This window comes from Thermobia domestica, chromosome 2 (assembly GCF_964235325.1).
Source record: "Thermobia domestica chromosome 2, izTheDome1.hap1.1, whole genome shotgun sequence".
NCBI classification, from domain to species: Eukaryota; Metazoa; Arthropoda; class Insecta; order Zygentoma; family Lepismatidae; genus Thermobia; species Thermobia domestica.
In genome coordinates, this window is record NC_137455.1 from 154,485,285 (window position 1) to 154,557,373 (window position 72,089).

A 72,089-nucleotide genomic window follows, 5' to 3' on the forward strand; every position below is an offset into this window, starting at 1 on the left:
TGTGCATCACTTTTGGCACTCAAGAAAGAAAATAAAAAGTTTTTACATACTTTTTTAAAGCAATTTCAGTAAGAAAAATGTTAACTGAATTCAAAAGTTAACTGTATATTATTTTAACGTTAAGAGTACAATATTAAATACTATGTTTAATAACTATAGTGACTTTAAGCACTCAAGAATGAAAATAAACATGTTTGTACATACATTTTTAAAACAATTTGAGAAACAAAATAAGTTAACCGAATTCAAAACTTAATTATACATCACCTTAAGATTAAGAATGGACTATAAAATACTGAGGTTAATAATAATGCATTACTGAAGAATGAAAACAAAAATGTTTTTAACTACCTATATTGTATTTACATGTTGTTATTTCTCATTAACATGCTTTTTGATAACGCACGATATGGGCTAGGGGTGCGCACGAGAAATGATTTGAGACTGTCACCTCTCGCAAAGATGTCGCGAAAGTTGTCTCCTCTCGAAATCTGTATCTGTTTCTATTGGAAGAGCTATGTCTCGTCTCGAATTTCGTAACAAAAATTCTGTCTAGTCTCGTGCCGTGCGCAACCCTAATCAGGCCATAGACAAAAACTTCATTTCGGAGGGGTTTCGGTAGGGCTTTGTGATATCCAAATTTTGAAATAGATAATCGATATTGAAATACTATTGAAACTTGTTCGAAATATCAAAAAATACAGCAATATCAAAATATAAGCAATATGAAAAATCGAAAATATAGAAATTGATAAAGATCAAAAACATCGATATATCGGTCAAAAATTTCGATATCGATAGTTTGATATTTGAAAATATTAATCGTTCGATCGAAATGTCGCACATCCCTTGGCTCCAACTGTTACCACCTTAAAAAAGAATGTGAAAATTGCTAACTACCTAGGTAATCTGTAAGTACCTTAAGACGGGGTTACTTTGCACTTCAGGGTTAACTTCGCACAAAATACGAAAAAAGTTACACAGTCTTCCGTCGGTAAACCCATGAACTGTAAAGAGAAAGTTTCAACTGCCACCGTAAGATAGAACATCTAACTGGATTTTGGCTATAATGTTGGCGGTTAACATCAGTTCTAATCACCTGAAGGGTTTATTGTTGTAGAGGTATGGAAAGCACTCACTGTAAATGCAGACAAAATTTGGAAGATATCACCTACAAGAATTTCCGTCAAAGTTAAGTCGGTTTCGTAGAATTCTACTGTGTATGATGGGACTTCCAAACAATAGTTGAAACTGAAGGGTGAAACATTGTAAAGTCATAGAAAAATAACACTGGGAGAAGGCTGTTTTGAGCCTCAAATCGTGGTTACTTTGCACCGGGTCAACGTAACCCCTTAAATGGGAAATTCTTACTACTGGCACCTCCTCCCGTCTAACTTTAGGAAAATTTCCTCTTTAGATAGATGTCGAAATGGATTTCTTGTTGGAAAATAAATTACGAACAGCGGCGGATTCAGAAGAATAGTTTGAGAGGGACTTCACACAGAAATAATTCGTTTATTTAGAAATCACTAGACTTTTTGAAGGGCTTGACGGGCATACGCATAGGAATGACTAAATTAGATTTTTTAAAAAGAAATCCTGCAATTTGGGTGGGCTTCAGCCTGAAAGCCCCAAATCCCGTAAATCTTCCACTGATTACGGTTGAGAAGATATTCTTGGATATAAAGAGCAGCCAAGGCAAATCTGTTCACGGAGATTTTTTGTGTTTTTCAGTTGCCATTTTTGTGGGTCATGCTAAACTATCAGAATGTGGCTCCTATTTCGGTACCAGAAAATACATAATTTTCTTTACAAATATCGATAATTCATACTAAGTACTGATACCGGTACCATAATTCCAACATCAATATTTGTAGACTGCATGCAGTTTTGTGTAAAAAGTGAAATGTATAAATACAGGAGAGAAAACATTGCAGACAAACATTATATGAAATGAATTATGCAGACAAGTTTATATGAAATGAAATCTTTGAGTTTTACGTTCCACGATTTTGCCGGGTATGCTAAAGAAGACGGTGATGATGAGTAATGAATGAAATGGTGGAATGAAGAAAGTGGGAGGAAACGGGACAACCCCGAGAACACACGGTGTTTGTCCACCACAAAGTTCACTTGGCGGGGACTGGGATCGAACCCGGGACCCCAAGCACCAGAGGTGAACGCTCTACCACTGAGCCCCCGCGGCCCCTCATATAGAGTACAAGTAACAATATGTTGTAAAAAAAATGGCCCGTCTAGAGGTCATGCAAGCTAAACACCAATACAATTGTTACAAATTTATTTACTAGCACTGTTTAATTATCTACGGTGCTGAACATCGCAACACCAATATCATTATGTCACATCCTTTCAAAACTATGCTAACTGCAAAGTAGACCTGCTTTGCTTCCTAATGTCAAAATAGTTGATTACTGTGCTCGAATGCAGGCAAGTAGCATACAAATTTATGATGTTGAAGGCGTTATTTTTCACAGCTATGAAGAAAAGACATGAAAACGAAAAATAAAAATAAATCTTTGTTTTACGTCCTACGGTTATGCTGTGTATGCTGACAGTCCCAAATGAGTATTGAAAATTGATGATCTTGGAATACGATTTGGTGGAATAATGAGGGGGAAAAATAGACATTGATTAAATATAAAATTGAAAAGAAATAAGGGCCTGACGCTCAAATATTTATCTATCTGGCAGCCATCTTGATCCCTCTAAAATATCACGAAGTACTTGATTGATTCTAAACCCAATAATAGTAATAGTAATTATAACAATAAACACAGAATATACCTAGATATAATTTACGCACCTTGAAGTCTAGAAATTAATAATTGCAATCCTCAGCATTCCAATAGAACTTTGGTTTCTCCAAATGAAGATTCGGACATCGGCTTTCTTTTCAAGCAATAATGGGGTACAATAATGAGTTGCAGTCCAAAGCTAAGTCACTAAGCATGAATATAAAAGATTTTGTGTTAAATATTTCAATGTAAATTTCATGAAATACAATTCATTAGTTAGTTACATACAAACTCTTACGCATGTAAGTCAGAATCTACTTGTAATAACTTGTAAATTTAAACAAAATTATACTACAGTTATAGGGACATCAAACATATATTCCATAAGATATATAGGGTGTCTCAAAAGTTCCCTGACATAAAGTAACTCGGTTATTATCAGAGTTACAACAAAATGTAATTGGGAAACCGTCTCCAAATATGATGTTTCCAATGTAAGTTGAAGGAATTTTCGAAATCGGATGAGTCGTTTGGCTGTACACTCTTTATGCGTCCAATGTTAAATGAAAATGCAACGTTGCCATTTACCTGGACCCACAACATAAGTGAATGAAGTTACTGTCTTTTACGTTAACATGTCGATGGCCCATTTCAAACAGTAACTTCATTCACATATGTTGTGGGTCCAGGTAAATGGTAACATTGCATTTTCATTCCACATTGGGCGCATAAAGAAAAAAATGAAATCTTTGAGTTTTACGTCCCACGTTTATGCCGGTTAGGCTAAAGGAGACGGTGATTATGAGAGATGAGTGAAATGGTGGAATGAAGAAAGTGGGAGGAAACGGGAGAACCCCGAGAAAACCCACGAGCACGGTGTTTGTCCACCACAAAGTTCACTTGATCGAACCCGGGACCTCAAGCACCAGAGGTGAACGCTCTACCACTGAGCCACCGCGCCCCCTGGGCGCATAAAGAGTACAGCCCAAACGGCTCCTCCGATTTAAAAAGTGTTCACTTTAGATTGAAAACAACATATTTAGAAATGGTTTTTCCTCTTACATTTTGTTGTAACTCTGATAACAGAGTTACTCTGTGTCAGGGGACTTTCGAAACACCCTTTATACATCATACGAAGTTCCTTTCTAAATTCTACACGGGTGTAGTTTAATTGAATGTGAGATGGATGATACATTAGGCCGTTTGGGAATACTCACACAGATGGCCGCCATTTTGGATTAAATTTGTTTGTTATAAATTGGTGGGTAATGTGATATATATATATATATATATATATATATATATATATATATATATATATATATGGCCACGGGCTAGAATTTTCTCAGTATGTCAAATATGCAATCAGATTCCATGGAGCTTAATTTGGTGAAAAGTTATTGCCAATTGAACGTTGTATTTACCTCTTTCTTCTAGATGTAGAACCATACCGTTAGAACGTGAGGAATGTATCGAAATATTCAAACTGTGGGGCGGGAGGAGTGCCTGTGCAGTGGTTACCGATTGCAAACAGAATCATCCACAATGTGACTATGTTACATGTTGCAGTGTCACAGTAATTAACTAAATTTGAGGAGACGGGCACACTCGTGGACATACGTCGTAGCAGACGATCGTAGACAGCTACAGATGAAGCAACGCCTACGGCAGTGCTGACTTCCTTCTCGATGTGGCCCCAAAGGAGCACACGTCATTTATTAATGCAATGTGGGTTGAGTTATAGGGTCTGCGCGTGTATAAGTGCATCCGTACAAGGTGCAAATGAAGCAACATCTCCACGAGAACGATCTTGGTCGCCAAGTGCAGTTTTGTGACCGAGTTATCGAGTAATTATGGTTAAACTCTAACATTTTTATGCAAATACTCTTTTCAGATGAAGCTGACCTCTACGTAAATGGGAAGGTTAATAGGCAGAACATGCACAATTGGTCACCTGACAACCCCGCGTGCAAGACCCCTCCAACATGACCAGCGCAAAGAAAATTAATTATGGTGTTGGCAGATAAATGAGGAATACGTCTAATCAGTCACTTTTTCATTCCATAAAATTAACTGCGGAATAATACCTCACGCTCGTACAGGGATAGATATTGCGAGCTGCGATGCCCGAGGATGGTACATTCTCGCAGTTTTTTCAACACCATGGCGCTTTCTTCATTATGGATTCGTGGTGCGTCACTACTTGAACAATTCCCTAAAACATGAGTTGATCGACGAGAGGCAGTTGAATGGCTGCCCGATCACCGGACCTAACGCTGTTCAATTTCTAGCTTTGTGGACATGTTAAGCCTATGGTTTGTGCAGTAAATATTCATAATTTTTATCATCTAGAACAAAGTATCGCCATCGTCTGTGCACGAATTTGACCCTATATCCTACTTTGTGTCCACATTAATTGGAAGAAGCTTCTGCAAATGTTTATTGCTCAGTAGGAACATGTGGAACATATACTATAACCAGGGGTAAAAGTGGACCTGAAAAGGTGGGGGGACGGTAGGTAGCGGCATCACTCCACGCCGTTCCTCCTGTCTATCTTTGCCCATTGTACCATTTTAGGGTCTGGGAGACGCCGTACATGTTTTTCGAGGTGAGGAACTGTGTCTCCCGCGTTCCCCCTCGCTTTTACCCCTGACTATAACAGGGAAATGTGTTCGAAGTGGGAACAATCAGAGGCGGTGCGTTTTATTACGATTTTGACTCGACATATCGGCTATCTAAATGTTCAAATGCAGTGAAGTGTGAAGCCTACAAGATTGCATTTCTATTTAAATAATGTCTGAAAACCACTGGAAAGCCTATTTAGTTACGGAGAAAAAATGGAGAGACTGATCCATCCATCGTGAACAACTTTCTGAAAAACAAAAAATAGCCCCTTACCTTGTATCAGAGAATTATACACGAAAGTGCTCAAAAACCGACTTTTAATATTAACAATTTCCAGCGGGAAAACTCCTGGACCACACACTCGAATGAGGGGTATTTCAAACTCCCGTAAGATTCGCCCCCACTGCAATCCCCTAAATCCGCCCACGCTCAAACCACGACGCTTATAAGACTTCAGACAAGACGACACATACCAACATACGAAAGAAACAATTCAATATGGCACATCAAAATATAAACTAATGAACTTCTTTGAAAACACCTCATTTTACAAACAAAAGGTAAAAAAATGTCAGTATTGTCAACTTAGAAGTTACTTCTACATGAGAAATAAAATCTTTGTCAATATATAAAAATGGATTTATTAAAGGTATTTAGCATTTATTCTTCCCTGAAGGTATATCTTGATCACTAAAAAAAACAGAAACGGTATGTCCCTATCACTGAAAAAAAAAAAAAAAACAGAAGGATATGACATACTACATATAGTCTCACTTGGTTCACTGCCAATAACATTTCACCAGAATAAGTTAAATGATATCTGATTGCACATTTGACATCCTCAGAACATTTTAGTGCATGGCCATGTATCACACTACCCACTTATCATCCGTATTACAATTTCGAATCTAAGATGGCGACCGTCCATGTGATGTAATCCGAAAGTATCCTTCTGGGCCTAATGTGTATCTCTTATCTCGCACTCAATGAAACTACATCCCTGTAGTTTTCAGAAAGGATGACAAGGGACTTCTGATGCATCCTGTATATAACAGTTGTATCAATAATGAAGTTGGAAGTATGTGATCTAGATCGTTGTTTCCAATTTAACCTAATGTCTTGCTGGAAAGGGAATATTTGTTGAAATCTGAGTTTTACGTGCGACGGGTATACCGGCTTGGCTAAAGGAGACGCTGATGATGATATAATGAATGAAATGGTGGAATGAAGAAAGTGGGAGGAAACGGGAGAACCCCGAGAAAACCCACTCACACGGTGTTTGTCCACCACAAAGTTTACTTGGCGCGAGCTGGGATCAAATCAAAGACCCCAAACACCAGAGGTGAACGCTCTACCACTGAGCCATCGAGGCCCGACAGGAATATTTGTTGAAGTCTACTGTCTTCTTCACTACCAAGGTTACACAAAAATGAGCCTACGGTTTTGATGGAATTCGAACCGACATTATATGTATACTCTCTCAGCGAGAATCAAAGCTGGCACCAAGTTTACATATACGCGCGCATTGTATGTTACTTATATAGCTCACAGAGCTATGGGCGAGCAAGCAAGGCACGTGCCTTGGGCGCGTGGTTGGAGGGGCTACTAAAAGAGAGGTTATATATTAGCACTTTTCCGTTTTGGTGTTTAATACTTTTCATCAGAGTGCGAAATCATGAAATCAAAGTGGGGGAGACTGAAGGACTGAAGAGAGCGAGAGAGAGGAAAAAACAAAAAACAGCTGTGCAGTTTTACACTTCAAAGAATTGTAGTGAAATGAGAAGGTCAGAATTCAAGATGACTTTCGGATGCTTGGCACGAAGAAAAACATTGCAAGCAATTAAAAAAAAAAAACTTAAATAATGTGATATATTTTGTAGGCTTTGGATATGTATGTTTTAGTTGGCATCAACAATTATTGGTGTGTTTTGTCACAATTGACAGTTTAGCGAGAGACTAGGCTAACTGACAATTTTAACTTTCTGAAAGAAAAGGAAACAAATGAAAACAGCACGTTACAAAGGATACGTCTGATATTCATAGTTTAGCTTAGTATACAACAGGGGTGGATCCAGGATGGACTACTGGGGGGCGGTGGGTTGTAATGCCACTACTTACAAGCTATCGCTACTTTTAAGAGATTCAACTCTGGGTGGATTTTATTTTATATTAAAATACACAAAGTTTCCTCTTCTTGGGGGCGATAGACCCTCCCTGGATCCGCCCCTAACTCAGGACAAGCTACACCGACAAGTGGTTGAGGCAAAGGTCAATTAATGACATTGGTATGCTGTTCCGTCAAAATCTCAATCTTGACCTGGATGTAGGTTAGCCTGGTCCTCACTGAACCCCTCAATTGAATGTTTAATATGTAAATTAGGCACTCCTACATCACAAACGGGAAATATATCCTACCTTATTCTACGTTTTTAAATGCATTTCTACAACTGATTGTAACTTTAAAGGTTCTCGTGAAGGTTAGCTGGCGGAGGTTACCTGACATAGCCATGAGTTATCAAATTAACAGTTGTGCATCGTGGGTGATGATAATGATCCTGAGGTTAGATGTTAAATTGGACTCGAGAGCGGAACAAGGGCTGATGTTATTCGTGTCTCAGACAGGGCATGAAATGGAACGAATATGAAAATAAGGTTCCTGTAATAGTTTTCCACAGGGTTTGTAAGATTTTCGAAACACTTGGCATTTTTTTTTATCAAGACTTGACATTTTTTAAAAAAAGAAACCAAGACTTGGCAATTTCAAGTTTCATCCCCCTCCCAATCTTGTAATGCTCGCTACGCCGCTGTAAGCAATACATATTTTCGACAATATTCGTTGTTCATCCGTTTCCGCTGGGTTACAACGTGGTAAGCTGCATATGGGACTTTTAATAGTGTTATTATAATGAGAAAGAATTGCAAATTATGTTGATGTTCCTAAAAGAGGGAAATTGAAAGAGAAATTAAATTAAAAATAAATAAGGGAGAGAAAAGTAATTACTTGAAAATAAAAATAAAGTCTTTGAGTTTAATGTCCCACGATTATGCTGTTAGGCTAAGGGAGACGGTGATTAAAGCAAGTTAATGGTTATGGAATATTTGGTGGAATGAGAAAGTGGGAGGAAACCAAGTCCCCGAGAAAACCTACAAGCACGTATATGAAAATGAAGTAAAACATACACTGGCCTATGCTTTCTTTGTCTAGCAGAGTCATAGTTTGGAATCGAAAATGTGTTTTGAATCCTTGTATTTAGAGACTGAGAGTGTAAGTAACGAAATCACTTAATACATCCATTAAGATTTCGGAAAGCGAAATCTAAATTTAGGTAAGCTAACTGCTTGCATCCGCTTCGTACATTGTTCGAAGGGTCACGAAGCAAATCACCTCATTTAGTCTACACATACCTAGTACTAATGTTAATTACCTGCTTCGTTTGGGTTCGATCATTCTAAACTATTTTACTGGTAGCATATATTCGTTCGTTTAGCCAGGATTTCGTAATGGAAGGGGGTGCGTGACTTGAAATACTGTGGTTACAACACCAGGGGATCGATCAATCTAAACTATTTTACTGACAACATATCCATATTGATTTGTTAGGACAATAAAATGAGGATATGTTAGTAAGTATTTTAATTAAAGAATTATGAAGAAATCTTGCGTAAAAGAATAGAAAAAAGTATTAACAAAGACATAGTCTTCCGAGGTCATTCGAACTCGGTTCTTCTCGTCTTCTTTCTATTTCTCTTATCTTAGTTTAATGCCGTCAAGGATAGCAACGAGATCCCTTTCGGGAGTAAAGAAATCCTATAAAATGGATTAGTGTTGCCGCGAAATTCAAAATGGTTCATATTATTGGTAATTCTGGGCATTGCTTAAGTTCTAACTGACAGGCTATCTGAAAGAACCGGTTTATCGATCGTCATTTTAGTCCATAGGGTTACCGGCGCAAATCCCGGGGGGATGAGGACATGTCCCCTCCAATCTTAGAAGTGTGGGGGGGACTTTCCCCTCAATAATCCGATTTGAAATGTGTTTTTGGGGGAGAAATGTGATGATTTGTGTCCGATTGCCACAAAGGAAAGTAAGATGAAATGATGTCCCCACCCCAGAATAAGCCTTCAATCTGCCCGCCTCACAATTTTGAAGATAACTCTGCTCCCCTGATCCTCCGCAGCATTGTTTTTCAACTTCATAAATATTTTGAACATCTTTAAAAAAATTATGAGAACTGTCTTACGCGTCCCTCTCAATGTTGAAGACAGATTTGCGCCGCTGCATAGGGTTAACATGGAGCTAGATGGAATTCGGAATGTTCCGTTACAATAATATCCAATTTCAACTCGACCCCCTCCCCCCCGTTTCCTCCACACAAAGCTCCTCGTAAGAAAGAGTAACCAAACGCTTCTTGTAGCTTTATATTTTTGAGGCTGATTCATCTGTTTCATCTTTCCTTAATATTTTTCATTTCTGGATCCAAAGGGGGGGTCTGGACCCACCCCTCGGCTACGTGCCTGCTTCCCGTAAAAAGCTTCATTCGAACCCTGAATCAAACAACTCCATCTATAAAGCAGTGCTGAGTTGATTTTAATATCCTTTTCTGCAACGAGGCTGTATGAGACGTGGACTTACTGATTAACATGGACTCCGAACCACTCCCGCCGGGAATCGAACGCGGGTCTCCCACACCAAAGGCGCGTACGCTAACCACTAAGCCATGAAGGAGCTCATCTCTAAAGCAGTGTAAGCAACAACAACAACAAAAAAGAAACAAACACACACACACACACACACACACACACACACACACATATATATATATATATATATATATATATATATATATATATATATATATATATATATATATATATATATATATATATATAGAGAGAGAGAGAGAGAGCTCCTTCGTGGCTAAGCGGTTAGCATGCGCGCCTTTGGCGCGGGAGACCCGGGTTCGATTCCCGGCGGGAGCTCATGTGGTTCGGATTCCACGTTAATCAGTAGGTCCACGTCTCATATAGCCTCGCTGCTGAACGGGACGTAAAACTCAAAAAATCAATCAATCAATCACACACATATATACATAAATACATACATACATACATATACTATAAGTTTGCGCAATTGGGGATCAAAACATTCTCAATGAAGTATGAGAAATAGTAAACGTCAATCAAAGTGGGCTTCTGCTTATTCTTTACTTCGTTAATACTTAATTCCTTCTAGAAATAGTGAAACAATACTATGAAGTAACAGTACTTAAACATAATCGAAAGAATAAGACAAGGAAACAGAGTAATTTCCGACTGATTAAACTAGTCATATATACTATACCTAACTGTTACATTGTATTTCTTACCATATTACGAAAGCGATATAACTTTTTTACCAGCGATAGAAGCTGGACGCAATCCAATACTGCAATTTAGACGCTGTAACGAAAGCTGCAAGTCAAACGCCTGACACTCCTAACTTTTCAAGCTGTGTAGTAGCTGGTTCAAGCGGTCTGCAACTTATGACCTTGAAACTAAGTGCTAGTAACCAAATTAATGCCAAGGTACGATACAAACACCCCAACTTGCCACAATGACGTCAACACAAGGAAAAAAATAAAAACATCTAATTTTTGGTTCCAAAATTATGAAATAATAATAATAATGTTTTAATTCTCAGTAACTCAAACATTAGTTAACTAGAGAACATAACAAGCAAAACAAAACAAAACAAAAAGAACTGACTGCTGTTTTTAAATTTTAGTGAGGCTGTAAAATATGTTTTGTTTTATTGTTAAAAAACAAAAAGAAAAAGAAAAATAAACAAAGAAATGAAATAAATTTTGTTGCAAATATCCTAGTAAAAATAAATTTTCTAGACACAAGTGGCTCCGCGTAGCGTAGTTGCTAACGCTCTCGCCTTCGGTACGAGCGGACCCAGGTTCGATTCCGGTAGGGGCACTCGGTCGAAAAAGTATCAAAAGCTTTTAAGTCCAGCCATCCTGAATGAGGCTTTCTTGGGTTTTCCTCATTTCACAGCAGGCAAATGCCGGGTGGTACCCAACATATAGGTCCCAGGCCGTTTGCTTCCTTCCCTTTCCCCGGATAGTGTGCTCACCGAAGGACGTCATAACTCACATGTGACGGGCTAACAAGGTCATTGATGCCGAAAGCCCAGAAATCTAAATCCTAAATCTTCATTCACTACACAAGAAAATGTTCGCGCTGAAAAACGGTTTCTTAGCAATTATGTTAAGCAGTCCTGTAGTAAATCTCCATCAAGTAATAAACCGTCACATATAAAAAGGAATGAATAAACACATAACATTCATTTTGAGTACATTGAAATATAAAAAGTTACAAAACATTAATATTCAAAGATTTCTCAAAATTCAGATTAACCCATTCCTTTCTCCTCAACCATTAACGAGTTACAATAGTAAGAATTGTAGTCATAAATCACATTACTTGTTTAGTACTATATTAAAGCAAGTTATACTAAAGGAATATATAATTAATGGAATATTTAACTAAAGTGATAGTTTACTATTGCACTTACCCAGGCTTTTGTTTCCTTCCACTCTTCTTTTCCGTTTGTAAACAACCTCGTTTATAAACCAACTCGCAAGCAAACGACCGTTGTTTCATGACGTCATCTATGGTGCAAGAAAGAGGTGTCTATAGAAGGTCAGGACCTCACACACAGATAGACGTATATAACATATAGCTGAAGTATTTAACATACATATACGTATGTAAAATACAGAAGATTGTTAGATGTCAGACATTCTGCAGCGACATGATGTAATATCTAAGCGGGTAAAAGGCAATACCTGTGTAGCATATGGATAAAGTACGCTCCGTACAGATTTCCTTAGTAAACATAACGAATCCTTGTATTTGTACAATATACCGCTGTCCGGATAATGGATTTTTCTCAGTGTGTTTCTACATCGTGATGAAAATTTTCCGATTCATGAAAATTCCTTTCACTTGTTTCTACAGAGCAATAAAACTTTCCGATTCACAAAAAGTTTTACTTTTTGCTTCAAAATGAAAATTTTCCGACTCATAAAAAGTTCTTAATTTTTCCATATATGACAGAAAAATGAAATCGACTCATGAAAAAATATTTCACTTGTCCCTACATAGTACTGGAAATTGTCTGAGCCATGAAAATTTTCAGATTCTTTAAACGATCTTTCAGTTTTTAACATTTCTATACATGATTTCAATCTTTTTTTGTGAATACTGAGCAACTGTTACTTGATCACTGATATTCGTTAAGAACGGAAATTTTTCCGAAAAAATATGGAAGAAAATTTTCCACCTCACATCACGGCTAAACAACGATGTAGGAATAAGTGGAGTATGTTTTTATGAATCGGAAAATTTTCCGTTTCAAAATTTTCCGAAAAATTTTCATCACTGTACAGGACAGACAATTTTTCGAATCATGAAAAATTGTTTCACTTGTTCTTACAAAGTACTGAAAATTGTCTGTCATGAAAATTTTCAGATTCTCTAAACGATCTTTCACTTTTTAACATTTCTATACATGAATTAAATCAATTTTATGAATACTGAGGGATTGTTACTTGATCACTGATATTTGTTAAGAACGGAAAATTTTCCGGAAAAATATAGAAGAAAATTTTCCACCTTACATCACGGCTAAAGAACGATGTAGGAATAAGTAGAGTACCTTTTTATGAATCGGAACATTTTCATCACTGTTTATATCAATTACTGTTTATTTAGGAAGACCTACATAAGTGAGTAACTGTATATTTTGTTGACTGTTGACTACGTATAATTGTCAGGCGTATGAAATAATGTTACAGTGAATGTATCAACTGGACGCAATGCTGCAATATGTTAGTACTTGTGTTAAAGAGCCAACGTATGTGTAGTTACGGCGTATTGCTCTCTTCATGATATTCACGTTTGTGGTCCAGAAGTGGTTAAGAAGCCTGATCGACAATAGACGGTATATAATATGGTACCTCGTATCCACTCGTCTTTAGGTTGAACTATCCTCTCCATGTTACGTTAATCATCTAATAGCTAACATTCCAATCAGACGTATGAGTCTTATATACTGCAAAGTTCGCAGTGCTTCTGCAGAACGACAGACCACAACCAGAGAACTTGGCAGAGTACTTACGCAGTGATATCCAGGCCAAAACAAAAGTCTACAAAAAACTATCTCGTGTTGCGTGGCAGCAAAGTGAAGGGAAGAGTACTCCTAGGGAGAGTGGGTGGGGTGACATAATTAAAATGATCGATATTAATGTCGAATCTATACTTTTCTGGGTAGCTGAGATGAATAGTGACAATCCTGATAGCGTTGGGGTCCCAGTTCAGCTTTCTTCAGCACTTGTTGAGGTGAAATGGTGACATGAAAAAATAATCGGAAACATCCGATATTAACTTCGAGTTTATAGTTGATCGATGGCAGTTCAGGTGTCCCTTAAGTTCAAACTCAATCCTCAGCGAGGGTAATATCCCTTATCCCTCCTAGAGGTATGTTGAAAAGAGGAATGTGTAAGAATAATGTGATCGATATTAGTGTCTATCTATAGTTTTCGGGATCACTAAGGTGAATGATGACACTTTCTATGCCATTTAAAGTTACGTTCAGCCTTCATTAGCACCCCTACGGGTGCATGAAAAGGGTTATGTAAAAATAATCTCAATATTAGTGTCAAATCCATAGTTTCCAGGTAGCTTTGATGAATAGTAACTTTCCCAATATAGTTGAAGTCCAAACTCAGTCCGCATCGGTATGGAGTGAGAAGAGGTGAAATAAACATTTTGTCTAAGATGACAGATTACCGTTGAATCTATTCCGGGACCTCATCAATTATTGTGTTTTCGGGGTCGCTAAGCTGTACAACGACTCACCAAAGGTAGTCATCAACCTGGTTCGGCTAATAATAATATAAGTAGATTTCGAGTGGTAGTAATTGTTTACACATTAAAATATCTTCCGTGATTACATTTACTAGTATTCTCACCTTTTATATTGAAATCACAAAACGATGATACGTATTAAACAATTTTATTCGTTGATTTTCTTTGAACGAATATGCACATAGACTGAATTGCAATCGTACATGTTTGTTAGGTATCTATCAACAACTACATAGCAACTAACTATATTATAATGTATGTTTTTTATATATTTTGAAAACATTCTTCTTTTGTTATTTTTAAATTAATATTATATTTGGTATAGTGCTTATGTAGAAGCACTTTCTGCCCAAAAATACAAGTAATTATCAATTTATACAAAGTATCTCGTTATATAAAATGTCGCCCGACGATGGGACTGAATATAAAAGTTACAAGGGAGCTTGGTTTTTATATTTAAGAACCACTGGTCCGTTTATAAGAACAATATTCCATAATTACGTCCTTCACATTTTGATCGACCCTCGCATATATATAACATTATTTATTTTCATTCGTATAAATATATTTATAATAAATCTTTCATTTCATTATCATTTATCTTTTATTATATTAATATATATTTTATTATTAAAACGTCGTCGCTTATTTATATAATTAACGAAGGGTACGAATTCAAAATAGTAAGAAGCAATTACATTTTAAAACATGAGTCACCATGATCAAGGGCGCATTATATATTAGTTATTTTAGCTGATATTCTACAGTATGCATTGTATCAATTAGGCGTCAGAATATAGAAGAATCTTATTCAAGTAACATATAAGATTGCGCATGAAGACAGTCGTTGAATAATTAGCTTAATAGAATGAATCATATACTTAACATAATCTTTGACAATTAAGTTTCAACATAAATCAAATATACTATAAATAACCTTTGCTTTTAATGAATCGAACTATAATTCTTCATATTAACAAGAAAGAATTAAAATCATTTGAAAATTATCATTTGTTGAAACAAATGTGAAAAAATATTTATGAGTTCATTAACTAATCCTATCAAGTATAATGCTTGTATATCGAAGTCATAAGAATTGTTTTCATTATTGATATTAACACATAGACTTAAAAATAAATATTCACAAGAATCTATAGCTGGTATGGGTTTAACCCTTACTTCATTAACTAGAGTCAGTTTAAATTTGTATTAGCATATGATTCTAATAAAGTACATTGTACTGCACTATCATGATTAGGTTCCGCAATATTTTGTACATGTATGGCGTCGTGATTCTGATTTTGATACGAAGTGCCATCTCTTGAACAACGATTATGTCTATACATAGAATTTGTAGCATTTCTAGAGTTTCGCCATGTATTTCGATTGTTTTTGTGTCTACTTCGGTTGAGTGATCTGACATAATTATTGTCATGATTGGTTAGGTTAGGTTGATTCCCAACATAGCTTTGCCTATTTTGCTCGTTCTGATTGCTTGAATTTACTCGATTTAAGTTTTGTTCCGTATCGTTCACACTACGGATATTTAGATTTCGAACAGTACAAAATAATCTGAATTGTTTTTAATTTTATCTACTCCCGCTTGATGATTCGGTGGGAGTAATAAATGAGGGATTAGTTTCAAATATTGCGATCTATCTATACACATTATATTGCACTCGTCCTGAAATTTTTCTAGGAAAGAAGTAGCATTTTCGTTACATTTACCAATGCATTTACTCATAACACGTATTTCACTCATATTTACGCTTAACTTTACCATCCTTTTATCATTCCGTGTTCTTGTTGAGTGACCATTCCTATCTACGGCATGATGTGTAGATCCACCGTCTCTTTTCCGCTCAATTGTATTCTTCGGATGGATTTCTTCCAAAATAATGTCCTCATCAGATACGGGTGAAGGCGAGGTCATCTCTTGTGAACAAGGAACTTCCACACAATCATTAACCATGTTGTTATGACATGCATAATCTTTAATCAGCAACGTCTTAATTTCTTCATACTGTCGGCTGGATTCCTTGGATTTCTGCTGTATCATCTGCTTTAATTCCTGCTTCATGGCTTCCATATCGTCTTTTAGGCTTTGTTCATACCGCTGTAAAGCTAGTATGATTCTGTCTTCTAATGTCATTTCTGGTGCTGGATTTTGTTCACCGTTATCACTATCACTGGTTCCTTTCTCCATTGTCTCACCGTTCATTTTTCTCGTGATTATTCTACCACTTCTAAGTCTTGTCAAGTTTGTAGTCATTAACCTTATTACAGAAGTAAATTCACCCTTACTTTACTTCGGGATATGAATTTACAAGAGTCCCGGGTGAGGTAAACCAAAATTTTTACAACGACTCACCAAAGGTAGTCATCAACCTGGTTCGTCTAATAATAATATAAGTAGATTTCGAGTGGTAGTAATTGTTTACACATTAAAATATCTTCCGTGATTACATTTACTAGTATTCTCACCTTTTATATTGAAATCACAAAACGATGATACGTATTAAACAATTTTATTCGTTGATTTTCTTTGAACGAATATGCACATAGACTGAATTGCAATCGTACATGTTTGTTAGGTATCTATCAACAACTACATAGCAACTAACTATATTATAATGTATGTTTTTTATATATTTTGAAAACATTCTTCTTTTGTTATTTTTAAATTAATATTATATTTGGTATAGTGCTTATGTAGAAGCACTTTCTGCCCAAAAATACAAGTAATTATCAATTTATACAAAGTATCTCGTTATAGCTGTTACAGGCTATGTCGATGACATTTAAGTCCAAGTTTAGGCAAGAACTTGCATGTCAGGTGACTCGAGCATGTAGGGGAGTAACATGGAAGGTGTTTCCGGTCGTTACTATTCTATTTCGTTCCTTATTTTATAACATGGGCAACGCTAAAGCATATGTCTGTTGGATCGGAATTGACAGGAGACAGCGCCTAGGCATTGCTCGTATATATATATATATATATATATATATATATATATATATATATATATATATATATATATAGGCTCTTCAACGTTTATGCTGAAAGAAAAATCTATTACTGATTGTTATCATTACAGTTTCACTGAAATGCGTATTCTAATTGAGAAGGCGAATTCAAATATTTTCCCTGTGCGAAAGACTGACATTTCAGCTAGTACTTAATATGTTAATAATTATACAAGGTTATTTTGGAATCTCTTATTGAATCCCTATTATATTCAATCTCAGTAATATGGTTTTGATAGCAGAAAATTATTGTATTTAGCTATAAGAGCTGTCACTTATATGACCTGTCAATGTTAGCAACATATGCATGGCGATAACGATGACTTTATATTAAGAGAAAGCACTTTCATTCTCGGAATTTTTTCTTACTTACATACCTTCTGAGTTCGTTTTTCTAACAGTTCTCTACGATTGTCTTATTTATTTTAATTTCTTTTTGTTTCTTCCATAGAATTATAAAGTAACTACTAGATGCTCAATTGGCACCAGTGTCTATGTGATTCCAGCTACTAGTGCGTTGCTAATTGAACAGTCATTTGTTTTCCATTTGTATTACGAAAAGCAGTCGCCCCTTACTTGCTTCATTGTGTAAGCGATGTTATGAAGTAAAGATCCAAAAACATTTTCTGACTAGAACTCCCTTAAAAATATAAGTTAATTGAAAACAATATCACTAATGGATTAAAACAGCATTATATTTTTTGAGTGGGAATTAATACAGTATTTTTATTGTTTTTATAAACTTACCCGGACACTTATTTGAAAGTGGAGTAAGAAAAGCTATACACATAAACACAGAGTACAAATAACATACAGAGTACATAACACGTATTTCAGATTTTTGTACACCTCATACGATACGGTTGCTACATTTATATTAAAATAAGCTATTCAGATTTAATTTGAGTTGCACGGTTAATCTCGACTAAACAAAAGAAATGCTACATTTAATTGTGCCTAAGTGAAATATGTTAATCTATAAATTAATTAAATAAAATAGTACTTCTACTAGCAAAAGAAGCATCCATTAGAAGAGTACCATTTAACATATATTTTTATTGTCAGGAATATTCTAAGCTTAATGTGCAACTTATCCTGGAAGATGAGGGGTAATCTTCTTTCGTAATTAATAATTATTATTTCTATTACACAGCGTAATTCACAAAAGAGTTCTACACATTAACAATGTTTCCGCTCTTAAATAGTAATTGAAAACCTCAATTACATAACATCCCAAATCCACTCTTTTTCTTCCTATTTTGCGTTTTTTGTTTTTTATGTTAGCATCTATGTTTTAAGGGCCATTCACTTGCATAATACGTAAGTCCAAATCAATTTTTTTTTTACAAATAATTTTAGCTAAACAGAATAACATGCCCATTATAATCTTCTTGTACTCCGGTGGACTTGGGATGTCCTGCAATTCAGGTTTTCAATTGTGTTTTTTAGAAAATGAATCACGTCGTTGAAACAATCTCAAGTAACAAATAAAAAATTTAATGTACTTATTCGTAATTTAATTATTAGGAGTAACCAAAAACAAGTAGCTTGATGCATGTTAACCAAACCAAAGCAGTATTTTAGCATCTAGGCTGTCGTTAGAAAGTAAAGTTCGGACGGGAGTTTATGAAGGAAGGATTTTTCCGGTTTGTTTGATTGGATCGGCTAATAAGACGTTTGATTAGGAGACATGAATGATTCTTAATACAAGTTTGATTAATGGTTTGATGAATATACATGGTTTTCTGGAAACAAACTATCAAGTGCATGGTTATTTAGAGTACAGAATTATATTATTTTGAATTGTCTTTTGAGCCAGTGCTACTTCAGTATGAGTAAGAAAAGGAAGATTAGTGATTTCAAGATAAATAAAAAAGTAAATTTCTTTTCATGAACAAATAAGATAATAAAACACAGTGCTTTATGTATTTACAATTCTTTTCTTTTACAAGGAATAGAGTCTCAGCCGCCATTACAACCAGAACCATGTAGAAAAATACAGGAGTTACTGCGAACAGACACACGCTACAGTTGTAGCAGATTTGAAGCAAGGGGTAAGTGCCAAAAGATTTTTTCCCGACAAAGTCGCGTCAGTTCAAAGTCATTCTCTCCTCGTTTCTTTTGTTGTGAGTTCAGAAACAGCGAAGACAAAACGTTGTTTATCTATGGTGAATTTGTGAATGACGTTCCCTTACCAAAACAAACTGTTACCAGAAATGTTGAGGAATTAACTGCTCGTGTTCACAATAAATTAAAAACATCATTGGTTTGTCTGAGTATTTTTTTATTGGCTATTGATGAATCGACCGATGTGAAGGGTACAGATCAGCTTCTAATCTGCATTTTAACTATTTCTAAGGATTTTGATGTTCATGAAGATTTTGCTGTTACTCCACTTCATGATCTTACAAAAGGCATTGATATATATGCAACAGTAAAGGAAGTGTTATATATGATTAGTGGTGCAAAGAAACGTTCTGCAGTAGTTACTGATGGCGCTAAATCAATGCAGGGATCTCATTATGCTTAATTGGCTTACTGCATCAAGACGGTATTATCTGTCCAACTCTGCATTTTATTATTCACTAAGAAGTTCTGTGTGCCAAGTATTTGGAGGTGGAAAATGTTATGAAAATAGGGACAAAGTGTGGTTATTTCATAAGAGGAGGAAACCTATCTTTCACCCATCGAAAGTTTTTCTTTCCTAGGACTTGAGTCGCTAGTTCTGTATACCGAAGTTCGCTGGTTGGTAAAAGATATTGCCTCAAGCGATTCTTTACTTAAGAAAGGAAGTTGTCGAGTTTCTAGGTGAAATCAATAACAAAGGTTTCGAGGCTGTATTAGTCAAGCTGCAGAATCCAGAGTTCAATTTCAGTCTTGCTTTCCGAACAGACATTACACAACATCAATGAACAGAAGTTAAATTTATAAGGGCGAAACAAAAGCTTTTCAGACTTAGTTGCACATCTAGACGGGTTCATTAGTCGCTTGAAGCTTTTTAGATCAACGTTTGAAAGAAGAAACTTCACACATTTTCAATCGTGCAAAGAAGTTATAGAAGAATTTGGAGACCCTTTCTGCGAACTCCTTGACAAGCTTTTGGTAGAGTTTACAAATCGATATATGAGTTTCGAGGATATGAGGTCTCAGTTAACGTTTTTAACAATCCCATGATGTGTGATTTTTCAGAACAAGACTAAAATGTTCAATTAGGATTGTTAGGGATCTGCAAAGTAATTCATTTCTGCAATCAAGGCAACAGGTGGTCTACAGTTCTGGAAACTGGTACAAGGTGATAAATTCCCAAAGCTAAGCGACTTTGCAAGGATTGCTTCCGTATTCTGAAGTACTTATATGTTTGAGTGTACATTTTCCTCTATGAAAGCAATAAAATGTGCTCAAAGAAATCGATTGAGTGATACCCACCTCTGTGTCCTGTTACGATTGTTTTCTTCTGTCATCGACTTATTGACTTTATTACTGTTGACTTATTACCGTTATTGACTTTGGAAAACTGGTCAACTCTCATGAACCTTCACAGTGTTCACATTGAAAAAGAAGTAGGTAAAACTGTAATTGAAATGTAACTACTGCAAAATGTGAATATCGTGTTATCATTTAGAATAAATTTTATCATTCTTCATTTCTGAGGAATACTATGAATTGTGTAAGTTTGGGGTTGAATTCAATACACCGACGCTAAAAACACAGACAACGGAACACAAAACATCGATATGTCGAAAATATCATTTAGGTTAGGTTAGTTTGAAAAAAATGAAATGAAATCTTTGAGTTTTACGTCCCACGTTTATGCCGGTTAGGCTAAAGGAGACGGTTATGATGAGAGATGAATGAAATGGTGGAGTGAAGAAAGTGGGAGGAAACGGGAGAACCCCGAGAAAACCCACGCACACGGTGTTTGTCCACCAAAAAGTTCACTTGGCGGGGGCTGGGATCGAACCCGGGACCCCAAGCACCACAGGTGAACGCTCTACCACTGAGCCACCTCAGTGCTCTGTATGCCCACAGAAACATCCAACCTTTAGTTATAAATGTGAATCTAAACCTTCACCAGATCAGACCAAACCAAAGAATGTTGTACCCTTAGGTCTTCCGGAACAAGCACAACCAGCGCCACCACCTTCATTAAACGAATCTGTCACCATTTCACAATTGCTTTCTTTCCTTATCTTATCACTACAGAACATACATCCGCTCTTGCGAGCCCATGTCCTACATCATATTCATTTAGCCGACAAATATGTTTTTCATGCAAATCTCCATGCCACATACTCTGGAAAGTATGTCTACTTTCACTCCAGTGCTCAGGAAACAGCAGTTTAATTCCTACTCCATTATCCAATACACGTTCTTTCTCATTATGGGGCTTACATTTTTATTTCTTAATATTTGTTCCTTGCAACAGCATAAACTACTGTTTCAAGCCTTACTCCAAGAAGAACATGTTCTTACATTCATTCTGAATGAAACTCGTGTTACTTCTAAACTCCAATGTCGTCTTCCTGGATACCAGCTTATCCACCACGATCATTCACATGTCTTGCGCCGTGCCAGTGGTGGTGTTGCTATTGGTTTTTCGCCTGCTATTCCATATCGTCAGCATTTTCCAATTGTCCTCAACCTTCCTGAATATCTGCTAATAACTATCTATGGTACTTGTACCGATTATGGCCCGGGTCTCTAATATGGCCCACCCACCATATCTGCAGATTTACGTTGGTGCTACTAGATGACAATATAAACTATGTCCTCATGAAAAGCGTATACATATTCTAGCTACAATTTCATCCCAGACCAGCTACCATCGATCGTTCCACTACCTCTACCCGTACGACGCTGGGTTTCGATCAAGCAGATTGGGCAAAATACAGACTCTGTATACAGGAAACCATCAATACTATCTATCCTCCTACTTCCGAGGCTGAACTATATTCTTGTGTGGATACTATCACAAATGCTATCACCTCTCCTTCAACCCAATATATCCCATCATCTAAACGTTCTTTGACTCGCCCTCCCCTTCCTCCACATTATCTTCCTCTCATCCAGCGCTCCCGTCAGCTATACAGAGATTATATACATACTGCGAATGTTGAGTCCCTGCAACATCATTGACAACTTCTTCGCACAGTCCGAAATTACCTTAAGGCATATAAACTACGCTCTTGGATCAAAACCTGTAACCAACTAGGCACTACAACACACCCCAGTCAGTACTGGAACCTCTTCAAAGCTCTTGCTGGACCGAACACTCGTACTACCTATCCTCTCATAGTAGAAAATCAACCACTACATACTGACCTTGAAAAAGCCAATGCCTTTGCTCTTCATCTACAGGGTATCTTCACTCCTCTTCCGCCTGCAAATTCACACCGTCCACATCCAGTTGATCGTCTTAATCTAAACACTCCTCAGCTTCAACCACATGTCAACCATACTCTTCCTGACACTCCTTCAACATCACCCATAACAGTACCGGACATTACCTCCATTCTCGTTAACAAACTCAAAACTACTCCTGACCTGGACAACATTACATATCGCCAGATCAAAGAGAGTCCGTTCTCTCTTCTATATCTTCTATCGCTCATCTATACCTTCATCCCACCTACTGGTTACTTTCCTACTCAATGGAAAACCTCGAAGACGCTTATGTTTGGAAACCACAGAAATCTCCCACCGACACCACGTCATACCGTCCTATACAACTTACATCTACCTTTAGTAAAATACTCGAACGCATTATAGTTAAACGCTTACATATCTTTCTGTCGTCTCGAAACCTACTCCACTTTCAACAAGCCGGCTTCCGTCCACATTATAGTATCAACGATCAACTTCTCAGGCTCAGCAAATACCAACCACTACAATACTTTTCGCCCTTCCTGTTTAATTCTTTTTGATCTCGAAAAGGCATTCAATAAGGTATGGCATCCAGCGTTGATCTATAAACTCCATAAGTTTAAACTTTCCATCTCTTACATCCGATTCATCTTCAACTTTAACACCTGTCGCCTGGCCTACGTTTGCATTAACTCCACCTTGTCTTTTCCGATATTCATCCACTCTGGTGTCCCTCAGGGCTCTGCACTTTCTCCTCTTTTTATATTCTGTTTGTCGCTGATTTTCCCAATGTTCCAAGAAATGCCCACTTGTTCCAATACGCCGACGATACTGCCCTCCTAGCTACGTGTAAAACTGTTCACCAGATCAATGTCTGTATGCAACAAGCCATCAATACGTTTGTCACGTGATGTCATCACTGGCGCTTGAAAATTAATGCCTCTAAAACACAAACAACAGTCTTCTTTTTATCTCACGCTCGCTCCCGAATTCATCACAAACTCACTCTTCTCACTCTGTCAGTTGACAGCACACACGTAGTACCTGCAAAAACAGTTAAATACCTTGGAGTAACATATGATCGAGACCTCACCTGGAAATCTCATTTAAAAGACATTACTAGTAAAGAGACCTCAACTTACTGAAGCGTTTGACAGATACTACTTGGGGACTTCACGCCGACACGCTTCTGAAAACGTACAAGCGTGTCGGCGTGAATTTCCCAAGTAGTACCTGTCAGACGTTTCAGTCATAATATTCAGTCACTTTGAGTGTTCCTTCGTCCAATCCTTACATTTGGTTTCACTGCCTGGTTGTCTGCTTCCTCTCAGTATTACGAAAAACTCAAAGTTCTGGAACGCCATGCCTTACGAATTGCCAATCGAATTAAGCTTCCCAGCCACACCCGAGAACTCTATGAGCGCCTCAGTTTTCCCCATATCCTATACCATCTTGAAGACTTTCGCATCAAATATATCTGTCGCCGCCTTGCTCTCAATCAACCACTTCTCAATTATACTTTCGAAGCCCATGCTTGCAGTCCCCCTAAATTGCTTACACCGACTATTCTTACTCCTCTCGCTTTACTGTTCATTCTTTAAAGCTTTACTTTTTTTCCAGATCACCCAGATTTCGATTACTACCAGCAATATGGCTTCGACGACATTCTTCCTTACATTTGGCCATCACATGTACAGTGACACCTATTGTATCTAACAGGGCTACAACTGTCCCTTATCAATGCCTAGTGTCGCCCCTAGGCGAGAAGCTAATTCACCACCGCCAAAAGAAAACCACTCATCACAACCTACTCCATCTAAGTCTACCGAGATGATGTACCGTCTCCCGACGATGAGCAGCAGTTTCCCTCACTAGGGGACATTTCGAAACCAGCTTTACATACTTATTTACTCACTAATTATGATCCAAAGTACCAGAACAAAAAGCAAATCTTTCTTCAACTTACCAAATACTTCACTCGAGAGCAAGTCAGTCAGATTACTAAAGCTAGAAAAGGAATCATCAAGTCTCCGGATCCCAACTTCGCCATCACTATTCGCAATAAATACTCTTTCGAAATCTTTGGCAAAAACGCTAATTTGCAAAAAGTAACTGATAAGCACATTAAACAGCCACCTCATCTATAAAAATAACCAGCTTTATCCGTTGTCATACGTGGAGTCGAACCAAGCATCAGTGATGAAGTCACTTGTAGGAGGAACTTAAAGAACTTAAGAAGGAACTTAAAGCTGAAGGACACTCTATTCTGAAGTGCTTACGCATTGAAAACACGCATGGGGTAACTTACATGGTGCGCATTTTGACTAACTCCCAGGAAACCATCGACGATTTACTCTGCAATGAAGCTTTTATGTACAAAAACGCCATCGAGTGGAGCCATCACATACTCCACCTCTACTTCCATTGCGTTGTGAAAAGTGTCAGATCTATAACTCGCATACCACAGCGGATTGTCATAACCCTGCGAAATGCGGATACTGTTCTCAACTTCATTCCATAAAAACCTTCCCAAACCACATTCAGTTACAAGTGCAAACCACGTCCACTTCCTGAACCCAACAAACCAGAGCTAGTTGTGCCCTTACGGGTTACAGAAAATACCGAGAATACAAACGGATATGCCAACCTATGTTTTTCAGCCTATTCAAATCAACCAGTTTCTCTCGTTTCTCACCACCACGGCACTCCAAAACATTCTTCCTTTTCAAATGATACACGTATTCCAAGAGATTCAACTGGCAGCCAAACGATCCTTAATATAAACTTCGAAGCAACTTATTCTGGTCAAAATGTGTACTATCACTCTTCTATTATTGACACTAATCTTACCGCTAACAGTTCTTGAGTTTTCAGATTTGGATTATATTAATCTATTGTTTCTAAATATCAGTTCCTTACAAGACCATCGTACTTTGTTCGAACAACTTCTTTTTGAGGAAACCATCCATGCTTTCTTACTCAATGAAAGTCACCTTACCGCTAAACGCTCTAGTAAAGTTTGTAACTATTATGCACTATTATGTATCATGACAGTACCATACCAGTTCATAGAGCAAACGGTGGGGTAGCTATTGGTTTCCCACGAAGTCTACTTTATCGCACCTTTCGATCGCCAATCCAACACCTGTCTGAAAACCTGATTACTACGCTCTACTTTACTAATCTTTATGTAACTGTTGCAACAATCTACATACGACCAGGTCATGAGCTTTCTTATGGATTTATTCAATATATTTCCAACAATTTTCGTATGTTTGTTATCATGCCTGACATCAACTTTCACAGCCGCTCTGATCGTCAAAAACACCACTTCCAAGATTTCATTATCACACATACTACAGGTACTATTCTGCAACTACTCAAACCAACTTTCCATCTCTCAAACACTACTCCCGATATCGTCATAGTCTCTCACAATCTTCTTAATCGATGTAGAGTAAAAGTTCTTCATCCTATGGGCAGTGATCACCTCCCAATTATGCTCACTATCACACGCAAAACCTTAAACTCTTCTCATCCTATATCACTACGTCAAGTCATACGTTTTGATAAAGCAGACTGAGAATCGTATCTCTTTTCTCTCGCACACAAACTTGAAAACCTGGAACCACCCATTACCGAAGACGAACTATATCATACACTCGATTTTATCACCACATCCATCCATGAATCCGCTGATCGCCACATCCCTAAATCAACTATTCACCCATTACACCCTCAGCTTCCCTCACATTACCTTCCACTTATTAGACGTTACAGAGAATTTTATCGAGATTACCAATGCACTGGGAATGTTGAATCTCTAAGGATTCACAGGCAATTTCAAAGGGCTGTACGTAACTACATACGAGCATATAAGCAACGCCGCTGGGTAGACACCTGCAATACGCTTTCTGATACAACTCACTCCACGAAATTTTGGAAATGTTTTAATATCCTCACAGGTAAACAGTCGCATATGCCATATCCATTAATCCATGAGGACAAAGCTCTTCACATTGATAAAGAAAAGGCTGACTCTTTTGCCGACTATTTACAAACTATTTTTACTCCTATAACGGCAATGAGACCGTACAAAGATAATCCCGTAGAGAAAGTTAATTTTCAATCCAGTCAGCTTCAACCAAATACCTCTTATTCCCTTCCATACAACCAATCTCTTACCACTTTTATCAACACCGACGAAATCATGAAAGTCATAGTCCGGAAAAGAAACACTGCACCAGTCATAGATGCGATTACGTATCGTCACATTAAAGAAGGACCGTACATGCTTCTCTACTTATTATCTCTCATATATGCCTTTGTACTCAGAACAGGATTTATTCCATCATACTGGAAAACATCTAAACTCTTAATGTTTCTCAAACCGGACAAACCTGCCAATAGTACTACTTCTTATGGGCTAATCCAACTTACATCTATTTATAGTAAAAATCTTTAACGGGTTTTTGTCCAGAGACTTCATCCCCGCCTCCCTGCTAAAAATCTCCTTCCGCATCATCAAGCAGGGTTTCGCCCTAACTATTGTATTAATGACAAACCCTTGAGATTGCTCACTATCATAACAGATCATGACAATACTTTCAAACCATCCTGTTTAGTACTGTTTGATCTAGAAAAAAGCCTTCGATAAAGTATGGCATCAAGGACTATTGCAAAACTGTTAAACTTCAAACTTCCTCTTGCCTATGTACGCTTTATTTTTAACTTCCTCTCCTGCAGATTGGCCTACATCTCTATCAATAACTCGCTATCCCATCCCACATTTCTACATTCTGGCGTGCCTCAATGTTCCGCTCACTGCTATCTGCCATAAATTCCTTTGATAGATGGTGCAATAAATGGCGGTTAGAGATCAATCCTAACAAAACACAAACATTGTTTATTCTTCCTCCCAAGATACGTAGTAAAGTTCAGAAAAATCCAGATCACCTCAAATTAACAGTTCATGACACACGCTTAAAACCATCCAATTCTGTAAAATATCTTGGCCTTACCACCGACAAACACCTCACCTGGCGCCCTCATTTAAAGACAGTTGCTACCAAAGCCTATAATAGGCTGAATCTTTTACGGCGACTAACTGGCAAAACTTGGGGACTCAAATCATCGATCGTCATAAATACCTATAAAGTTTTTGTGCAGCCAGTATTAACTTACGGGTTTGTAGCTTGGATCAATGCATGACTTCTCTTCATCGTTCATATTTCCATCTTATGTTGCACGGTAGTCCATGTATTCTAACAGGGTACCTACTGTTTACATCATGATCCTGAGCTACCCCAAGACCGGAAGATAAGCTCATTTGTCCTTCTAACATATCCTAGGTGTCGCGATGCCCAGTGAACCTCACCTTCATTTCATTTTCCCCTCATTTATGATTATAACGTAAATGCTATAATGTCCTTCGTTAATCACGATAATCAATTACTGTAAATAAAATTGTATCCTCTTATATCGTTTACCCAACCTTATGATTATAGTACAATGCTATAATGTCTGCTCTATACATACTTATAACCATGGTGTTCTTTATCTCTTATATACGTATATTTTGTTTGATTGTTTGTGCAATATGACTAATAGTAATAAAGATAAATACTCATAGACCAACCACCTATACCAATTGTCACATATTCCTGTTACACCACTTCCCATATAAAGGGAGTAACCCTTTGGGCTAGCCTATCTGCTAGCACTAAAAAAAGATTTTATTGCCATTGTGGCATTTTAATAGATAGATAAACAATGGTCGCTGTTATAATTATTCCCTTCGGCACCCATACATTCAACTTGTGGCCCTTCTTACATTTCCGCTCAGCTTAATGTGGCTGCCGTCACCAGGAATACACAGAAATTTATTTCGGGAGGTCGAAAACTTTTCGGAGATCGAACATCAATATGGGGATAAATTATATTAACATTTGTAAAATTACCTCTGAAATTAGATTAAATTTACAGAAGAATCGGGGTTTTGGGGTGTTCAAATCCTCAGGATCCTTTCCCTGCGTACATAACTGACTCTCACCAAACTTCAGTAAATAAGTTATGAATTGCTTTGAAGTTTTCTAGGGAATTATAAATATCCCCTCATATATGATCAAAATAATACGAACTTTAGCTTTTAAAGCAATTCAGCAAGGTCGCTGCAATTTGAGTAACCAGTAATTTTCCCACGACAATAGCCTTGATTTTGACATTAAAATACATATCTAAATATATGTGTAACTTAAGCGTGAAACGGTGTATCACTTTCTGTTTAAATTTTTTTATATACAGCGATAAGCTGCACATGAAATTCAGATTTTTCCCCCTCCAAACAGACGTCATTCACTTAACACATAATGCCATGCAAACGCGCTCTTGCCATACACCAGTGCCGTTGAAAGGGGAACGGCTTTGCAGCTCCAATTATTCATCTAGTTGTTATTTTATAACTCGTTTTCTTCGTACTTATAACCCTCGACTAACTGAAATTTGCACAAAACACGGAAGGAAGGTGGCATAGACGCTTTTGAGTTTGTAGTTGGTGGGTTGATTTTTTAGTTAACAACCCCTTTTATGAGACATGAACCTACTGCTTAACGCGGGATCTGAACTACATGAAATCTCATGGGAAGTGAATAAAGATCTACTACTCCGAAGTCGCGTATGTTACCCATTAGCCAGAGACAATCTCTATTGAATTTGTAAATAACGACATACTCATGGTATGGATAGGCAACTTGAATACTTAGAATTTCCATCACATTCACACTTTGAGTAAAAAATTCATTGCAAAATATAAAAAATTCTGATGATTATTCGAGCACCTTCAAATCTGTACCAACAAAAGCAGAAAGAAACAAGTTTGATGTTATAATAATATATAAGAGAATTTTTAATTTCCTAAATCTTGACTTAATGTGTGCACCAAATTGAAATTTAACTCTAAAATTGATATTAGATATCTAAAGTGATAAATGCTTGAAATATGTTTCTCTTTCCAAGAAACATTATTACAATGTGATTTGCATGTGTAAACATGATTTAGAAATGATATATTTCATATCATTTTCACGGAAGTATTTATAATGAAATAAAAGTTATTTTTCATCTTCAGTGGAATACAATGATATTAACTCTGATGAGCTCCATTTTAAATATTAGTTCAAATAAAATGAAACTAGGATGGGACTATACATAAATAATTTATTTATTTATTTATTAAATTTATACTTATGATTTTAAAATGCTTAGAAATGTTGAGCGTAGTAGGCAGTTTACCACTACAGAAAAATGGTTTTAAGTAGCAAAAGTCTGAAGCATAAAGAAACTTTCTGAAAACCGGATCTTCACTGGAACCAAAACTTTGTGGCCATCTCTACGCTAAACATGAGCTGCTGGTAGGCTGTGAACAGAGTGCAAGAAATGTGGAAGCGACAGGTAGGCACCCAAGCGGCGGCTGCTTGTCTCATTTGGCTAAACAAACTGGGTGACTAGCAAACTCATTGGCTAAACAGGCAAACTAATTTGGCTAAACACCCATTGGTGGACCAACATTTTTTCTGGGGGGCACAAGCAGGTCTGGACGGGGAGGGCCAAGCGCGTGGTCCTCTTTGCAGTGTTTTGAAGGTGAAATTTGCGCCTCCATTACGGGTCTTTGGGGCTTTCGGATCCAGGTATGGAACCGGTTCCTAACATCCGGTTCAGGAACTGGGTTTACGGATCCAGGTCTGGATCCGCCGGAACCGGAACTTTGTAGCCATCCCTAATGCCAAGACATGCTATGAGAATAGGTTAGAGCAATATAGAGAACAAGAAAGTATTTTTTTTTCTACGACGGTTGCGTTGTAAGAAATTGTAAGCCAAAGAGAGAAAAAATCTTAAAAGAATATCTAGAATTCCTGCAGTAGATTTGATAATCATGTGTATTGCAATACATGTAGTTTAGAAACAATGTTCTTCTCAACTGACTTCCGAAGAAAAAAGTGATGTATTATGGATGCATTATATTATTCTTCATACTACCTAAAGAAATGCTTTTGTTTTCTACTTCAATTGTATTTCAATTTGTTGTTGCAGTTGAGTTGTCTTCATGACCTACAAACTCCAGTTCTATAGAATTTCCTAGAGAAATATTACCTTGTATGATTCCAATTTGTATACCTAGAACTTTGAATGGCAATAGTCCAAAATATGTAGTTTTTTATTTTTATTTTTTTTTAAAAAGGAAAATGAAGAATGCATTGGAATATATTTTTTTATTGGCCCAATCTTACAAGTGCACAATTTACGACTTCGGAAGTCGACTACTGACAGCTTTATTGCAAACGGGAAGGGAGGGGGAGAAGAGGGAAGAAGTGAAAGGAAGTTCCTTTCTTTTTTTTTTTTTTAACTTTTGTAGGATGGAAGATGTTCCCACATTGGTACGACATCCGCCATAATCGATTTTTCGTGTCTCAAACGGGGATTCAACAGAATTTATTGTGAGAGGTGGGGCATCAGGGGAGAGAAAAATTAAAGAAAAAAATAAGAAAAAAAGAAAAAAAGCATTCAAAGTTCAATAAGAAAAATTTATCAATCTGAAATCATGGCCCTCCACGTTGAGAGGTGGAGTAATCGTTGACCATTTTTCTAAAGCAAGGAATTGTCTACTTAAAAAGTGCCCTTTCAGCAATTGTTTGTGGGAAAGACAGTGATGGTAACTGATGAAAGATTCAACTTCTCCAATTCGTCATATTATAGTGAAATTTTATTTCTATTGGCTACCATTGTTTTCACAGAGACTATCTAACATACGGAAAACATGACTATAACGTTGTCTACGAGACGAGACGAGAAATAATGTTTTCTAGTCTCGTCTCGCAACTTTTATAAAAAAAATCTCGGCTCGGCTCGGCTCTCGAAGAACTTTTACTTATCTTCATTCTCTGAAAGCTCCTATCTTTTCGTTTTGTAAATTTATGCACTAACTTTTTTTTCTTAATTTCATCTAAAATTATCTTTATCATTCTGTGTCACGAGACGACCACGAAAAGTATGGTTTATATCTATCTATCTATCTATCTATCTATCTATCTATCTATCTATCTATCTATCTATCTATCTATCTATCTATCTATCTATCTATCTATCTATCTATCTATCTATCTATCTATCTAGATATATAAACAACCATATTCATTATTCGAATATATTGTGTAATGCCCTGCGTGTTTTTAAATGTTGATAAATTTTCTTTATTATGTTCATATACACACTTTATATCAATTTACAGTTTTCATACTATAAATCATGTAACACTTTAACTGCGTTTGAGATCTAAAACTTAGTTGAACTAGTGTTATCCACAGTACTAGAGAAATTTCTTGTCTTGTCTCTCTTCTCTTTACGAAAAGTTGATGAGAATTTATAATATTTCTAGCCTTGTCTTGGATTTGAAAATGTACTTCTCGTCCAGTTCGACACAGGAGAAGAATTTCTCGTTCTGTGGATAATTTACCAAATATAATATGCAAAAATACCTTTAAAGGAGCAAATGATTATTCCCCTAACCTTTCAGAGATTCAAAGGTTAGGTTTGCGGAAAGCATACTGAGGTAAGGAAAAGAAAGCTGAGAAAAGAAACTCTTTAAATTTGGTAAAAGCATGAGAATCCAGAATAAAACCACGGCAACGATGTTGTCTACCAGAAGCTCACATTACTTGGAAGCAGTGTTTCCTTCAGAAAGAAAATGTTCCTGGGAGTCATATTTAGTATTCGGAGGGGTATATATTTTCACATGGTACTATTCTATTTACACCGTATTATTATATTATAGACGGATTATTTTTGTCTTCTCCGGGGGACAGTAAACCCCAAAATAACATATCTGGAAGAAACATTGCCTGGAAGCAAACCTATAAGTGTTCGTATCAGAAGTTGAGGGCTGTACCAGGAAGCCATTCCGCTTCTACAGTAACCTCTAAATTAATTATACATAAATAGGTCGTAGCAATTTCGTAATGTCTATTATAAATGTTGGACTATATAAAACGATGCAATTTAAAATACGCATACAATGTACAGCTGACCACAAACAACCACAAAAATCCTTTAAACAAAGCTTTTATTAAGTGCACTTAAAAAAGGATAAATTATTACTATTTGGAAAAAAGACTAAAAGTATAGGAGGCTCTTCTTAATTTCTAAAGCTAAAGTGTTTTTGGATAGCAGGGAAGTAATTCCTTATAATCTTTTATAATCAACCGCGCCCAATGATTTATTTTTTCTTCACTTTACCACAAACACACATCCAACCCCACCATCACACATGAAGAAACACCGTTTTTGTGTATTTTATAAAAGATTTTAAAAAAGATTATTTTTAAAAAAATATTTTTTTAATTATTTTCTATTTTTAGACTTTCCGATGATTCTTTGTCTAAGTGTCGCAAACCTTATATCTGTCCGTCTGTCAACAAGTATCAAAGCAAAAAAATTAACAAATATCGAGAAGCGGTTTCTATCGATTCAATGTTTTAAAAAATTATAGTATTTCAGCCACAGTTCTATACTAAAACCGAAAGTGGTACACATTTACTACTGCTTCTGGTTTCAATATTAATTTCCATATAGCAAAAAGGGGGCATAGAGCGCTTACCTCTGATGCGTGGGGTCTCTGATTCGATCTCCATTAAAGTAAGTTTGCGTTGGACAACATTGTGTCCGTGAGTATTTTAGGGCTACTACTGTTGAGTTTAAATTTCTCATTCCACGCCAATTCTTCCGTCATCACTCACTTGCCTTAATCATAGTCTCCATTAGCTTAAAGGGCATAATCGTGGGATGTTAAGGTTTCATTTTTCTCCATATAGCAAAAAGAGTAAACGGTAGTGAGAATGAACTTTCTTTTTACATGGTTTCAGCGATCCAACAATGAGTTTGGTTTCTACTTTTATCTGTCTACAAGTATTGAAATTGGAAGTGGTGGAAAACATAGTTTCCCTGCTTTTTAATGTACGTGGTCCACTGTTGCACAAGTTTTCCGATACTGTCTGGAGAAAAGATTTTTGTGGTTGTGCAGCAAGCAACGAATTCATCGCTTTCTTCACCTGTTGATTGGAGCTGAATCGACGACCCCTGAGAGCATCTTTAAATTGATCAAACAGATGGTAATCCGACGGAGCGAGATCATGACTGATGCAGGATGCTTCAGATGCAGACTGCGTCTGAAGATCTTGAGAGGTGTGGGCGGCGGTATGTGGACGCAAATTGTCATGTAACACAAGAACGCCTTCCGACAATAGACCTCTTTGTTCTTTTTTTTTACGAATTGCAGGCTTCAACTTACTTAACAGCGCATCACTATCTTTGATTGTTTATTATTGACCCCCTTTCCAGATAATGTTCCAAGATTCGCCCTTGTGAGTACCAAAACACTATGAGCATCACTTTGCTAGCAGAAAATTGACTCTTGAATTTCTTCTTGACGGGAGATCCTCGGTATTTCCATTCCATGCTCTGGAGTTTGCTCTGCTTCTATGCAGATCGTGTTTTGAGTGTCACATCACAGGTGTTGCAAACATTTCATTCATAAGCAGCTCCGCACTATCTCCTTGCGTCTAATCGCTTATAAATTCTCTTCAGAACGTTCAAGTGATGCTAAATCAAATCGGACACATGGACACATCGGATTATAGTTGTTCTGTGGCCATGAACCATAGAAGAAGCCGCACTGACATCGGTTTGTAACTATCCTGAGGCAAAAAAGAAAAAAAGCCACAACGTTAAACTTGAAATATAATCACCCTGCATTATAACGTAGTCTCTGATGACACATTAAGGAAACTGCTCGAATGGTTTCCATCGACATTAGAACAAATTGCACATTTTCCGTGCAGATTCTGACGAACTCGTTGAAAGATGTCTGCCGTTTCACGTATTTGTCCTGCAGCTGCCATAATTCTTCTTACAAGAATTTCCAAAGTCTCTACTGGGGGTCTCATAATTAAGTTCCTTCATGGAACACTAAAGGAAAAAGACCAGAATCGACAAGTTTGATAAGTGCGTAGGCCAAGGTACTGGACACAAGTAACAGATCAATCTTTCTCCAAATATATTGTAGAGATACTCACTAACTTCTGCAGTGAAGTGTGCATACTATCATGCTGAAAATCCATTTGGCTACATACTACCAACGGGACTTCTTCCAGAAGTTCAGGAGCCCTTCCTTCAGAAATATAATATAATATTGTCCGTTAACCCGTGGAGGTAAAATATATGAATCTGTCTTCGTCAATTCCAGCCCAAAGGTAGATCGACGAAGGGAATTGGAAGCCTCTGGAACGTACAGTGTGGGGATTTTCAGTTGTTCATACCTGTCTGTTTCTTGTGTTGAAATATCCCGCTTGTGTGAAGCGAATTTCATCATTGAATAAGAGGAAGTGTGTGAACTGCCGATGTTAAGCTATTCTGTCAAGAAACCATAGACAGAATTGTTCACATGCAGCAAAATATTGTGGCTCAAATATCTGAACCTTCTGCAGATCATAAGGATGAATGTGCTCATCGCGAAGGATGTACCACACCGTCATAGGCCATCATTCAAAGCATGTGTGATAACCCGCCCAGGTGCTAGTGAAAGGATTCAACTCATTGGAACAGTTATTCCTCCAATCTGATGATGCAAACTCTTGTGGGAATCCCATACTTTCAGTTATTAGCATACAAATGGACTGTTTAATGGAAATGATATTCAAGCCTTGCAAATATAGCGTGGGTATGTTGTAGCCTATTCGGAAAACGCTCCTAAAACAGTCTTCTTGCCTCTCCTCCCTTTTGCCTGGGTTCTCTGTATATGAGGAACATATAGTGCGGGGGATACCCATAGATCCTGTTCGAAAAGGATCGAAAAGGTCGAGAGTAAATTATTACTGCACTTTGTCTAATGGTACTAGTGGATGATTTCAGGCTTAGCCACATGTTCTGAAAACCGTGAGATTTTTTGGTAATATGGCCACCAAGGTCAAATGTCGCCGAAAATAACTCTATATCAGAAATCTTTAAATATATTTAAAACGGTTCTTTTTTTTAAAAAATAGTCTTCTACAAAAGTTGTTCACTTCACTAATTCACTATTCACTATTTTTACCTTTTTGTCAGTGGCGTAGCGTGATCTAAAATTTGGGGGCATTATACCCTAAAGTATCTTTACAAATATTTGGACCATACAGATATCCATATGATGAAGAGGTAAGTAGATATTTCAGGAGAGAAAGGTGGGCGCATGTACCTTCCCATTTCCACCCCTCCGACGCGACGCCCTTTCCTAAGACCTATCTTTATCGCACCAAGTTAAATGCCCCTATATAACGTGTAAACGCTTCATTTTATTTTATTTGTTTTTACGGTACTTAGTTAAATGTAAGTCACTGTAATTTCTCAGGGGTTTTATTTTATTTAGTAGAAGGGGTCGTAATGTGTTTAGGAAAGTCAGTATTAACTACCTAGTTCTTTTTGTATGTAACCTACATTTTTTATATCTTCGTTTTCTGAGTTTTGAAGTAAATCCTATTTACTTGCAAGAAAATAATTTGCTACCTACCGTCTCCCTTGGATACTGGCTCCTAGAATAGCCCCTAAAGAAACAATTGATAATAACCTGGTTCAGAATCCGCGTAGTGTTCAAGCGCAAATTAGCAACAATACAAAAATAAGTGATACGACATGGGTAGTCTCAGTGGTTTGGAAATCAAGGTTTGATTGTATTTTACTTTTTACAGATATATGGATTTATACGACTGGCAAGCTGATGATTTCATAAGTATTCACACACACACAAATAAAAAATACCTTAAAGAAATTCCTATTTATTGAATGTATGCTCATATACCAGTGTATGTAGTAAAAAAATGGATACTGATAGCACACAATTTTCCTCTTTATAAATCATGAACACTTGAGCGAACAACATTATGTACGCACTTCAGAACTATGGAACACTGAGTACGACAAGAAAAAGCAAGATATATGTATGGCAAATGAAAGAATTTAGAATATAACCAATATGGTTATTCCTTTTATCACATGCACTAAAACATTGTTTACATCAAAGTTGGGCTTTCACTGTAAAACAGGGAAAAGAAGTTTGGGGATTGGGTAGAGCACCAGTCTCCAGTGAGGTCTTGTTTCAAGAATGATGCACTTTATAAAATTATATGGAATACATTTTGTTCACTTTCTCTGTTGAGGCTGTGGTTGTAATCACACACAGAAAATAATACTTAGTCGAAGTCATATGCATACTAGAATATAAGTAAGTTCGTCCAACGGAGATTTTTAAGTGGGTTACTTCATGAACACCAAGCGCGAACTCCTTGCTTCTGCCCATACTAACTAGGGATGATTCCATACCGGGACCAAGTACCTGGGGAAAACCTATATATCGTCTGGAAGCTCTTGTCATGAGAAGTACGAAACCGTTTTCAAATTACGGGAAAACCCGCAACTTGACCCTATACGGGGCCCTTTGTTGGTGTTTGTGACCCTATGTATGGCATATGACAGAATAAAAATGACTCTTAAGATGTATCATGATTAAGCGCCTGAGCCCATCATGTTCTTTTCCGGTTCATTGCTAGAACGTGACTTGGGCAAGGGTTTGATAATATCACTTTGCACCTTGACGTAACCATTTGATCAGTGTTGCCAACGAACTGTAAATACAATGTGGAAGATGATTTCTATACCACTGGATGTATATCAATGAAACGTGGCATAAACATCGTTCGTCATTGTAGAAAATATACTGTTTATGTATTCCTCTCCCAAGTACTCCAGTTTGTCAGTCTTGCCAACCAATTTTTGTAAAAATGAGAAGTTGCGCATTTGCCCGTAATTTGAAAACGGTTTCGTATTTCTCATGACAAGAGCTTCCAGACGATATATAGGTTTTCTCCAGGTACTTGGTCCCGGGAATCATCCCTAGTCAGGGAGATCCCGTCACAATGTCTTTGATTTTGGCAGTGTCTTTTAAGATTTGGTATGGAAAACTCACAATTTTTCTATTCTGATTATCGCGGATTCATAATTAATGCAAATATAGTTATGATATATTGAGTAGTTCTGGTAACACGTGATTTAGTTCCGTGAGAAACGAAGAACTCGAGATTGCAATTAAATAACTGTTCCAGACCAAAATTAAGAATTCAGTCTATAAGTAATGAATTCTCACATGTTAGTCCAATATAAAACAGTTTAATAAAAAAGAATATAGATCTGCAACTGTGGAGTTTGACTATTCCGTCTGCAATTCACACGGATTACAAGCACAGTTCCTACCGTAGTTGAAATAACAAAGCGTGGATTTGTCGGACTGCAATGGTCGGTGTGAACCTGGTCTGCAATGTAACAATTTCGTATTTAAAAAGGTTTCCAAACGTTGGTAATCTTGTATATGAAAAATACTCTAGGTATACACAAAATAGTCTTAGAAGCCGAAATCATGAGTTGGTAATTTCACTCAAAAAATATTCTGTTATGAAGCAATTTTCTAATGAGATAAAAATTTAATCCAATACAGAATGGTTCCTTTTTATTAGCCCAGTCTGTCTAGAGAACACCTGTGTGCAGAGAAAAGTAGTAGTTTCTCACCGGCTCTATAGCGTTCAGAACAATGCAAGAATATAACTTTTTCTTTCACAAGAATATAATATTAATCTTGAGTAATGATTAAAAATCGGCGAAAATATACAGTGTGTCCAAGGAACGAGTTGTTATGGGCGACCTGACGGTCATATTTTGTTTATAAAGATACTCAGATTATTTTCTCGCTTATTACTATGTCAAGCTTGAAGTCATATATACTGATATTTGTTTATTATTTTTATGTGTATGAATTATTTTCTCTCTCATCCCTTCAAATACTGATTACACTGAACGAACACAGACTTTATTTCCATTTTTTCTTTACAAGGTACAATACTAAGTTGGAATATAACTGCAATCGATAAACAAATAAAGTGATATTGAAGTGTTATTTAGTTTAGAATATATCATATACATTTTTACAAGAATATGTGTACATAGATGTGATTTATACAAATAGAAGTAACATGTAAACATTAAAATTAGGTGAAGGATTTTTACATTCGCTTCTTTCACAATTGCGGAATTGACAACAAGACATGATATTAATGCGACATTTGCATGGTGTGTTTCTTGCGCTTTTTTTTTGCAAGTGCAGGGGAATGGGAAGTCAATACGAAGAGTTCCAAGTGTTATTTCTGGGATCCATTCATTATCATTGTCTGTGTAGCCATACTGAGATGATTGAATTTTTAGGGCTTCATCAAGCACAGTATGTGATACCACTTGTAGCACTGAAAGTAAGCACTTCTGCTGTGAAGATGTATCGAAGAAGAGGTTGATGGTGATTTGAAGAAATGCAGACGCTTCATGTGATGATGCTGGTGAATTCTATAGTATCCATCGATGGGAATTTACTTGACATTATCTGCACTGGAAAGATTTCTGCAGACATTATCATAGTTTCTGACGATTCTTCTTTTGCCGACCTCAGTCAGATATTGTACCATGTTCTTTGCAGTGCTAACAGCAGAACGATTGTAGTGTCACATCCAGTCAGAGCGTGAACTGCCGGTAAGACACCATCACAGCACCCCGCAAACATTGAGTAAGAATATGGATCGGAACTTACCGTGAAGTGATCTCAGACCTAAGTAATACCCATAATTCTACTAATCCGTGATTTCTGAAGTCTTTCTGGTAATAATACAAGGCACAAATGAAGGCATCAGTATCAGATGATGCAAGAATCAGGCACTTAATGCTCGAGTTGGAAACGTTATACTTAATATGAAAAGATATCCTCCGAGCAGCTTCTTCTAGGTCGCATTGCAAATCAAGAACATTGTTTATTTCCTCATTTAATATGCGAATGCTTCTTTCCCCACAAACTTCTAACCCACCTACATACCCATCCATCCCTCGCAATTCGCATATTCGCATATTTCGCATATAATGCGAAAAGTTGCGTAAGATTTAAAGCCATGGGATAATATTTTCTCTTCTGGCAGTTGACCAGAACTTACATGTTTTTCCTTACTTGTACATGAACCATATTAGTTCAATCACAATACCTCATTTTATTCATGTAAAGCAGCAACATTTTATAACTATACAGTTATTAGGCTCCAAATGTTTCAAGAGAAAGTCAAATGCTCTTCTTCGTAGTTCTGAAAATAATGGCTCAACCACCTCTTTTCATGGCTCATCATTATCGCAGCAGGATATGCAGCTCACAACAAAAAATTCAATATCTTCAGAGCAAGAAGACGTAAACAAAATGGAGGAGGACGTCGGCGCAAGTGCACGATCTCTGCCTCATACAGCGTCGTATCAAATGCGAATGAACCTTACAAATAGTGCCATTTTAAGTCAAAGGTTCGGGATATCGCTTCTAGCCACTGCTGTAATAGCCACAGGTGTTTTGCACGACATAGGCCAAATCAGTGCGTTGGAACTAACGTTAGTGGTTGAAAAGAGAAAAAAATGAAGAGAAAGATCTCGAACTGTGAAAAAGCTTAGAAGTGAGAGTTTAGAAAATGCATGGGATCTTATTTTAGGCCCTTACTTTGATGGCATAGTTGTTAACACATTGTCAAAAGAAAAGCTTGGCGAGAAGTACTATTAGAAAACATTAATGGAAGTACATTATTCTCTTGTGAAGGAACCCCTTTCTGTCTGCGTTGGACACGTTACATCTACCTCTGGATTCAGTATGGACACATCTGAAATTATTATCAACTATGTCACAGCAGAAGTGTCCGAAGGTCTCAACAGCGTTCTTGTGCTTGGTTATGATGAAACACCAATGAACTCAGGAGTACATAATGGAGTATTGCGCCTCCTTGAATTGAAGTTAGTCAAACCTGTTCAATGGGCTTCATTTTAATAAACTGCCCCTACGCCAGTTGTTCTAGTTCCTTGATAGCTCCACTTCTGGCCCTTCGTCTTACTCTGGCAGCATTGGAATGTCTTTGGACGGCTGTGAGCAGCTTCCGTTAGTAACATACGAGTCAATTAATTGTGCCTTGACTTTGATTGAATCATTCACTTTTAGTAACGATCAAAAATATCTTATGGATATTGCTCTTGCCATTTAATCAGGAATTCGCCCAGTAGTTTTAGCCAAACGAGATCCAGGGCAACTCAACACGTCAAGCTGGTTGACAACAGCGAATAGGATCTTACGACTGTATGTTTCTACAACGAAACCTTCGCACAATCTAAACACCATAGTGGAATTTATTATGAGAGTGTATGTTCCGTTCTGGTTCCGTATCAAAGTCCAACATTCAATTGAGGGTGGTACAACAGTACGTTGTATATTTGTATATTTTTACTACTTGTAAATCCTTATTTTATTAAGGCGTAAGATATTTTAAAATATGTACTAGGCTGATTATGTAATTGAAAGAAGAAAAATAAAAAGAAATATGTTAATTTTAATATCAATATATAAAAATATATTCATATGTTTTATATGTTTTTAAATAATAGGATTTTGGAATGTCGTTCAGGACAACAAAATATATAAATAAAATGGAAAAATTATTCAACGGAGTTGACTTTTTAATGGCTCAATAATTATAAAAAGAACCGTTTTAAATTGGTGCCGGAACACCGAGAATAGGTTGTATCGTTTAGAAGTAAAGTAAAAACGAGCAACATTGACCCTGATATTAATTGTACTATCTTAAGAAGTAGCAAAATAATATATAGAAATATAAATATCATGAGTAATACGGATAACCAAAATATACATACTAATATGAGTTTTCCAGAAAACATGATGGATGTTTTAAAGGGAATATCGAAACAAATTAAGGAACAAGCTCGACGAAGTGATGAACAGTTTGAGAAATTAGACCAAAAGATGAATCAACAGACTAAGGATCAAGCTCGGGATCAAGCTCAACATTTTGACGAAAAGTTAGAGCAATTACAGCAATGTAACGATGGCAAATGGGACCAAATACAACAACAATTAAGTCAAATGAATTAGCAAATTACAGCTAGGCTCGAGCGTTATGATGAAGAAATGGAAAGATAGTACAGAGATTCAACGAAGTTCAAGACTCTGTAGACATTATAGAGACAACGGTAAATGAGCACGCTAACCAAATCAAGCAGTTACAAGATGAAGTAATGATAATAGAATCATTTAATGGTATGTACATGACATTAGTAGCAAGAAGAAAGTTGATTCCAGTATCTGTGAAATTCAGAAAGAAGACGTGTGTTCCCATCAATGTTTGTATTGATTGGCCGATTGAGTTGAATCTGTTGAACTGTGCATTTAATGACAAGACTAATATGATAATAGTGAGCAATTCGGCGATGTCCTTACGGAACATAATACAGTGCGTTGATTTCAATCATCTAAGCATGACATTACGAGATTTTGAAAATCCTTCAATGGTCCAATACAGTGATAACTTGAACCAAACTAACATTAATCGAATACAACTTCGATACATTCATGTGAGATTAAAGAGTGATCCCAGTGTACAAGATAATGTAAAATACACATGTACCGGTAATGTAACCAAACCTAACAACAGAGATGGAAGTCAAAATGATTGGCGAAGAGAAGATTGGACTGACAGAAAGAAAAGGAAGTCAAACAGAAATTATCCCCCTGACAACAAAGCGGCTACTTCTAAGAAGCAAAATAGAGATACATCAGATGTTTCGAGGGAGTCTTCGCGGAACAGAAACCATGGCAGGACAAACTACCGTGCATATCATGTAAAGGAAAAGTATAGATCCGTTAGGAGACACGGCATTTCGCCACCAGTAAAACGAATAAGAACTGAACCTTATTTTACCGGTAAGATAACCGAACCTAACCTTATTAATAACAGTGATAGTGATCGTGTAACTGAACCTAATCCAAGTGTAGTCCGACTACTTACACTTAGAAAGCATGTTAATATTAGATCTAATTTCCATCGAAGTAAATTTCGTAAAAATTTCATAGATGGCACAAATTCTCAAAGTAGGAAGCTAAGAACTGTAGAGATAAATAACGCGAAAGACTGTATTCCGATTTATGACTTTCAGAGCAACTTGAATGAATTCGTTGGTCACGTAACTTAAGCTAAAGTTACGGCATCAGAGAAAACCATATTCAATTGATTCTTGTTTTATTCCACTGCAAATATCGTTATGATTTTATTTGTTATTTGTACTTTATTTGAATTCTGTGACGATAATTCATTCGTTTGGAATTGCTACTTTTTTGGGCATTCTTCAAAGTATACTAGAAGTAGGTGGATGCAATTAGTCAAAACGTTAGTTCCTTCTGAAATTGTGACTAAGGTTAATTTTGTTCTAATATCAATTATCATGTTTTATCTTAAGTCTTATTGTTATTGTTGAAGATATATGTACTCGATTTTTTTTCGTATTAAGAACAACCATATGAATATCATAAATATGTCTCTTTCAAAACCGTCTTCATTATGCCCAAGTAAATAATTATTAACTTGTAGTAAGCATTTAAAGGAATGCACCCGAAAAAGGACTTAAAGTTAAATAACTTGTAAATCAAATTTCGAATGTGCCCTATCGTCGTTGAAATGTATAAATAAATGAAGTCAATGATAAAATTTAAAATAAATATAATAATATTGTTATAAAATTAAATATGATATATATGTATATTTATATGAATTGTAATTTTCAAGTATACGAGGTGCATTCGAAAACTCGAATGATTAACATGTAAAGGTAAACGGTCCAGAATTCTTTTTTTATTGAGTAAATAAAAAAGGAAAAGTCCGTCGAGCGCCATAATATACAACAGTACGTTGTATATTTGTATATTTTTACTACTTGTAAATCCTTATTTTATTAGGGCGTAAGATATTTTAAAATATGTACTAGGCTGATTATGTAATTCAAAGAAGAAAAAGAAATATGTTAATTATAATATCGATATAAAAATATATTCATGTGTTTTATATGTTTTTAAATAGTAGGATGTTGGAATGTCTTTCACGACAACAAAATATATAAATAAATGGAAAAATTATTCAACGGAGTTGACTTTTTAATGGCTCAATAATTTAAATGAACCGTTGTATTGGAGTGACCTCTAGATATTTAGACAAAACTCATCTCGACGTGATCGACCCTGTGATTTCGCGAAATGCTTTGTTCGCATCTCCAGAAAACATTCTGATTACAATGGTAACCAACGAAAGAACACACATTGGAACACTTGCAGTTCGAAGAGTTATAAAAGCCAGAGAAGTTGAAGTAACAGGTGAAGCTGATGGTGTTGGCAAATTCAACATTCCTAAAATACATTTTGAGGCAAAGGATACATTGATATGATCGACTGACAGACAACCCAAATGTCCCCACCACCAGTCTTGAATGACATAACATCCGAGGATATGCAAACCATGCTGCAAGAAGAGTTTCCAACTCAATGGTCATTCGCTGACTTCCCATGTCACCCAAACTGTGGAAAGAACTGTACATAACTAGTTACGGGGCCTCCAGAAAGGTTTGCTTTCATGAATACCGTGACGGCTTTATTCGGACTACCTTGAAATCCGAGAAAGAATATAAAATCATTTAGATACGAGAGTTAGTATAAAATGTGAATTGTGAAAAATTTTTACAAACTCGAAGTTGACAGTCCTTAATTTTTATAAATGTATATGTTTATTTTTCTATTTGTTAAAACATAAACATTAAACATTATAATCAGTCAGGTATTTGTATGAATGAAACATTGAAGCCTAATAATGGTAGTTACAAAATGCTGCTGCTTTACTTGAAACAAATGAGTTATTATGATTGTAAGAATATGTTTCATGTACTAGTAAGAAAAAAATATGTAAGTTCTGGTCAACTGCCAGAAGAGAACTTATTATCCCTGGGTTCTGACACTTTTTACAGTAGTTAAATATAAAATCGTAACTTTTCGTTAGTACCACGAAAGATGCTGTGATAAATGTAAAGTATCAAAAATGAAAAAAAAAATGTTTCGAATTTTGCATCGAATTTTCAAAATTTTGCACCTTCTGCCAGAACATAAGACATCATTTTAGGGTTTTGAAATTTTTCACGGGTAATACCTACATGTAGGTATAACTTTTCCGCACTGCCTCAAAAGGGTCCGCGATTCTATTTGAAATTTACAAAATTTTAGATTTTTTTTATTTTTTTCAGCCCAAACAAAAGATATTATCCTAGAGTTCTGAAATTTCACAGGGGTAATACTTACGTGCAGGCACAACTTTTCCGCACTACTTTTTCGTTACATATTTCTTTAGATACATAGCTACGCACTGGTTTTATTGAAAATTCTAATTCTAATGACGATCTTTTGTTTTTGTCAACTCTTTGGTTCGTCTAAAATTAGAAATGCAATAGCAAATTAGTAAAATAAATACTATATAAACATAACACTAAAACAAAGCTTCATAGCGCTCACTTGTAGCTAAGCGGTTAGCATACAAGCCTTTGGCGTGGGACTTCCGGGTTCGATTCCACGTTAAGCTCATGTGGTTCGGATCCCACGTTAAGCAATAGGTCCACGTCTTACATAGCCTTGATGCTGAAAGGGGCGCTAAATTGAAATCAAATCAAATTTATATTGAATTATTTGACCGTCCTGTTATTTTGAAACTTCACCTATACAGCACTACATTGAATTATTTTAAGTTATCTTCAAATTTACACTTTTCTACACTTTGTCGTCGCTTATTTCGTCCTCTCCTGCTCTGACTACATTCGGGGAATCGCTGATCATTTCTGGGTTTAAGATCTTCAGACTCGCTCGCAGACTCCTCACTTCACCTTTCGTGTTCACTCATATATATATATATATATATATATATATATATATATATATATATATATATATATATATATATATATATATATATATATATATTTGTTATGATCTTCGTCAGACAAAGCTTCCACGAGATCATCTCGGCTGATTTATCCAACAGTCTATTCCTAACATTTCCCTCCGTTCTTTTAAGCTGTTCATTTCTAATTTTTTCTTTTTTTCACACTTGGTATCAGTTTGTTAGCTCTGAAGACCTCTCTTCCGTCCATTAAAATTATATTTGTGTTTATAAAGCTTAAAACATCTCCAAAGCAAAGGTCGCGTGCAGACCGAAACACTGAGAAAAAACATTACAAGGTTAGTCGCGAGCGCAGAATCACTAAACAATCACTAGCAGTTAAACTAAACAACGGCTAACGGAGTGATTAAGCAAGAATGTTCGGCAAGGTGAGGGAGAAGATTAGCTAGACGGAGGAAAAAAATGAAATCTTTGAGTTTTACGTCCCACGGTTATGCCGGTTAGGCTAAAGGAGACGGTGATGATGAATAATGAATGAAATGGTGGAATGAAGAAAGTGGGAGGAAACGGGAGAGCCCCGAGAAAACCCACGCACACGGTGTTTGTCCACCACAAAGTTCACTTGGAGAGGGCTGGGATCGAACCCGGGACCCCAAGCACCAGAGGTGAACGCTCTACCACTGAGCCACCGCGCCCCCAGCTAGACGGAGGAGTCTGTCGGACAAACAGAATGGACACACGGTCAAAAATAATTTACCTGCGGTGCTTTTGACTGCGGCGCGACTACTCGAAGGTTAATTAAAGTTTAGTTTGTTTGCTTTCGCAGTAGAAAAATGCAGTTACTTCTCGTAGAAAACGTAGGCCGGCCCTTGTAATAGTTTGAACAAAAACAATAGTGATATAGTATGGAGTACATATTCCGACCTGTGACAGTTGTGGTTCCAAATGAACTTCAGGGAGCTGGTTATACACAACCTGTTCTCTAGCCAGCCTTTAAGCCTAAGTATTACAAAGTTTGGATTTCATCTTAATCGTGTAAAAGCGAAGAGTTTAGTTCAGGAGAGACTGTTCAAAAATCGAATTTTTCTAACCAAGTGTAACAACATTTCTGATTCCATATATGTTTCTGGCTGCATTTGAAAGAAGACAACTTATCTTGACATACAAGATATTACTTTGTTTTTTTAAATACCTTATAGATTTTCTTTATGATCATAGGTATTTTTGTTATTCAATCCAAGGAAGCTGAAATATAGGTGGAACGAGAGTCTATAAGACAAGTGTTTTGAGTAGTGGCAGTATTACTGAGAAAACGCTGTCTTCATTAGGTTATTATTATTATTATTATTATTATTATTATTATTATTATTATTATTATTATTATTATTATTATTATTATTATTATTATTATTATTATTATTATTGTTATTATGTTATAATGTATAGTTCCGTGTATAGTACTACTACCTTGGTTTGAAACCATTTATCCCCCTCCCCTGCAAATGATATTAGTTTCTTTCGTTTCGTGCCAGTGTGTTCTGTACTTTGTAGCTTTCTACGGCCAGATGACGGAATATAGCACACCATTCTTCATTTTTGTGTCATATTTACGCAAGTATAAGGTAAAGAGAAGGAAAGGAAGCATGAAGGTGCAAGTAGAGAGGAGATGGCTCCGAAGTAACTGATGAGGCAGCAGCGAGTTGCCGTTAGCCCTTAAACGGCAGAAGTCTAAATCCGCCTCTGTATAAGAGTAGAATAATGCGGTTAACAGAATATCCCAACGTTAGAAAAGCAGTATCGTCTGCAAATTGTAATGCATTTAGTGGAGGCTGAGGTTAAGGTTTGTCGGCTACATGAATATTATATAATAGAGGTGACAGAACGGATACTTGTGGCACACCACACTGACCGCAGCTAAGTTGAAAGTTGTGAGACTTGGCCATGTTGATCGGAACGAAAGCCTGAAGAAAATTGGCAATTAATTGCACATATAAATGAGGAAGAAGACGTCTTAGTTTATAAACCAGGCGCTCATGCTAAACAGTATCAAACACTCGTTCAATATCAAAACAAACCAGAACGGAAGGTAAGCGCTAATTAATATGGTTGACAAGAAGGGTAGTAAGTTTGTGTAACTGGTAAGCAGTGCTTTGGGATGGACAGAATCCAGCTTGAATTATTGGCAGTTTTTCTTCACTTGTAGTGAGTGATGAAGCCGTTTCTAGGATCTTGCTAAACACATCAGTAAAATTAAGAGCTTGATAAGATGACACAACAGTTGGATCTTTGCGAGGTTTCAGAAAGACCACAATTTTTGCAATTTTCCAGTGTGTAGCTTGTAGATAAAACAACAGTTTATAAATAAAGAAGTAAAACTAGAAACACTATAGGCGCATTAAGAAATTAGCAATAACTAATAGAGTCTGATCCTGAAGCTGTTTTGTGGCGGCGTAGAAGAAGGGCTGTAATATCGCGTGATGTGATCGGAGCGGTAAGTTGATTGATGGAATTGAGCTGGTAAGCAAACTCAGATTGAAATGATGACTGCGTAAAAGAGCCCTCGTTTAAGGAGAAGTAACAACGGGATGGTCTGTGGAGTAAAGAATTATTCGAGGTAGTTGACGAAAGTAGTGGAGAAGAGTGGGAGTAGGAGCTGGTGAAAGATCTAGACAATTAATTTACATTTGGGAACTGCGTAATTCGTATCTGGAGATACTATGCCAGTCTGAGTATGTGAAAGGTTTTCAAGAGATGCAACTGTTGGAGAGTAGGAGCAGATGTTCGGTTATATAAGTGCAGTACTGATCCTAACAAGCTTTACTAAATTATATCTCAGTGTGCGTGGTGATGAGGATGCGTTGGATTTTCGTGAAGAGATGAATGTAACTTGAGAGGTTTAGGAAACAAAGCCGGGAGAATAATATTTAGAGATGAATAGAAGAATAAATTTGTGAATGGAGAGAGACACATAATTCATAATATGTACTCTACAAAGCGAGAAAGATATCGTTCATAATAATCTGTTCACGTAAAATTGACGTCAGACGTTAATAGTAACGTGGTAGGTACAGAATACAAAAATATTCATTGGGAAACTTCTGGAAAACAAACTTTCGGCTCAGAACAAGACAGGAGAGTACTTTAAAGGAAACTTAGTGAGTTCGAAAATACAGCATCAATACTGTAGGCAGTGGCGTATTTACGATTTTCTTTCGGGGGGGGGGGCTTTGCTAACTTTCGGGGAGGGCTTTGCCTGAAAATGTGAAAATTCTGCAAGATATTTCATATACTTTACTATAGTAAGTAAGATTTCGGGGAGGGGGCTTAAGCCCGGAAGCCCCCCCTAAATACGCCACTGACTGTAGGTATTCTTTATTGAAATAATTTAGGATAAGATGGTGCACTATGTTTCTATGATGATGAACTACATTTCTAAAAGTTCCCAATAGTTAGTAAGTCAAATGATATTAATAGAAACGCCTTCAAAAACCTTTCATAGAGAGATTTAAGATGCTACATCTTTGTGGTAGACATGTTTTAGAACGTTAGTTTCCATTTTTCAGCTATTTTCGTCTATTTTTTATTTTCTTCTTTTTAAAAAAGTTTCCATTCTATTCTTGTCTTCTTGCGGGCACTTCCTCGTTTAATGATGTTTCTTCTGCTGCTGTCCCCAGTTGTTTTCCGCAGGTCTCGGCCATCATCAAAAGCCTTGACGTTGCAGATGCCTATAGGGTTGTTGGACTCTCTCTTTGTCTTTTGTGCCGAGTTGATCAACTTGTTGCCTTGCAGGGCACGCTGTAAAGGGAAGGAAAGAGGGCGGGCGGAAGCTGTTACAAGTCGTAATTAAGCCACCAGAAAAGTTAACATGAGAATGAGTTTTACAGGGTGAAGGACTCTCTCTCTCTTGAGGCTTCAAAACAACCGATCTCCTTTGTTTTTCTTGTTCTTTGACTTTTTTTTTGTACTGCTAGATTGTTCCTTAAGAAAAATAACACAAAGTGCCGCTTATTGTAGCTGGAAAGAAAGGGCTTTTCCCACTTCTCTTATGAAGGAAGCTTTGATGAATGTTATGCATTATGTTATACATCAATGGAATAATTTTATGATAGCAGTGAGTTCTGTATACAGAGAACTTTCATGCTCAGATTGTACAAGAGGATTTCTTGTTGTATCGGTACTTATCACACTTTCTGCACTTAGAGAACACTAACAAAGATTTGGTGCATCAATATGCATAATATTATACTCTTTTCTGCATCTTTTCTTTTTAAAAATCACAATCATAAGTATTATGACAATGTTGTCAGATTACCTGTCGCAAATTTATCATTTTCCATGCGTGACTCCCCTCTGTTAATATTTTCATTTTAGTGTTACGGAGGCGCAATGGCTCAGTGGTAGAGCGCTTACCTCTGGTGTGTAGGGTCCCTGGTTCGATTCCTGGTCAAGTAACTTTGTCATGTCCGTGGATTTTCTCGGGCTACTCTCATTTCCCCCCACTTCCTCACTCCACTACTTCTTCCATCCTCATTCATTTGATTTAGTCATCGTCTCCTTTAGTCTAAAATACATAATCGTTGGACGTTAAACGGAGGGATTCGTTTTAGTGTTATAATTAGAATCTTTACTGCCAAGCATCAATTACTATCATCATATATTCAATCACTCTTCTAATAAGACACTTGCTTCTCAAGTACTATCCTAGCCCAGAATTTCTCAAACTGTCTTCCGAAGATCTCTAGTAGTTCTCTAGGTTTGGCCTTGAGACACTCTTACATTAAACATCAGTCCAAAAAAATACAAAAAAAAAAAAAAAAGATCAACTTCAAGTGAATTGGGAATATTACACTAGTTGAGAATCTCAAATAACTAGGCATTATACAAACTCTAATAGTTTATGTAGATATAGTATTCGTCATATATATTTTTTCCTCTATTAATATGAATACAAAATTAAAAGAATTGTGAGTAATACTATTTTCAAAATTTAAATATATTAGTATAGTGGTATATGTAGAAAATATGAAAAAGAGACAAAAATGCTTGCGATAGGTTCAAATGTATCGTAATCCATAGAACATTCTGAGTAACAAAAGTTGTCTCCACTTCAAAAATAGGTCGACAAAAGCTGTCCTTGCACGCTTCCTAATTGAATTTGTTCCACTTAATTAATTATTTAGATTTTTCACATTCATATTTCAAACGCTAGCAATAGTCCAATATCATTATTTCGTCATTTTAAAATTGTTTACTCTACATGATAACACACATAGGAAGGCATGGTGGATCAGTGGTTACCCTTGATATGTATGGTTCCTGGTTCGATCACTGTCCAAGTAAGTTATGGTGCACAAAATTGTGTCCGTGGATTTTCTCAGGTACTTCCGCTTTCCCTCATATTCTCATTCCAACAATTCTTCCATCATCATCCACTTGCCTTTATCATTCCTTGCTCCACTTGCCTAAAGAGCATTATCATGGAACGTTAAATTGTAAGATTCAATATCATGTCATTTTCAAAACAAAATATTTGAAGAGTCCTTTTCGTAAGTGTTTTTCGAATTGGCATAAAACATATTTTTTTCTTTTCTCTAAAGGTTAGTTTTTTCATTTTTTTTACTTATATTTATTTCCCAATTCACATTCAGATCTTCATTAATAATATTATCTAGGTACTTGAAACTTATCATCTGTCTTACTTGTACGTTTAACTTTTCCAGTTCAGACGTATATACTCATATAGCTAAGCTATTCATTTTGTAGCCTTCTTTGGTGGTACACTACTCTCGATAAATCAATGACAACTCATGTTGTAATGCGTCAAAGTGAAATAGTGCACACGTTAAAGAATCAAAGCACAATGCACTTGAAAGCAATGTTTCGAATTTTTAAAGTAGAAACAAGTTAATTAAGAAATATTCGTACTTTCTTAAATAATTCAATTCTACTGTATATTTTGATAATTTTAGGCTGATTTTGTCAGTGGAGAACTACAGCATAACTTTGTATGTGTATACGTATATCCATTTTGAATATTACTATAACATGAACACTTGTTGCGCATTTTAGACAGTATGTTTATGCAGACATTTAATGCATCTGCTTAAGAGAATTGTGTAACAGTCTGAAATTAGGAGCTAAGTTGTAGGTACTTAACTAGATGGACCTTAATTCTTTACAGATGCACTAAAATACCATTTTTTTCCAGCAGATGGATGATTTTTGTTCGTTTTCGTAGATAACATGCTTTTTCTAATAAATAAAAAAAACAGACATATTTTTGAAAACTACAAAGCCTGTTCTTTCTTTCTACACTTACAATATTCATAATTGTTCTTATGCTTGGAAGTCTTTTTTGGTTAAGAATATATCCATGCTATCTAGCAGTTCAAATTTGAAAAAAGGTTCGTCAATAAGTGTGTGCAAGAAACACGCTGCGAATATAGCCCATAGTTCATTAATTAACAAAAATGTAAAGCAAAGCAAACTATGCCAATCGTTTGTCCTACTGAACATTAGTTCTATAATGGGTATAGGCATTGCCCGTTTGTCTTCCGGGAAGTGTTAAATGGAGTATTCTGATTCAGACTGACTTGAAAGAACGCCCAAATTATATTAGTTTTAGATGCTAAATGTTTAGTATACTGCGGTATGGGAAGTGATGAGAAACTTCATAACATGTTCCCTAGTTCGACGTTCCCTAGTAAAAAAGAAGAAGAAGAAGAAGAGAAGAAAGAACAATATATTTTAAGAAGTAAAGTATTTCGAAATTAGAATATTCTTCAGTCAGATCTTCGAGAGAGTGGTGTTCTTCAAAGAGACGGTTGCTCTGGAGTTAAATAATAAGGAAAAAGGTAGAAAGAAACAGACATACGATCAAAACATAGGATAGAAAGTTCAAAACACTTGGCTATTATATTACAGGAAGGAAAGTAAGAAAGTTTGAAAGTACTAATGAAGCATAAGAAAATGGATCTTGTTGAAAGTATGTAAAGTTTGACGTGAGGTAATGATGTGTTGAAAAACAATTAATGCAAGTTTTTGTATTCAATTAATGCTAAAATTGGACATTCAATTGATAATTGTAGCCAGAAGGAAAGGTGGATAAATGTTAAAATATTGAAATGTTGAATTATAAGTTGATTATTTAGAGGTTTAATGTTGATATCAATATTGAGGATCTGCAACATAACATGATATCCAATCAACACAATTTATAAACAGGAAACAAACCTGGATTTTCCGATCAAAAACAGCTATACTAATTACTTAGCTACTATATATCAAGACAGAATACAAAAATTCAAATAGCAATATTTAAATTCACAAGAAATAGGCATGGGTGCAAATGAACGATAAAAAACTATTTAAGATTTGCACACGTCGAGCTTCAGAAAATCAGCAGGTCCTGGAGGCTATGAAATCACGGATTCTTGAAGAAACGTTGAAGAAAATTGGGGAACGAAGAATACGGTGTCAGGAGGAGAAACAGAAATTAAGATGAGAATCTGATGAACGCAGTGTAACACTTTGTAGAAGTAAATGTGGAGATAAAGAATGATGAATACATCTAGAGAAATGTCCAAACATTGTATCCGGAATTGAAACATGTACTGAAATTAGGAAACATGTCTTCTACTATTCTGGGAGACATAGCACTATAGTTGAAGATAGGACCTTAAGTCGACCAGCTGGCGACTTTTAGTTTGCGAGCACAGCACATTGCAATACCCATTGGTGATGTTGCTTGATTTTTTGACTAAAGTCCCTGCTTCTTTTACTCTTTCAATTCGCAATTGTATTTGCTTCGCTTTTTGAATGCCATACGCCAAACACCATATGCTCTTCCCTCAGTCATCCGCCTAAGTACCGGTACTGACCAGACAAACTACTACTTTACTTTGGTGATATAACCGATACACCAGAGTGCCTAGAAACATGACTTGAATATTTTGCATGTATGTACAAAACGCCATTTTTGACCAATTTTATCCCTCCTTCCCCTTGTCACACTTCGTAATGCAAGACCAAACCCCTCCCCCTTCGTTACGTAACAATCTTTTATTTTTGTATTTTGACCAATTTTGCTTATTTTGGGGGTTATTATAATTAAAAAAAGTATTTCAAAGGTAGAACATTTTATTACAAAATGCTTATATTCTGAATATATTTGTAGTGATTCTCGCCAATAAATCAAAGTACATATTAGAAAATGGTAGAACCCTAGTAATATTTTAAACCCATAAGGTTGCTTAATTAACCACTTTTAATTCTTCGAAACTATATACTGTTGTTTTACCAAGGACATCGCACCCATCCATTTAAGTTACCGATAATGACAAGGAGGAAATACCGCCGGAAGATGCAGTTGAATCAGGATCTAAAAACTGACATCGACCTCTTTTTCAGGAATCCAGGATGCTTCGTGCATTTGAAATTCGTAAGTGTCGACGATGCAAAATTCTCTTCCTCGTCGACTACAGATTCAATTCGAAGTGGCTGCACATATGAAAGAACAGATACATCTCGTTTGGGAACAAAGTTTTGAACATTATCTTTGGACTTTGGACTTCAGTTTATCCCTTTTCAAATTCTTCATGTCCTAAATCGGTGTGAGAATGTGAATAAACTCAATTTCTTTAGAAATATTCAAATCCAAAAATCAAATTTTGTACGAGATGAATACCCGACGAATTAGGGTTTTAATTCTTTATTTTGATCTGAAAATCGTGGATCGTTCCGTCGCGGAAAATATTATTTCACGAAAAAGAATTTCTTCTGTTCCACATGCGAAACCCCTTAGAAGAAAGGCGTGTTAATGATTCAAATCAAAGGTTTTAGATAATATTTTCAGAAATAGCAATACGAGTGGGAACACAAGGGCATTTTCGAGCTGTGGTTACGATCACTAACAACTAACTCCAGAAAAGCATGTTCCGTAAATCCAATGCTGCGATAGCCTCAAAACGGATTTTTATTGTATTGTAATACATGCAGGGTTCGACACTAGTCATGCTGGTGTCTAGTGCGTCTTCGAAGCCCCTCTGGATGATTCAATTTATGTAGGCTATAGTCCGCAATTTTCCAAAACAATAGAAATATTTATTTATCTATATATAAAAATGAAAGCGACTATGTTTATAACTTGATATCTCTTAACCACCCGACCGATCTTGATCAAAATTTCAACATAGATGAAGTTCTGGCCTCTGATGATTTATCATTTCACCTTGAAGGTGCAAGTTGAAGGAGGGATATATATATATATATATATATATATATATATATATATATATATATATATATATATATATATATATATATATATATAATGATCGAAAATGACTGATGTTAGTGTCAAATCCATATTTTAGGAGTCGCTCAAATAAACAGAGACACATTCGATTCCGTTTAAATTAAAATTTAACTCCACAACTTGGGGGAGGGGGAGATGTATAAAAATAATCGAAAATGACCGATATTGTTGTCGAATCTATAGCTTTCGGTGTTGTGGAGATGAACAGTGACACTTCCGATGCTGTTTAATTCCAATTGCAGCTCTCAGTAGTACTCCTAAAGGGAGATGGTGACATGTAAAATTAATTGAAAATTACCGATATTAGTGTCGAATTCATAGTTTTTGGGGCCCCTAAGTTGATTGGTGACAATTTTAGTGCCCTTTATGTTCATACTGAAAGCATTTTCCCCTTGCGAAGAACGGGTATTCTGCTAGTTTATTTATAAAAAAAGAAAAGAACTGAATAACATTATTTGTTTAAAACATTACATATAAATCTGAGAATAAAAATAAAAATTACAGCAAAAATAAAAACATTACGTAACGAAGACCTAAACCCCCTCCTCCCTCTTGTAACGCAAGGCCGAACCCCCTTCTCCCTTTGCTGCGTTACGCAATATGTTGACGATCCCTTATTAATTCAAACGAACACTTTACTTTAGATAATATAAAATTATGTATATTGTACTTTGAAATGTTTCGTTAACGATAAGAAGCATGCTATTATAACACAGCGTTTTCAGAAAGTTACTTAACCTTATGGGAATTCTCAAGAATTATTTTCGTTTAGTTATAGGTGCTGAATAACTAAGTACCCAACACGGTATACTCATTGTGACAGATTACATATGCATCAGCAGTTTGCCCCAGAAGGCCTATACGGAGAAGTATTGAGCAGATGATCCAAGAAAATCCTTTATCAAGTCACTGTACTTCAAGTTTCAGGAGTAGGATAATGGACACACGGAGAAGTGATCGACCGAAGTTGTTAACAGAATAACAGTTGACGTACAAATCAGGCCTTTCCATTAGGATCACTCACACAGCCTTATGCAAGTGTTTGAAATTGTATTCCTATAAAGGTAGTATGGGTGCCCATGAAGGTTACTGCAGTTGGTTCATGGGATTTGTAATGCCAGAAGGGAAGGAACTCGATAATTGGTACTGGACTGGTGGGGCATGGTTCCTTTTAGAGGAACATACTCATGCCCAAAATTCTTGGGTATGGACGAGTGACAACCGAAATGTGCTGAAGCATTTGCCTCTGCATTCACAGAAAATAGGTGATCGGTGTGCCATATCACAGAGTTTACATTAAGTGCCAATCATTTCCAACACTTTTAATGTAGAAAACGTAAACGTAATAATAAGAAATAATAATAAGTTATCCCATACGGTTGCGTAACTTCTTGAATATGCTGTAATTTGCTCCATCAGAGAATGTTTTCAACGAATAACTCTTCAGATTTGCGCAAGATTAAGGATTCTCTTTGGATAATGATTAGAAGAAATAGAAGCAATCTGGGTTCGATTCCTGATTGGAGCTCAAGTATCCCACCTCTCACATTAAATTGAAAGTATAGATGTTTCATTTGGTATAGATACACAAAACAGACCCCAAATCCTAGAACAACAACAATATAATCATAGAAAGTATCTATGCTATCCACTGAAAATATACTTCCATCGTATTTTAGGTAAACTAGAAATATGTTCGCGTACTGAGTAAATAACACCTACATGCATACAAGGATTGACGATTTAGTTCAGTTATTTACTTTTCCACCTAATATTCAGTTTACATAAATACTAAATACATGTATTTCAACAAAGAACTCATCACTCTGTAGCAAACGAAGCATAAAATTTTTCGAACTAAACATCGCATTAATATCGCAAAATGCAGAGGAATCAGTAATTACGTTGTATCTTCTCTTGGAATTCTTGGACTTACAAATCGTTATCAAAATAATGGAAACACCTTAACAAAATGCAACTAACATGATTAATGAGGCGTTGGTCCTTTTGCCTATAGTACAGCTCGTAGTAGTAGCAGAAATGTAATATTCAACTCGAGAATCGTTTCTAAACTTAGATCAGTAATTTCCAGTCTTTTTCTTATGGCGAGGTCTATTAGTATACATTATAATATCACAGGAGACACGACAGTGTTTTTCTTTTTTTTATCTACCCACCAAACACACCGGTATAGGTCATCCTTAATCGCCACTCAATGTGAAACCTACTTTTAAGTATTCCTCATTACACACAGTCTTACTTTCGTGTTGTTATAACATTAAGAACAGAGACATATTGTGTTGTCATTGAATGCTACTAGCATAAAATTGTAGAAAACATTTCCATCATGTAGTTAATGCACTGAATGAAAAGAAGGAAACTTAGTATAATTTTATATCAAGTTCTCCACTCCTTTAGTATTCTTAATTTATAGCAAACAATTCATGCTACATGCGACATCTTTAGTGTCGTGATCTGAGGTGTCTCGGCACCCACGTTGGAAAACTCTGCCTTAGATGATTAATAATGTCCAACTCAGGAGATTGAGTTGACCAGGATATGTTGGCAGTTCATCTTGATATTTCTCAAACCACAACAAAATACACCTGTAGGTTTGACTCTATGTATAATATATAGACTCATTGTATTTATGAAAGATAGCTCGTTGTTAGAACTCGATGTCTTACAAATAACCTGATATTTTGCTGTTCCGTTCTAGAACCTGGGAATATAACAACACCGCTTAAACAAATGGTATTTCATTTGTGTAAGTAAGTTGCCTGGACATCGTTGTCTTTTAGAAAACAAGCAACATACATTTACACATACATTTGTAACTCCTGGCACAGAAATGTCTGTAGTTTTTTTTTTCAAGAGGTTAAAAGACCGATATACAAGCAAAGTTGTCAATATGTACACCTTGATGAGCATTTTTCATGTAAAACAATTATTATTGGTCCACATTGCGTAACTTTATTAGGTAGAGTAAATATATTAAATACTGTAGTGAGTGAGTAAGCAAATCTAATATGGTTTGACATGTATTTCGAAGAAGCGAATCCCTTTCGAAATTCAGGGACGGGTAATTATCCCCTTACCCCTCACTTCAGGTGCTCATGTATATGATAAAATTATACTAATTAATATGTGCGTCAGTGAGCTGTTTGACAGCATCCGCTGAAGGCTTAACGTATTAGGTTGAAACATTTCTGTAATACTGTATGGAGTAAAAGCTGTCTGAGCTAGACTGCTATAAAAGCTCGAAACTGCAACCTGTAAAATAGATGGAAAGAATGTTTAAAAAATCATTTATGTGTGGTAAAGCAGAAAAAATATAAGATTTGACATCAACATCCGAACCAGTGCAATAAATCATTTTAAATGATTCGTTCATTATTCACTTACATTCGTCAGCTACGAAACAGGTTTTGTCTTATTATATATTTATTTTTAAAGAGGACAAAGTTTTTCTTCTTTCTGCAAAATTGGGGACTTAAGTTTGACATGTTTCTGCTATCACTATTGTAGGGCGCTCAGCTCTAAGTATGAGACATCCCATATTTGATCTGCCACGGAAATTCGAAAATAAGAACATCGTGTTTGCGAGTTTTCTTGGTTTCTCTCGTTCCTCCACATTTTCATTCCACCAATTCTTCTATAATAATTCAGTTACAGTCTCCTTTATCCTACAGAACTTACCTGTAGCGTGTAGCCTAGAGAAGAAGATAATATGTGCTTTCTTCGAAGCTAAATAAATACGCGTTGAAACAAAGTTTTATAAGCCCTCCCTGCTTGTTGAGTGGATAACACACTTCTTCGGTGATTGATGTCCTGGGTTCGACTTCTGATGCTATAGCCTTGTAATTTTAACACATTACAGTGGTTTTGATTTCATTTTAAAACTTTAGATTCGCTCATATAACCTTGATACTTAAGAGGATCACTAGCCTCAAAACCAAACAAACATCGATATTTTACAGTAGCTATCTACTACAAAATCAAATGAAGGTTTATCAACCATTTCACGTGACAGTTCTTCCAAAGTTTCAATATGAATTTTTCAAAACGAGAAAAGTTCAATAAGATAAGTGAAGTTAGATTACTAGAAAAATATCGCATATATATAGGATTGTCACTAAGCCTCCTATCTCTTTCCTTTTAAATTTTTAGATTTTTAACCTAAAGAAAATACAACAAGACTACTTTTCTTTTCTTCATCCTCCGTTAAGCCACCAAAGGACAACCTCATGAGATGAGAAAACGTGGATAACAGAAAGCTGTATACATTAGACATCACTCATCCCTCATACACTGATAGACATACTGAAACGTTCACTCATTTCGGAGTAGTGAACGTGGAAACAAGAGCCCACCAAGTGTCAACTGCATGATATAATCCGATTTCTCCAGGTGGCTGTCGAGTTTCTTGAAATTCCAAGATCAAACAGTTCAGAAATCATAATCTACATCTTTCATGAATCGCATGATTCACGCCTTCAGTAAGGTCATCCATCCTTGGCTGCTCTTGTCGTTTAGGACGGTAAATCCTTCTTTAAATCCTCTGCAGTACTCGTGCACACAGCTTTCACTTATAAACTTCTCATCTTAATCCTTGCTCATTCGAAAATAAATTGCGGCTGTAATATGGCCTTCCACCGTAGTTCATACTTGGCAGGTGCATCGATTGCACTTGGTATATTTTTACACTCGCTACTCTACAGTGATTGAATGGTCGAGTTTTCCATCGGTGTGGCAGGATGGATGATGTCCAACAATGTTTTCTTATCTCCGTCTCGTCATCACGCGTGGTTCTCTATTGGCTTAACGGGATTTGATAAAAAAAATGGTAGCGGTCGTAGAATGTGAAGATTTTAGAAAGTGAACCAAGTGATATCTACAAACATGCTATTTCACGAGTCAATAACTTTCCAGATCTTACATGATGGGCTAGAAATCTGGGAGGGCTATGCCATAGTTGACGGACAGTCAAGCTGTCATACTATACGAAAAATCTAGAAAATAACTATTAATTTATTTAATAGTATTTTTAAACTTACTTAGTTTCCTATTATATTTTTGCCGTTATTGAGTTGCCTAATTTACAAAGAATTAGGAATTAGTTATGAGAATAGTGGAAATTCTTAACCATTGAAATGAAGAAATTAAAGGAAAAAAGAACGAAGATGGGGAAAATATTACACAGCATACAAAATATTTGCATTGACATTTCATCTTCTCCAAAAAAGAAAAATTGATTATGATTTTTGTGTGTGTGAATGTAGTGAAGAATGCGTACAAGGAAATGTTTCCTTTATACGCCAACAGATGGAGGAGAAAGTTGAAATGGGAATAGGCAGTGGATTTTCGAGAAGAAAAGATTTGGTTTTCAAAGACTGCCACCTCGAGTTTCCCTACTTTCCATACACACCCTTCCTTCCTTCCTTTCCCATCTCTACACACTCACTGATGTCGTCGCAAAGAGTGGAAAGCGCACAGGGAATTGTGAAGTTGCCTCTTTTCTCAAGTACGCCACAAACTGCTTCGACTCCCTCGCTCGCTCCTTTCTTCCGCCTTAACAATTCCTTTTCTTCCAAGTTTTTGAACCGATAATATAAATCAGTGGTTGGTAGAGTATTTCGAGAGCAAAAACAGGAGAAAGGTGGAGTCTTCCGCCCAATGAAAGTTCCAATTGGGCGGTTGGTTCAAATATATTCAGAAGTTGAGTTGCCTCGAGATCTATTTTCTTTCTTTTCCCTCACTCTCTAGTTGCATCAATGGAACTAGGCGTTGGAATACTTGTCTTCTCAAGAGGGGAAGATATACGTACTTAAATTTCAACTGCGTCTTTCCTTCGCAAGAATTTTCATGCAGTTAGTTGAAAACGCAATTTTTCTTTTGTACTAGGTTGAAGGAGGGCCAAACAAACTAGTCTTAAAGTTGTTTCTCGATAGTTTAACGAATACATCATTACTTAAGTTATTTCTCTAGTATTGATAGAACGATGAAACCATTACATTAAGTTCCATGGACAGTTTAGGAAAGTTTAGTAGGACTTTCATAAGAATATCTGTAGTGCTATTTCTAAGAACGGAGACAGAAACTTGTACTTAACTTGACAAAAAATATTGTTTTTGTTCTTTTTATCATATACTAGTCCAGTAACAAAAGAGAAACGCAAACCACTGTCTTGCTGTTTTGGTCAATTTTTGGCATACTAATTTTATCCGTATTCTCTTCTGTTTTTATACCAAATTGCACATAAGGCTGTAATCCTAATTCAATGTTTATGTCATGTCAAAATCACGAGGAAATTTGCTACTAAAATAGCTATTATTAGAGTTATTCTCCATAAACTGAAATTTCATTAAAATATATTTTTATATATAGTACAGTAAAATTTGATAACTTGTCCAAATACGAAATTTTGTCCCAAATCTTTAACCTGTAATTTCCGTTCATATAGTTAAATTAAATGTATAATTGATTACTCATATTTCTTAGAATTTGGCAATACTTTATTATGTTTACTTCTTATATAAAATTCATTTCTATATTTTGTCTACATGAAATGTATTCAAAGTTTTGAAAACTCTATATTACTAGTTTTAGTTCATTTAATGATAAAGAGATGGTTTAAAAAATCGTCATAATTTTATTTATAAAGTTAGTGACCAATGAAGAAGGTAGAGAAACTTCTTAAATACAAAAGAATGTACAGTTGGATCTTATTACTTTCTTATACACAGGGCAACATAGGTAAGTGCACACAAACGCTGACTCTTGGTTGGTTAAATTGGAATTTAGCATCCCTTTCATCACCGAAGAAATACAAGACGTGAACTTATCTGAATTTGGAATTCGAAGCACACCAGAAATTAATCTGAGTCTTTGCCCCAAAGGTGCATAAGCTAATCATATAGCCACTAGGGAATTGCATATTGGGTCTGCTTATACTAATATTAACTGCTGATGTTTGGCCATTTTTAAGAATACATCTTAAAAAATGACAGTTCAGATGATGACTTTGAAGATTATGAGACTTGTTCCCCGTTATGTATGTTGTCTTCAAAGCATAGCTATTCACAATCAGGTAGCAATTTCAAGTTTGAAATATCAATATAGCACAAGATCTTGTGGAAGGAATAAAATGAATAGAAACGTGTACATAATGTTTTTTGGGTTTTGATTCTATATCAATAAAGTGAAATCAGTGTTTAATTATATTGAACAGTGCATAGTATTTTAGATCTCCAAACTGAGTTATGCACAAATGGGAATTATTATAGAAAGGCAATGTTCACCAACCTGTCGTCTGTGGACATACCGAGAAAAATAAGCGGTAACTTAGTGGAGGTTAATGGACCATTTGGCTGCTAGAACCAGTTAATAATTTGCAACAATCCTTCTGAGACAAAAAGGGTTAATTTTACGAGGTCACCGGTAATCAATCAAAAAAGGTTACTGTAAAATGCGTAGAAACAATCCAGTTTTTGGTTGTTATTAACCTATAAAGTAGGTTAATTTAATTTATAACACTTTGTTGTTATCAACCGATTTTCACACAAGGTAAATTTAACTCCAGAACTTGTTTACTGGTAACACTGCATTACTAGAAGCACAAACAGCAACGTCGCCGTTTACAGTTTTAAGAACGAAAAGTTTTCACAATTGTGAATACATCCACAGGAATAGGAAAACAGTTATCAAAATATGTATTCTACATGAATTAATAGAGAAATGTGAAGGAAAGTTTATTTACTGAGGTTTATGCATTTTCTGACATTTAAATGAAAATAATTTTGAGAAACATCATTCTAGTACAAATAATCACACTAGATGGTAGCACTATTATCCATGCAACTGCCGTCAAATAATTCCTACACTTATAATAATAATTTCGTGATGTTTACAGGAAACATAATACTTTGTACGTTGCTTTACGGTACAAATATCAAAAACGTTTTACAGCTTTGCTTATAGGAAAGAGTAACAACCAAACAAATTCTCACTGTTAGTGGGTATATACTTCTGATATGGGTTGCTTACAAGGGTATTACGTAATATCACTTCCCAGGGCTCTGCTTAGCATTGCTCTGAAGCGCCACTAGAGCTTAGTGACGATTTTTGTTATATCCTATCCTCATTCCTGGTCACTGAAGCTTGATTCCTGTGTATATCGGTTGAGAGACTTATCTAGCCCAACTCATCAGATACCTACGCAGGTTGATAACCTCTTTGGCCCACCTAGACCACTATCCAAACGGGTGGTCTTCTTCAAACCTGTAACCTTGTAAACGACCTTCGCTATGGCTTCTGGACAACTCTCCGGTCATACTGGTCTACCTTCTGTTGTTGGTCAGGGTCCATTTCTGACGACGGCAAAGATCGACAAACGGAAAGCCCGCCAAGAGTCAGAACCGAGTAGTCCAACGGCTCACTCTACAACCTTTGCTAGTTTTGCTGCTGCGCTTCAGATGACACCACCAACCAAACGTCATCATACCTTAAGTGAGTCCTCAGCAACATCTAGTAACATGGAGACCGAGACCGCTGATAAAGTACCACCATCTAAACCAGTTGTTCACTCTTTTCTACTTACCAATTACGACGCGAAGTACCATGATCTAAAGCAAATCTACCTACGTCTGCTTAAGTATGTTCCACGCTCAGACGTTAAACAGCTAATACCTACCAAGAATGGTATTATTATTCGCTCGACCGATTCAAACATGGCCTCTACACTTCGAAACACTTACTCTTTCGAGATCTTCGGCGCCTCTGCTAACATTCAGAAGCTTACATCAAATCAGGCAAAGCAGCCTCCACCTCCTCGCAAGTCTCCAGCTCTGTCTGTCGTCATCCAAGGAGTCGATCCACAATATACAGATGCCGAGATAGCTGACGAACTAAAACTTGATGGCCATTCAATCATTAAATGCATTCGCATTAAGAACACATCCGGATCAACGTACATGGTCCGTGTTCTCACTATTAGTCAAGAGACGGTAGATGACCTTTTCATAATGGTGCATTCATTTTCTTAAAACGACATCGAGTAGAACCTTCTCGCTCACCTCCCCCCTTCCTGTCCGTTGTGAGCGCTGCCAGGCCTATAATTCGCACCATACTAATGATTGCAGGAACCCCTTCAAATGCGGATATTGTGCTGGCCCCCATTCGACTAAGTCTTGCACTAATCTACAGAATGCACCTCAATGTTCAACCTGCCCAGATCAGCATCCCACACACAGTTACAAATGTAAGGCTAAACCTGCGGCAGACTTACTCAAACCTGAACTCACTGTTCCAATCCGGATACATAATACTGATTCTACCACACCGCCTACCAGCTCGGCCCACCAACCGATTACCATCGATCAATTTCTTTCATTTCTTACAGTCACCTTACAGAATATTCATCCTTTCCTCCGTCAGCACATTCTCCAACAAGTACAACTCGCCGCTAAAACCATTCTGCATGTTAATTTCACTGGCACCTATTCCAACAACTATGCTCACTTTTGTTCTACTATTCATGAATCTGCAGTATAATCTCTTTCACCATCTACCTTCATTTCTCTTCACTATGGCCGTTCACTTTTTATTTCTGAACATTCGCTCCCTCCATAAACACAAGCCTCTGTTCGAACAGCTGCTCCTTGAGGAACACATCCATTGTTTTCTGCTTAATGAGACATTCCTCACGCCGAAACTCTCCTGTAAAGTTCTATCCTATCACCTTCTTCGCCATGATAATGCCGTCCCAGCTCGCCGTGCCAATGGCGGAGTGGCTATTGGTTTCCCCCCATCTATTTCTCATCGCTTACATACTACTGGTGACCGAACGCTGCCTGAACATATCATTTCCACTTTATATTTCAAACAATGCTACACCACTGTTGCTACCATCTATATCCGACCCGGCCAACCTATTCCTTTAAGTTTTTTTCAATATATATCAGACCACTTTCGCAGTTACATTATCATGGCCGACATTAACTACCACAGCCGTTCCGATCACCAAAAGCTCACTTTTCTCCATTATATTCAGACCCACACGACAGGATTCTTTCACACTCTTCCTAAGCCGACACGACCATCCTACAATACAACCCCAGATATAGTCATAACTTCGCCCAATCTTCTTACTAAGCTTACCCTGACTGTACTTGATCCTTTGAGGAGCGATCATGTCCCTGTTAAACTTACTCTTCAACTTCAAGGACCTCCTCAATTACCTCAACCAGCTCCTCCCCGCTCAGTAGCACGTTTCGATCGTGCAAATTGGCCACAATATAGAGAATTTCTTTCCAATAGGCTTGAATCTGTACCAGCTCCTACCACAGAAGCAGAACTCTATCATACCCTGCATACCATCACCGACAGTATACACCAGGCATCCTCTAAATTTATTCCTCAGACGCCAATTACTTCCTACAAACCTAAGCTGCCTCCACAATATCTCCCTTTAATACGCCGCTCCCGCCAGTTATACCGAGATTTCACTCACACAGGAAACCTGGAATCGCTTCGGCAACATCGCCAATACCAACGGGCAGTCCATAATTACATCATTGCATACAAGACCAGAAACTGGATAAAAGCTTGCAATAATCTATCTGATACAGCACACCCCACACAATACTGGAAAAGATTTCATCAGCTCACCGGTAAAAACACCCGCACATCTTACCCACTAATTGTTAACGATAGGCCATTACTCACTGACGAAGAAAAAGCCAATGCTTTCGCTACCCAACTCCAAGACGTCTTCACGCCCCTTGGACCTACTCTCTCACTCCGTCCTCATCCTACAGCTCGACTAAATCTTGACTCGCCCTCACTTCAACCAAATGTTCGACATGTTCTGCCAGACGATTCGCCGTTGACAGTTCCTATCACTGTCACAGAAATTACCACTATCGTTGCCCGTAAACGTAATACAGCTCCCGGACTGGACTCAATCTCATATCGCCATATCAAAGAGGGACCGTACATTCTCCACTATCTTTTATCTCTCATTTTCACATTCATTCTTCGTACTGGGTTTATCCCTAACGATTGGAAAACATCCAAAACTTTAATGTTCCTGAAACCGAACAAACCAGCTCCATCTGTGTCCTCCTATCGACCTATTCAACTAACACTTGTTTTCAGTAAGATGCTTGAACGAATTCTAGTCTCACGCCTCCACACACATCTTGCCGATCACAACCTCATTCCCATACATCAAGCAGGATTCCGACCGAAATATAGCATTAATGATCAACTCCTACATCTTACCACATTCATCACTGCTCAGTTTAACCAATCCAAGCCTTCCTGTCTCGTCCTTTTCGATTTAGAAAAGGCTTTTGATAAAGTCTGGCATCTAGGCCTTCTATACAAACTATTTTCCTTCAGACTTCCATTCTGCTATATTCGCTTCGTGTACCATTTTCTCTCTAGCCGTCTCACTTATGTTTTCATTAATGATACTCTCTCTCACCCTGTGTTTATCCACTCTGGTGTTCCCCAAGGCTCTGCCCTCTCGCCGCTGCTTTACTTACTGTATGTTGCAGACTTTCCTGCCCTTCCTCCACATGTCAGTATATTTCAGTATGCAGACGATACGGCTTTCTTGGCGATAGGTAATACTATTCAACATATTAACCGCATCCTTCAAGCGGCCATAAATGATTTCCTTCAGTGGTGTGAAACGTGGCGTCTCAAACTTAATGCAAGCAAGACCCAAGCAATAGTCTTTCTGCCACCAGGCAAACGCAGTCGTGTACATCGAAATCCATCCAACCTCCACGTCACGATTGACGGTACACCCCTTGCCGCTAGTCCCACGGTGACGTATCTTGGTATTACCTTTGACTCTCATCTCAAATGGTCTGCACATCTCAAAGGTATTCTCAAAGCTACTAACCGCCTGAACCTCCTCCGCCGCCTCACTGGGACAACCTGGGGTTTGAAATCTCACATTCTTCTAAACACGTACAAAACTTTTCTCAGACCCGTTTTAACTTATGGTTTTACAGCTTGGCTCTCCGCACCTGAGTCATATTACCGCCGACTCCAGCTTCTTGAGCGTCACGCCCTACGCCTTGCGTTTCGCATTAAATTACCAAGCCCCACCAGAGACTTATACGAGAGAACGCCTTTTCACCACATACTTTATCATCTCGAAGATCTCCGGCTCAGGTACGTTGCGAAGCGATTCCAGAACCACCATTCACTACTCTTTGATGCAATGCACCACGAAGGCACTCTTCGTAAGCCCTCTGTTACTCTTCGACATTCTCCACTCTCCCTGCTCTTTACTTTGTATCATCATGTTCTTCCGCCAAATAGTCCCGATCTACTACTTCTAGAAGATTTTCTCGTTCCTACTCCACCCCCATACATCACTCCATCATATGTTGCACTGTGACCTTCCAATACTAATAGGGCTCCCCCTAGTCTTCATTGCGTCCAGAGTAGCCCCTGGACAGAAGATAACCTACATTCGTCTCTCTAATTCTGTTTATGTTGTGTTGTGTTGTCTAGTGCACCTCATGGATTCATCCTGCATCACTGCTTAGCTATCACTAATGTCAATGAATTAAAATGAAATGAAATGAAATCTTTGAGTTTTACGTCCCACGGTTATGCCGGTTAGGCTAAAGGAGACGGTGATGATGAGTAATGGATGGAATGGTGGAATGAAGAAAGTGGGAGGAAACGGGATAACCCCGAGAAAACCCACGCACGCGGTGTTTGTCCACCACAAAGTTCACTTGGCGGGGCTGGGATCGAACCCGGGACCCCAAGCACCAGAGGTGAACGCTCTACCACTGAGCCACCGCGGCCCCAATGAATTAAAAGACAGTATTCCTAACCTTTCCTGATGATTATGGTTAACGGCCATAATGACCTGTACTTAAATGCACTTAATAGTAATAAAGATTATATAGAACCTCCTTGCCCCTCGAAAATACCCCCAAATCAAAATGAATAGTAACTTCACATCCCAAATAAAGGGCGTAACCCTTTGGGTGGGTGCTAGCTACGGCTAGCAAAAAAAATATTACGTAACGACACTGAATCAAGAGGCCTAACCTCTCTTATGTGAGTTAATGTGCGAGCGAGGATCAAGTGTTGCAATACGCATTTGTGAGCAAAGCACACGTACTGCATTTAGAGGGTTGACGAAAGTCTTCACTTTCGGAGGGCAGCTTGCTTTTTGAGCCTCATCTTATCATTCTTTCTTTCATCTTCATCTTCATTTGGGCTTCGGCCCTAGACTACGTACTTACGATGGCGGACTCAGGCAACACCACTGGACAGATGAATTTTGGCAGACATTCGGACTTACCATCTTTATCTACTTCAATACCCAGCACTTCAGTAGCACAACCATCCACTCGCACTCGTTATTTTTCTTGGGGCCATGAACGGATCAGTGCATCTAGAGATAGACATCCATCAAGCGAATCTACGCAATCCGCAAAACGCATCCGGTCTCGCTCACCAATAACATCCATGGATATTGAGGTTGAACGACAAAATTCTGGTGTATCTTCTGCAGTTTCATCAAATCACGCTTCTCTTTTTCATTTCATACTTACTGATTATGACACTAAGTACACAAACCCTAAAATGATATTTCTACAAATTGCTAAGTATGTTCCTCGGGTTCGAGACACCCTAGTTCAAATCGTTAAAACCAAAAATGGCTACATCTTAAAATCTAATGATCCAAATTTCGGAATTACAATCCGTAATAAAGCTTCTTATGAAATTTTTGGTTAGAACGCCAAACTCACTAAACTCACGGACAAGCGACCGAAACAACAACCACCTCCTAGAAAGCCTCCGTTTCTGTCGGTAGTCATAAAGGGTGTCTCTCCTGATCTAACTGACGCCGAAAATCAAGAGGAATTAGCACAAGAAAGCATTTCAGTGGACAAATGTATTCGCATTCGCAATAATACTGGTCGTACATATATGGTAAGAATTCTATCGCAGCGGCAAGATACTATCGACTATCTTCTCAGATATGGGGCACCTATCTATAAGAAAATTCATCGCGTCGAACCATCTAAAACTCAGGGTCCGCTACCAATCCGTTGCGAAAAGTGTCGGCTGTACAAGGACCACACTACGGGCAATTGTCGTAATCAACCTAAATGCGGTTACTGCTCCGGGCTTCATGAAACCAAAACTTGCCCCAACTTAAAAGGACCACCTAAATGCAATACATGTGGCAGTGGGCTTCACCCCACATATAGCTATCGGTGTAAGGCTAAACCAGCACCTACGCCTGAGCATCCAGAACTTACTGTTCCATTGAAAACAGCAGACAAAACTACACCATGTACACAATCAGTATTACCCTCGCTCACAGTTGAAGATCTCATACGCTATGTTAGTCTAGCGTTGCAAAACATATTTCCGTTTCAGCGAGCTCATGTCATACAACATATCATTTCTGCAGCCAAATCACTTTTTAACATTAATCTTCATGCCACTTATTCTAATAATTATGTTCATTTTCATATTGGATCGCTGGAAACCACGGTGTAAAACCATATACATCGAAAAATACTAATGTGTCCGTGAAATACAACGCTAGAACAAATTAAATTACTTTCTATTCTACAAATTTAAAGACAAAATATTTTCAAATATTTATTCATTTTACTAAAAATTTTGAGTTGAGACTGACAGATGGTGGTAAATGCATTGTTAAGCTGTTAAAAATTCAAACTTCACCTTTCTCGTTGGGTACAATGTGACTAACATAACTCCTTCAAGTAATATTTACTATGACATTACTACTTGTTTAACTATGGTGAGTTCAAAATAAAGGAAGTAGTAAAAGAAGGTAATTGGTGGATGTTTTCTTCTTGTTATTTAACTCGTGTGTAATTATTCCGATTTCGATCCAGTTGATGAACGTTGGTGCCTTGATTTGTGGTTAATTTGCTGAAAATCAAATGTTGTGTTCAGATAAATTAATTTTATTACTATTAAACAATTCATTACATATATTTGTTATATTTAGTGGAAGTACTTTCAACAATGCGCCGTAAAGAAACATACATTATACTGTATGTACTTCTATCTAAAGTATATAATATATTTGAATAATAAGTTTATTACACCGTATGTTGGACGATTGAGTTCTATGTAATAGGGGCTCATACCGGCATAGGCCCTTTTAGGGAGAACGCATTTTTAAATTCTTTGGTATCAATTCTATAAATTTGCAAAATGACATTCCAATATCACAAGTCTCGATGTTGCTATAGTGACGGAATAGAGTTCGCCTCAAGACGAAAGCTAGTATCAGCTGTAGTTATGTTGGTATGTTGTCTGAACAGTCTGAACACGTCGCAGTGTGCTAACACGAGTTCGCACGAGTTCGAATATAATTCGAGGAAACAGGAAAAGAGGCAGCCAAAATGCGATTGTAATGCAAAGGAAATTAAAATGATATAGAACAAGTAGTGGCAAAGATATTCCCGAGAAGCAATTTGCATTAGTGGAAGACGCTGTAAAGGTAAATATTGCAAGAACTTAAATGCTGAACAACAAGAAGAGTTGTTTGCTAAATTTTACGGAAGTGGTTCAAAAGAACAACAAGATGTTTCTGTCAGGCCTACTGCAGAGTAAATGTACTCAGCCAAAGAACGAGACATACGGAGTTTGTTCCATTTTCTGGACATAGATGCTGTTGCTTGGTACGTGGAAGTGCCGTCAAGCTTAAACCGTAAACCAAGAACCAGACAGCGGGGATGCAGAAGATGATTTTCATGAGTATGTTTCACCAGCCCTACATAATGCATAGACTGTTTCAGTGCCCAGGACTGTTACATGTCCAGTTTCTGCATAATACGTGGATTACTTTAATGTATTATTATTACCCATATATTGTGCTGTTTGCTTTATACTGTGTATTACACTTCCCAATTCATTTTCATAAAGTGTATCACACAACTGCTGCGATATATATACGCGAGAATCTTGCAAAGTTGTTTTCTCTAAAACGGGCCTATGTAAGCATATTTAGAAACATTCATATTTATGTTATAGTGAAACAATTTTTTTGTTTCTTTGTGATTTGTAGACGAAAAGAATAAGTCCATGTTTCTTTTGTAGGGTACACATGTACAAACGTGAAATAAAAACAGTATCTATGTTTGAAATGTTTACACGCAATTTTCTCAAAACATGATTCTTCGTTATGGGCCCTTATTACGTAGAACTCCTCAATTAGAATGGTACAAAGCAACAGCACACAAATCTAGGTGCTCTAATAATTGAATGACTTAAATGTGTTACTTCCAAAGAGGTGAGAACCCAAAATGGAGAAGGTACATGTATTATCATAAAAGAATAAAAAACTCCATCTTAAGTTCTTATCATAAAATGATGCTTTAGAAGAACCCAATGAACCTCCCACCAACAAGGATCGAAGTTATGTGTCATTAATATAATGGAGGAAAAAGTTTAGGAAGAAATCCAAACAGTGTGCTATTAAGATTTACGGCAGTAATTGAGGTTAAGATACATAATTAATATTAATGAACACTGTATTAAAAATAACGAGCGTTTACAGGAAGAACAATAAGAGAGAGAGGAAAGTTTCCTTACTGTTTGGGGAAGATTTATTTTTCGTAAAAATATATAGCAAAGGATGCGATGAAAATAACTACATATTTGAGAAACATAGGGAGAGAGAAAAAGGGAGAGCAAGAGAAGAAAGAAACATAGAACGAGGAGGCGTAACACTAAATGAGGGAATGTAACATAATAGATTACCATCGTTAATTGTTTCTTAATATAGAATTTTGTTCAAACGTTGCTATAAATAAAAAAATCTTTGTAGATTCACTGTACTCGTAACTTTTAGAATTGCTACTGGATAAAACATTGAAAGGTTATAAAGAACGTTAAATGTATGAAATTTGTTCGTATGTACTGCATCTGTGTTCTAAATATTTACAATATAATCTAAAATTGTAGACTATAATATATGAGAACCATAAATACAGTAACCAGCATCAATTTATGATTTAAATTCTCGGAGTGAAATAATTGTCCTTTTCCTCTAGAAGTTTAGTCCACTTTTATTGTTATAGATGGCGTTTTACTTATTTCACGTGATTTTGTGACCCATAACTGGTGGCATATGTCCATTTCAGT